A 72,089-nucleotide genomic window follows, 5' to 3' on the forward strand; every position below is an offset into this window, starting at 1 on the left:
AAGTAAAATTGTCACTGTTTGCAGATGGCATGATATTATACATAGAGAAGCCTAAATATGGCACCAGAAAGCTACTGGAGCTAATCAATGAATTTGGTAAATTTTCACATTAAAAAATTAATACACAGAACTCTCTTGCATTCCTATATACTAACAACAAAAAATCAGAAAGAGAAATTAAGGAAACACTCCCATTTTCCATTGCAACAAAAAGAATAAAATACCTAGAAATAAATTTACCTAAGGAGGCAAAAGATCTGTATCCAGAAAACTATAAGACACTAATGAAAGAAATCAAAGATGTTACAAACAGATGGAGAGATATACCTTGTTCTTGGATTGGAAGAATCAATATTGTGAAAATGCCTATACTACCCAAAGCCAGCAACAGATTCATTGCAATCCATATCAAATTACCAATGGCATTTTTCACAGAATTAGAACAAGAAATTTTACAATTTGTTTGGAAACACAAAAGCCCCTAAATAGAAAAACCATCTTGAGAAAGAAAAACAGCTGGAGGAATCAGGCGCCCTGACATCAGACTATACTACAAAGCTACATTAATCAAGGCATTGTTGTCCTGGCACAAAAACAGATATATGGATCAATGTAACAGGATAGAAAGCCCAGAGATAAACCTACGCACATACGGTAATCTTATCTTTGACAGAGGAGGCAAAAATATACCATGGAGAAAAGACAGCTTCTTCAATAAGTGGTGCTGGGAAAACTGGACAACTACATGTAACAGAATGAAATTAGAACACTTCCTAACACCATACACAAAAATAAACTCAAAATGGATCAAAGACCTAAATGTAAGGCCAGACACTATAAAAAACCGTAGAGGAAAACATAGGCAGAACACTCTATGACCTAAATCACAGCAAGATCCTTTTTGACCCATCTCCTAGAGAAATGGAAATAACAAAAATAAACAAATGTGCCCTAATGAAACTTAAAAGCTTTTGCACAGCAAAGGAAACCTTAAACAAGACAAAAAGACAACCCACAGAATGGGAGAAAATATTTTCAAACAAAGCAACTGACAAAGGACTAATCTCCAAAATATACAAGTAGCTCATGCAGCTCAATATCAGAACAACAAACAATACAATCCAAAACTGGGAAGAGGACCTAAATAGATATTTCTCCAAAGAAGACATAGAGATGGCCAACAAACATATGAAAATACTCTCAGCATCACTAATCATTAGAGAAATGCAAATCAAAACTAAAATGTAGTATCATCTCACACCAGTCAGAATGGCCATCATCAGAAAATCTACAAGCAATAAATGCCGGAGAGGTTTGCAGAAAAGAGAACCCTCCTGCACTGTTGGGAATGTAAATTGATACAGCCACTGTGAAGAACAGTAGGGAGGTTCTTAAAAAACTAAAAATAAAACTACCATATGACCCAGCAATGCCACTACTTGGCATATATCCTGAGAAAGCCATAATTCAAAAAGAAACATGCACCACAATGTTCACTGCAGCACTATTTATAATAGCCAGCACATGGAAGCCACCTAAATGTCCATTGACAGATGAATGGATAAAGAAGAGTTGGCACATATATAAAATGGAATATTACTCAGCCATAAAAAGGAACAAAATTGAGTTTTTTGTAGAGATGTGGATGGACCCAGAGTCTCTCATATGGAATGAAGTAAGTTACAAAGAGAAAAGCAAGTACCATATGCCAATGCATATATACAGAATGTAAAATAAATGGTATTGATGAACCTAGTTGTGGGGCAGGAATAAAGACGCAGATGTAGAGAATGGACTTAAGGACATGCAGGGGGGTGGGAAGCTGGGATAAAGTGAGAGAGTAACACTGACATATATACACTACCACTTGTAAAATGGATGGCTAGTGGGGAGCTGCTGCATATCACAGGGAGATCAGTTCAGTGCTTTGTGATGACCTAGAGGGGTGGGATAGGGATGATGGGAGGGAGGCTTAAGAGGGAGGGGATATGGGGATATATGTATACATATAGCTGATTCACTTTTCTGTACAGCAGAAACAAACACAACATTGTAAAGCAATTATTCTCCAATAAAGATGTAAAAAAAATACATAAATATAAAGTTTAATAATGCACAAAAACAGCTATTATTTTACTTTCTAGATATTTCATATCCAAAAACTTTGTGTGTCTGTATATCTTAAGTTATCCCAAATATTCATTTTTCTCTCATTATCAATACAAATTAAAAGTTATTTTTTTCTGGAATCTGTACATTGAAGTCAACTTTTTTTTTATTGTTTTCTTGATCTTTTGGTATTTCAAAGATAGTTCATGTTTTACATGTTCTTTTTATATTCTATATTTTTACATGTTCTTTCTGTATTCTATGCAGTAGTTTTGCAACTGTTTTATTTGTTGTCTCTAAACGTTCTCAATATGAAATGAAACATTTAATACTACTGCATATAGCCAATTGAACAACTCTTAACATTCTATGATGTGGATTGGAGATAGGAATATCACTTGTGTTGGTAAAAATACCATGAATACACTAGCATTAAGGGTCTCAAATTTTAAGAATAACTTTGTTTTTAAACTTTATCCCAAATATCTTAGGTTGCATGTAAAATGTTAGCTATTACATAATCCTACCAGAGCTATGAAAAAATATTAACCTGAATCAGTGGCCAAATAGTAAATTTATTTTGCATTTAAAATATATAAGAATATATTTATGTATAAAAATAATAAAATTATGTTATATTGCCCCTCCTTTAAGTTTGTGACATGAACCATGATTCATTGAGTCTTTACCTCTCAAACATACCTTAATGATAATATTCTGTTGGCCATCAAATTCTACTCCTCCTGTGTAAGGGAACATTTTATGAATTATGAATAGGCATCTGAAAAATTACAGTCTTCTTTAACAGTCTGATTCTAAATGCAGCCTTGTTTTGAAGAAAGAATGAAAGGCATTTTTTTCCCTTAAATCCTCAGCTAGCTTTTCTTCTTTTTGGAGACTCTCACCAGAAACTGATTAATGCTGGAGACGAGTGTGTCACCAGACGTGCAAGTTAAAGGGACTAGTAAGTTTCTCCTGATAGATATACTTTGGTTTCCTTATCTGGTGCCAGAATCTTACTGAATATCTATTTCCTTCACCAGTAAAATAAGCAAATCTTCATAGTGTTTTTGTGTATATTATGTAAAACAATGTGCTTACATTCCCTAGTATAACATAGTATCAATAAAGATTAATTTTCCTCCTACTTGGACAAATTGAAGGCAAATAAATATTTAAATAGATTTTCAATTATTTTTTGAAAATGTTAAGAAATGGTTTGATGATCTGAGCTTTAGTATATATTATCTACTTCTTTATTAAAACCCTGAAAAGGAAATTCATCTTCTTAGAGCCTTGTTACTCAAAATGTACTCCTGTGGTTTTGCCTTGGGAAACTGTTGGATATTCAGACTCTCAATTACTGCTTGACTTATAATGAATCTGAATGTGCACTTTACCAAGTTTTCCAGGAAAGTTGACATTCACATTAAAGTTCAAGACACACTATCCCAAAGGGTTTTATTGTTGTCCCCCTGTTTACCTTACTAGAGACAGCTCTAAAGCAGAAATAAGGTATGTACCCATTCAAAACTAGAAATGTTGAGGTCAGAGCTCTGTGGAACTCATTTGCTAATGCTTCTTCATGATGCCTGCCAAGAATGATTGCTCTCCTGGGTCCTTTATTTTCTGACCCAGTTCGTCTTTCCTCTGTGTGACTTTCAGGTTCTATATTGGTGCTAAGATTACTCCTCTTACCTCCTTTGGAAGCTTTGCTGCTCTGCCAGCACTTCTGCATTGGATGTTCTGTAGACTTCTATCTCTGGCCAACCTTCATATCGGATGTCCTCTCTGATTCATTCTAACCCTCCTCCTCCATACAATTCTGGGGCCTCTTTATTTTTAAAAATATTCCAGAAGATTTTTTTAAGTGTGTGTGTGGGGAGAGTGAATGAAATAGATAAAAGAAAAGGAAGAGCCAAAAAATGATGTGAAAAAAAAAGTGTGAAAGAAGATCAAAACAGGATTTTGAAAAAATGAATTCATGGTATACTCTAAGACATGAGACCCAGTGAAAGAAAATGATAAAAATTGTATGATGAATGTTTTCTTATGTCAATATTCTCAGTGTATATCTATAACTATATGTATAACTACATAGAAGTTTTACATGTAGAGGAGAACTTGAGGACTTTTGTGAATGTCATCCAAATTACCCCCTTATTAGTCTTTGTCATGGATTATGAAATTATCTTATTTTTCAGGAAATAAAACCAATTCCTCTGTGTATTATTCTATAGTAAAATATGTATGTACACATAAATACATGCACACTGTTATAAATGAAATAAATTTATCCTTACAATTACTCCCCATCCTTTTTGCAGTTACTTTTATTTCCAGATGGAATTCTACCTCATGATTGTTTAAAGAGCAGTCACCTGCAGTGTATTCCCCTTAGGGATGAATTCTAATGTCCTGAAGTGTTCTGAAAGGTACAGATTGATTATAACCTCTATTTACCTCTTAGATCAGTAAGTGATAAATTGCTCTCCTTTGGCCTCTACAATGCTGCAATGTGGGCTGCTTCATGTTCACCATGGAGAGCACTGCTGAGCCTAAAATTATTTACAATTGTTGGAAAGTTAGGCACTTAGTTTCAAGGAAGAAAAATAAACTTCATAATACATATACATCATGTTTGCATCAGTAATTTTTTCTGTTGCCTTCACACTCTTTCTGAAAAGTCTGTCCTGGGAAGCTGAGAGCTAAAGTGTATATTTCAAAGTACAACTCCCCTGCTTTAGAAACTTTGAATTACAACCCATTACCTGCTACTGAAGTTTGCCTGTCAGTTACCTGCTCCATTCACTTAGCTGTCATACTTTTTTTGTAAGCTATGTCTGACCATGTCACCTCTATGCTCCACCTCAATGCTTAAAATTGTCCATAAAAAAATGAGTGAATGGGGCTTCCCTGGTGGCGCAGTGGTTGGGAGTCCGCCTGCCGATGCAGGGGACGCGGGTTTGTGCCCCGGTCCGGGAGGATCCCACATGCCGCGGAGCGGCTGGGCCCGTGAGCCATGGCCGCTGAGCCTGCGCGTCCGGGGCCTGTGCTCCGCAGCGGGAGAGACCACAACAGTGAGAGGCCCGCGTACCGCAAAAAAAAAAAAAAAAAAAAAAAAAAAAAAGAGTGAATGAATGATATAAAGTAAGAAACTAATGCTCTGACTTGGAAATTACATAAAGTACACTGCCATACACTGGCTTAAATTCAATTGACATTCACTCTCCTGTGAGTTTTGGATGCATAGATGGCAAAATTTGTTGGAAATGGGAAATAATGGAAACTCAGTGATTTTAGAATATATTATTAATAAAGTTCATCTTAACAGACATTCAAAACACACCTGGTTTGCTTATTTTTTTATTTTGAATTTACACTATTACTCATGTCAAAGTTTCCAAAAATGATAAACAAGCACATTGTGGTGATCCCACGTGCTTGATGTAGAATTAATTCAATAAAGGAAGCCAAGAATTTCACGGTGTCACATCTGGTTCACCAGGCATCTGTGGTGCACTTCACTAAATGTCAGAGCAGGACAAGTAGCTAGAGACACTATAGGCCAACCAGCAGCTGTATGTTTTTTTCTGGTCCAAGTCCATATTTACATAAAGTTTTCATAGGAACTGATAATAACTGTTTCTCATATTCACTAATTCTTTTATTTATTTATTTATTTATTTTCATTTGTTCATTATCTTTAAAAACTTACTCTTTGAAAGGCTTTAAGTATTGGGTACTCTGACATAATAAAAGGTGGAACAAAGATGTGTCTTGATCTCAGATTACTTGTAGTGTTGTAGAGAAATGTTACATACTCAAAATACTATAAGTAAAGGTATAGAGTAATAAGGAGCATAACTCTACCATGAGTGTCCTGATGAGAAAATAGATGCTACCTGGGTTCCTATTCTACCTCCACTGAATTGTGAAAGTTTGTCAAAGTCTTTGTACCTCAGTTGCTTTCTTTATAAAATAATGATAGTAAGAGTACTTCCATCTTGTTATATTGAAGATTGGGTGAGACAAAATATGCAAAGTCCTTAAAAGAATGTGTTATGAGGACTCAAAATATATTAAGTACCCAAAGAGATTGGTTTCCATTTAGGACCAAAGGAGCTCAAATTGTGCTTACGCATGATAATAAATTTTACTAACTGGAAACATTTTTCCTCTAGTTAAAATATAGACATTCAAACTTTCCATCACACATACCATGGGACTAGAATGACTGTCTTGACTCAAACCCAGATTCAATTAGTAGTCAGTTATTATAAGTTGTTCCATGAATTTTAACCTTTCTTAATGCTTGATTTTCAGCTCTTAATAGAATAATAGATACTGTATAGTGATAAATCAGTTCATGATATTAAACATTTGGTAAATTTAACTTCTGTCTAGTAATGCAGTCACTTTGATACTGAGTATGGCTGTGAGAGATGACTGGAATGCTATGATCCAGTGCAATGGTCTTCTTGACACCTGGCAGGTTAATTTGAGCTTCCCAGTATTTTCAGGACTGATTCTAAAGTGGCACAGAGGTAGGAAGTTGCTGAAACCTAGTGTGGAACAGATTTTTACTGTTGATAGGACATCTGTCCATATAAACAAGGTAAGCTGTGATTTCTAGAAATTGGGTAAGTTTCTTTAATACAAAAATATTTCTTTCCCATATGCTCATTATTGCTTGATACTTGTTAACTTATAAAACCCTTCATTCCATATTGTGAGATGATGCTAAAAATATCACTTTTTCTGGAAGAGTGAACAGACTTTGACTTGCAACCCTTATCAGTTATAAATGACCCATATTAAGATCTTTTTTCTGAAAGCAGATCTCAAAAGGGTGAGGAGGAAAGGGCCATAAGGGATGTGTTGCCTGACTGCAGAGAGATGGAGAACACTGATAGTAACAAAAACTGCTATAGTGACTCAACCAAGTGCAAAGAGCTAGAGCTGAATGGAATCCAGAGTATGGGTCAGGGAACCAGTAGATGATATGAATGAATGCCAGATAAGAGAGTCAGTTGAAGACAGAGCTAGAGAGCTGAAAAAGGATGGTAGTGAGATATATTAGCTGTCATTAGCTAGAGTCTGGCTAAATGAATGGTTGTACTCAATCAGACTCTTTAAACATGAACAAACACATTTGACTAAATCAGGTAGCTTGTATTCCAGCACTAATAATTAAATCTAGACAGTTACCTACCTTTTGCAAATCAGAGTTCTTATGGAGCAGATTTGTCAAGGTCACCTGGTTCAGGAAAGGCAGCTTAGAACTTGATTAAAAGCAATGGTTCCCAAATTTTATATGTGTGAGAACCACCTGGTGAGCTGTTTCAAAAAGTGGCTCTTAACCTTAGTTGCACATTATTATCATCTGTGGAGTGTTTAAAACATTCAAGCTCAGGTCACTTTCCAGCCTAATTAAATCAGACTCTCTTAGGTGGGACCCAGCCATCCCTATTTTTAAATCTCTATAGACTAATGTACAGACTAAGATAATATCCAGTGTTTTAAAAGAGAACCCCTGAAAAAAAAAAAAGAGAACCCCTGGAGATTCTGATTCAGAAAAACTCTAGGAAGGCCAAGGACCTTGCCTTTTAACAAGTATAAAAGGTATTTTTCATACAGATGGGTACAGGTATCCACTTTTAAAACTCTGGTTTAAAAAAACATGATATGATTTCAGGGAAGATTCTTAGAAATAAATAATTCTACACAAAACCGTTTGAACCTATAAATCCCAACAGTCCTGCTGCAAGTTATTAACAGTTAAAGCATCCCATTCAAGAAAGAAGGGATCATCAGGAACAAGTTTAGAAAGCAGCTTCTCAAAGAGCAGTGACATCTGCCAAATATGATTGCTTCCACACCTACCTGGTGAGCTCATGTTTCTCTAGTGTGGTTCACATATACCCAATATCCAGTTGCCTCCTTTTTTAGAAACATCTGGCATTAGTACGGTACATTTCTTAAAGTTGTTGTCATAATTAACCCATATCAACACTTTTATTAACTAAAGTGATAATATTCAGATTTCATTGGTTTTTACCTACTGTCCTTTTGTTTTGTCCCAGGATACCACATCACATTTAGTTGTAATGTCTGCTTAGGCTCATTTTGGCTAAGACAATTTCTCAAATTTTCCTTGTTTTTGATGAGTTTTTAAGGTGTGCTGGTCAGGTATTTTGTAGGATGCCCCTCTGTTGGAATTTGTCTGATGTTTTTTCTCACAATTGGACCAGAGACATGGGTTTTAGGGGAGACCACACAGGTGAAGGGTCATTTTTATCACATCATATCATATGTACTATCAATGTGATAAATCTTAATCTTGATCACCTGGTTGAGGTAGTGTTGTCAGGTTTCCCCACTGTAAAATTGCTCTTTTCCCCTCCCTTTCTGTAATGTACTTCCATACTGTATTCCTTGGAAGGAAGTCACTATGCATCACCTGTACTAAGGAGTGGGGAATTATGTTCCCCTTCTTTAAGAGTGGTATCTTTATGTGTATTATTTGGAAGTTTTTACAGATTTGTCTCTTCTTTCTCATTTGTCATAAGTATTTGATCATTTATTTATGTTAATATGGGTACTTATTTATATCAGTATGGATATTTATATAGTATTAGCTATTTTGAGGTATAATCCAATATTATGTCATTTTTTTTGTTGCTCAAATGTTTCTAGCTTTGGGAGCATTTTCAGTTGGTTTTTGTGTCCCTGTGACACATCCCTATCAATATGCAGTTTATTTTTCTGCTTTTGAGTACTTCCTTACTATCTGGCACTACAAAATATTTCAGATCCATCTTGTATAAGTCCTACCTCAACCCTAGAATCAGCCATTTTCCCAATTTTCATCAGAGGATGGTATGAGAAACCAATATCTGGGTGCTAGGTGTGCTCATTACTACTGAAGTATTATTCTTTATAGACACTGTCAGCTGGCATTTAAAGGAATGATGAGTATGATGTGTGTATGCTAATCCATGTATATGTAAATATCCACAAAAAGTTCTATATGTAACCATCTATGTCTTTATTAAGCTAAACATGAGTTCATGTCTCCAAATCTCATCCATCACCACGTGAAACATTCTAGCCTCCTCCCCATCTAAACTCTCCCTCCAACGATGAGAAACCTCCTCCTACCATCTGCCCTCCATTTACTTAATTGTACAATTCCACTATGCATGCATAATGGTTCCATAATTATTAGTTCATACCCCCATGGAAAATAATTGTATCAACTAGGGTACATTGCTTATGTACAGATCCATCCACTTTTCATCTTTGACTCCATTCATTACCAAAGTTACTTAGGCCAATACCTTATTCCTATCATGCTTCAGTGATGTTTCGCACAGTTGTAACATATTTAGATTCATCAGTCATATTCTGCATTACATTGTGGGATCCTCTGACTTCTTAAATAATCTTTAAAAAATTTTGAGTATATTAAGGTTTAATCTTTGTGCAGTATAGATCTATAGATTTTGGCAAATGCTTAATGTCTTATATTCAACATTATTGTATTATATAGTAAAATTTCATCACTATACAAAGTTTTCTGTGTTTCACCATTTATCCTTCAACACCCACCTCTGCTGAGCCTCTGACAACCACCGATCTGTTTATCCCTTATATAGTTTTACCTTTGCCAGAATATCATATAATTGAAATCATAGAGTATGTAGCCTTTTAAGACTGGCTTGTTTTACTTATCAATATGCATTTGAGTCATTCTTTTTTTTTTTTTTTCTTTGCTTCCTAGCTTATTTCTTTTAATTGTAGAATAATAGTCCATTGAATGGGTATACCACACTTTGTTCATCCATTCACCTATTGAAGTACACCTTGGTTACATCTAGTACTTGGAACTTATAAATAAAGCTGCTTTAAATATTCACATGCATTTTTTGTGGGCATGAGTTTTTATGTCAGTTGGATAAAATACCTAGTAGTGTGATTGCTAGATCATGTGGTAAGACAGCCTTGATTTTTATAAAGAACATAACAAACAGTCACCTGCAACGGATGTATCATTTAGTAATTGTGCCAACAAAGAAATGAGATTTCAATGAGATACCACATTCTTGCCAGCAGTTGGTGTTGTCAGTTTTAGGATTTGAACACTGTAATGAATGGGTAGTGGTACATTACTGTTCTTTTAATTGGCACTTCTCTAATGACAGATGATATTCATCTGACGTTACCTGACTTTTCATAATAAGCATCTTTTCATAATAAGCTTATTTGTCATCTGTATATCTTCTTTGAAGAAGTGTCTATTCAGAATTTTACCCATTCTTTTAATTTGATTATTTGTTTTGTTATTGTTGAGGTTTAAGCATTCTTTGTATATTTTTCAGATATATGTTTTGTCAATATTTTATCCCAGACCATGGCTTGTATTTTCATTCTCTTAACAATATCTTTTGCAGAAAGGAAAATTCTAATAAAGTTTAACATTTTTTAAATTTTCATGACATTGAATTTTAAAACTTATCTCCAAACTTAAGGTGACACAGATTTTCTCTTTTATTTTTTTCTAGAGGATCTATAGTTTTATATTTTATATTATATTTAGGCCTATGTTACATTTTGGGCTAAGTTTTTGGAAAGGTGCTCTCTATTCTGTTCCACTGATCTCTATATCTATCTTTTCACTAATTCCATTCTGCCTTGATTTCTAGAGCATTAGAGTAAGTCTTGAAGTCAGGTAATGTCAGTCCTGAAATGATATTTTTCTTCTTTGGTATTGTGTTATTTTGGGTCTTTTGCCTTTCCATATAAACTAGAGAGTCAATTTACCAATAGTTACAAAATAACTCATTAGGATTTTTATTGTGGTTGCGTTGAATCTATAGATCAAATTGGAAAAAATGAGGTCTCAATTTTGAGTCTGTGAATCCATGGATGTGGAAAAATTTTCCATTTATCTAGATCATCTTTGATATATTTCCTCATAATTTTTCAGTTTTCTACATTACATCCTGTACATTCTTTGTTAGAATTATACCTAAATATTTCTTTGTAGGGTTTTTTGGTGTTACATAAATAGTATTAAATTTAAAAAATTCAAATTACAATTGTTTATTGTGCATATATAGGAAAACAATTATTATCTGTATAGTAACCTTGTATCCTGAAACTTTGCTATAATCACTTATAAGTTCCAGGAGTTTATTTTTTTTTTCCCCCTTTGTGATTATTTTACATAGAAAATCATGTCTTCTGCAAAGACAGTCCTATTTATTCCTTCCAAATCTATATAGCTTTTATCTCATTTTCTTGCTTTACTGCACTAGCTAGAAGTTCCTATCAGATGTTGAATATGAGTGGTGAGAGGGGATATCCTTTCTGTGAGACTGGACAACTGTCCAATCTCAGGGGAAAGATTTTATTTCTTCACCATTAAGTATAGTGTTAAATGTAGGTATTTTAGATGTTCTTTATCAACTTGAGGAAGTTCCCTCTATCCCTAGTTTGCAGAGATATTTTATAAAATGTGTTTTTCAAATGCTTTATCTGTATCAAATGGTATAATCATGGGATTTTTCTTATTTAGCTTGTTATTGTGGTAAATTACATTAATTGGTTTTCAAAATTTGGAAGATTTATATAAATAAAAAAATCCATTTTGTTGTGGAATATATTTCTTATTAAACATTTTTAGATTGATTTGTTAATATTGTTTTGGAAATATTTACATTGGTGCTCATGAGAGATAGTGGTTTTAGTTTTCCTTTCATACAATGTCTTCATCTGGTTTTAGTATTAAAATACAGCTGGACTCAGAGAAGAAATTAGGAAGTATTCCATCTGCTTCTATTTCCTTGAAGTTTTTGAACAAAATTGATAGTATGCATCTAATATATGCATTTCATGCTATTCATTTTCCTCTAAACACTGAATTACTTGCAGTCCACAAATTTTGATTGGTTGTATTTTCATATTCATTTAAACTGTATTTTAAATTTCAGTTGAGACTTCTTTGGTCCATTTGTTTTTCAGAAGTATAATGTTTAATCTCCAAAAATTTTGAATTTTTTCATAATATCTTCTTACTATCATATCTAGTTTAATTTCATTGTGGTATGGGACAGATTTTATATATTTTTTATTATTTTAAATTGATTAAAGTATGCTTTATGCCCTAGAATGTGACTGCTTTTGGTGAGCACTCCATGTAAGCTTGAAGATATGTAATATGATGTTGTTGGATGGAGTATTCTATAACTACCAAATAGATCAAGCTGATTAATACTGCTGTTCAAATATACTCTCGGTAATACATTGCCTTCTTGAACTATAAGTTATTGAAAGAAGGATATTGAAGTTTCTAACTATAATAACAGATTTGTATATTTCTTCCTGCAGTTCTGTCAGTTTTTGTGTCATATATTTTGAAACTTTATTTTCAGTTGCAAGCATGTTAAGGATTGCCGTGTTTTCTAGAATAATTTACCCTTTATCATTGTATTTTGTCCCTATTATCCTTGGTTCTTTAACTTATTCTGAAGTCTCTTTTGTTTTTAATATAACCACTCCAGTTGTTATTTATTTATTTATTTTCTTAGTGTTAATATGTTATATCTTTCACCATCTCTTTACTTTAACCTGAGTATTTATAAATTTATAGGTGTTTTTTAGTCAATAAAATATAGTCGGGTATTTTTATTTGAATTCCCTCTGATAATCTCTGTCTTTTAATTGGTGCATTTAGACAATTCACATTAAAAGTGATTATTTGTATACTTGGATTGTACCTACCATGTTTGCAACTGTTTTCTGTTCACTGAACTTGTTCTTTTTTCTTCTTTTTTTTTTTTTTCTGCTGTTCTCTGGGGATGTGAAATGCATTCCCAAATGCCTGCCACACCTGTCTTGACCTTCTTCTTTCTCTGAGGTTTTAACGCCCAAAATTCTCACTACCTATGTATCTCTTTATTCCTTCAAACAATTAAGACAACTAAACAATCAAAAAAATTGTTTTTAGTAGACAGGTGACCTCTAACAATCTAATCCACCCTTAGACAACATCAGTTATTTTTAAATGATGTGATGGCAGATTTTTTAATTTTGTTTTTTATAATACATATATTTACCAATTTTCATAATGGTGATACATTTATTTTATGGAATTTATTAAAATGAAAAATTTTATCTATAAAAATAATATTTAGGGAACATTTGGTTTCAGCTTTGCCATGAAAAGAACTGAGAAGTCATCACTCCTGTCCTTACAACAAGAAAAATACAGAACAAACTAAAAATCAATGAATTTTCTTGGATCCGTCAGAGACTGAAGTTTCAGGGTGAACCAATACCTTCAAACCTGGAGAGACAGGCAAATACAGATAGTCACAACTGAGATAATCTTACCTGGATTAAAACTGGTAGGAACATATAAATAATAATTTTTGCAAAGTCCTGGAGGCTGAGTGTGGATTACTATGGTAGTAAGAAACCGCTGCTCACAGAAGTTTAGAACATTCTGCACAATTTTATGGGTCTTATCTCCATAAATCTCACAAGGCTCCCACAGTAAATAACAAGGAAAAAATTGCCTCAGTTCTCTTAACAATGTATAGGTGAAATAAATGGTAGAAATGTTTTAAGTGATGACTGAGAAAAAAATAAGAAACTCTCCTATATGATACAATATTTACATTAACACTGACATATAATAGTTTTATTTGGTTGGAGAGTTAGGCCAGCTGTAAATATATGTTGCAAAATCCAGGGCAATCACTAAAAAAACAATATTTAAAGACAGGAAATTGATACACTGATAAGTGAGAGAAAATGGAATCGAATACAGTTCTCAACTAAAACCAGAGAACAGCAGGAATAAAAAAAAGGAAAAGAAGAAAAAGGAAGCAAAGAACAAGTTCAGTGAACAGAAAACAGTTACAAACATGCTAGATACAATCCAAGTACATGAATAATCAATTTTAATGAGAATTGTCTAAATGCACCAATCAAAAGACAGAGGTTGTTAGAATGAATTCAAATAAAAATACCAAACTATATCTTGTTGACTAAAAAATGCCTATAAATTTATAAATAGGTTAAAGTAAAGAGATGGTGAAAGATATAATGTATTAACACTAATAAAATAAATAAATAACAACTGGAGTGGTTATATTAAAAACAAAACAGACTTCAGAATAAGTTAAAGAACCAAGGATAATAGGGACAAAATACAATGTAAAAGGGTAAATTATTCTAGAAGACACGGCAATCCTTAACATGTTTGCACCTGAAAACAAAGTGTCAAAATATATGACACAAAAACTGACAGAACTGCAAGAAGAAATATACAAATCTGTCATTATAGTTAGAAATTTCACAGGGAATTGTCAATTACAAAATTGGTAGTTAGAGGATGAGAAGCTAAATATCAGTAGATATATCTGGGATGGTGAATGATAGAGGCTTCCTGAGTGGGAGATATCCCATTAAATGCCTTAGACTGTCAAATAAAATGTCACAGGGATATAAAAATATGGTAAGGATAAAAATAAAATAAACCAAAACTCAGAAATACTAATGAATGAATGGTCTCAACCCTTTATATTGGACTGAATGATTTTCTCCTAGTCTAGCTGTCTGTCAGAAGCCAAACCACCACTCCAAATTTTAATACATGTCTAGAATTCTATTGAAATTAATCAGGAATAAAGAAAGAAAAACCTGGGAAAACAAAAAACATAGATACAGACACAAAAGAATTCCAAATAATAGAGGCATCAGATATATACCAGAATGATTTCGATTACTTTTTTAAGAAATTAAATGTCAAGAGGAAGAATTTCAGTAAATAATTGAAAAATATATTGATAAGGAATATTTGTAATTGAAGCAATACAATGCTAATATTAAAAACACAACATATAACAACATTGCAAATTAGACACAGTAGAAGAAAGAATTATGAATCTAGAAGACCAGACAGTAGCAAATATACAGATTAAAGTATAAACAGAAAAAAAGAAAGAGCACTGAAATGATATGTACATATGCAATAGTCTAATATAAATGTAGTTTGAGTTTTAGTAGGAGAAGAAAGAGATACAATTTTTGAAGATACAGTTAGCCTTTCATATCCACAGATGTGAACCCACAGATTGGAGGGCCAGGTGTACTATGCTGTTTTATAACAGGGACTTGAGCGTCTGCACTCTCTAGTATCCATGGGGCATCCTGGAACCAATTCCTCACCAATACTGAGGGATGACTATATAATGGTGAAGGATTTTTCAATGACATCAAAGGACATCAAAACATCAGGAAGCAATACTGACAAATACCTGGATAAATACATCCCTAATTATAACAGAGTAAAGATTACGAGATTAGATTTAAAGCCTAATATTGAGTAATTCTCTTATGGACTAAATATATTATGAAAAAGACAACACAGATTGAGCAATTGCATTAAAAAAAAACAATTATATATTGCTTACAAGAAATGTACTTTAAAATAAGGAACTGGGAGTGTTAAGAGTAAAAAAAAATATAAAGTGATACATCATGAAAGCACTGTCTAAAAATTAAATCTGGTGGAACTTTACTAATATCAGGTAAAGCAGATTTTAAAATCAAGATCACCACTAAAGACAAAGGACAATCCATGTGTGTGTGTGTGTGTGTGTGTGTGTGTGTGTGTATAACTTTCTGTATTTATTCATTAGTCTGTGTACACTTAGGCTGTTTCCATGTCTTGGCTATTGTAACTAATGCTGCCATGAACATGGAAGTATATATATCTTTTCAAATAAGTATTACCTTTTCCTTTGGATACATACCCAGAAATGGAATTGCAGGTTCATATGGTAGTTCTATTTTCAATTTTTTGAGGAACTTCTATAATGTTTTCTATAGTGGCTGCACTAAGTTACATTTTAGCCAACAGTGCACAAGTGTTACCATTTCTCCATATCCTTGGGAACACTTCTTATTTCTTGTCTTTTTTATAATAGCCATTCAAATAGGTGTGAGGTGCTATCTCACTGCATTGTTTTCTTCCAGTTTTATTGCAATATACTTGACATACAGCACTGTATAATTTTGCTTTATAACATAATGATTTGACTTACATACATCATGAAATGATTATCACAATAAGTTTAGTGAGTATCTATCATGGGATATAGATACAAAATTTGTTTTTAAACTTTTATTCTAGTGTTGTACGTAAATCCACCACAATTACAATATTAGAGAATCTGACATTGGCTATATATTTATCATTACCAATGAGTTTTTCACATTTCTATAGTTTGTGATGTTAATTAATATTTTATTTCCATTTGAAGAATGTCTTTTAGTATTTCTTGTAAGGCAGTTTTTGTTGTGGCATAGTTCCTCAATTTTTGTTTTTTGGGGGGAAAGTATCTTCCTTTATTTGGGAAGGAGAGTTTTGTCAGTTATAGTATTCTTGGTTGAAAGTTTTTGGTTTTTTTCAGTATTTTGAATATGGCATCCTGCTTTCTCCCACAGAGCAAAGTTTCTGTTGAGAAATCAGTTCTCTTTGTTGTACACCTGAAAGTAACAGAACATTGTTAATCAACTATACTCCAATACAAAATAAAAAGTAAAAAACTGTATTCTATACTTTAAAAAAAAAAAAAGAAATCCACTGATAGTCTTCTTGTGGGAGTTTCTTTGTATGTGATTGAGCTGTTTTTATCTAGCTGCTTTCAAAATTCTTTCTTTGTTTTTTTTTTTTTTTTTTTTTTTTTTTTTTTTGGTACGTGGACCTCTCACTGCCGTGGCCTCTCCCATTGCAGAGCACAGGCTCCAGATGCACAGGCTCAGTGGCCATGGCTCATGGGCCCAGCTGCTCCACAGCATGTGAGATCTTCCTGGACCAGGGCACGAACCCATGTCCCCTGCATCGGCAGGCGGACTCTCAACCCCTGTGCCACCAGGGAAGCTCTCTGTCTTTGTTTTTGACATTTGACAACTTAGTTATCATTTGTCTCAGTGTAGCCTTTTGGGGTTCAACCTACTTGATATTCTATGGGGCTGATGAATTGTCATAGCCATCTAACTCACCATATTGGGGAAATTTTAGCCATTATGTCTTTAAAGAGACTCTAGCCATTTCTCTTTCTCTTCTCTTTCTGGGATTCCTATAATGCAAGTTGTTTTTTTCTTAAATATGTCTCACTAGCCCATTAGAGTTGGCTTTCCTCTCTCTTTGCATTTTTTTTTTTTTTTTTTTTTTTTTTTTGCTGCTCTGACTTGATATTTACATGTTAACTATCTTTTAATTTAATGATTTGTTCTTCTACTTGGTCCAGCCTGCTCTTAAATCTCTCTGTTGAATTCTTTAGTTTAGTTGTTGTATTCTTCAGCTCTATGATTTCTGTTTTCTTTTTCTTTCACACTGGTTTTCTAGTGTTGTTTAGTTGTCCGTGTACTCTTGTTCACTCAACTTGTTTAAAATGATTATTATGAGTTATTATTTGTCACACAGTTCATAGGTCTTCATTTATTTTGAGTAACTTATTTTAACTTGATTAGTTTTTTTTGGTGGCATCTGATTCTTTGTGATCCTTATATCCTTGCATTGATGTCTGCACATTTGAGTAATTGGTCACCGTTTGCAGGATTTAAAGATTCTCTTTGACAGGGACAGTCTTTTACCAGTCAGCTCAGTTTGGGATTCTGGACAGTTTAGCTGGTAGCATTGTTAGGCAGTCAGGGATTTCTGGAGTTGTTTCTATTTGGGTGAAACCAATCCCTATACTGTGAGGTTGGAGGTGCCACTAGCTGGGCCCCATGGTTTGCTGGACATGCTGGATGGGATCCCCATTCATGTGGGGCTGCTGACTGTGCTCTGAGGTCATGTGGGACCACTAACTGGGCTCTGAAATCACCTCTATTTGGGTGAAGTTGTTGACTCTGTTACTTGACATGGCAGTACCACTGATTGGACTCTTCAGTTGGGCAGGGCTAAAGGCTTTGCTCCACAATCACTTATGGCTGTGTGGAATTTCACACTGTGATCCTCGACCAGAGAGTACACCTAGCTGCAATCTGTGTTCAGGGGGGGTTGCAGGTAAGGCTTCTTGGTCAGACAGATACTGAGGCTGTTCTATATAATAAGGCGGGGACACAGACAGTGTCCCAGATTTGGGTGGGTATGCAAGCTGGTCTTCACTATCAGGTAGCTCCTAGTTCAGCTGTTGGGCAAGATCAAGATCGCTGGCTGTGTTCTTTCATTGGGAGGGCCTCCTAGCTGTATCCCACAGTTGAGTGGGGCTATAGAATGTACACTTTGGTTGAGCAGAGTTACTGTCTGAGCTGCCTCATTGGTTGGGGCTATAGGCTCTGTTCTATGACTGGACTGGGTCTCTGACTGGAAGAGGCCTCAGGCTACATTTAGCCATCAGGCAAGGCCACAGACTGAGTTCTACTGTGGGGCAGGCCTGCAGACTGGGCTGCGTGTACTGCTAGTTAGGTTCTAAAGCTGCCCAGGGTCACTGTTAAGGTTTCTATGTTATGTGGGGCCAGAGGCTACACTTCACAGTTAGGCAGAACTGCTGGTTTGGATCCATGTCCAGGCATGGCCGTAGAATGAGTTCCACAGCTGTCTTGATTCTCTGGTCAGCCTTTCTGAATGGGTGGGTCTGGAAGCTATAATCAGCAGTTATGTGAGGCTTCACAATTTCTCCCCTGCCTAAGCAGGACTGTAGAACATGTTGATGGCCAGTATGGCTCACTGGCTGATTACCCAAGTCAGGCAGAACTACCCACTGAGCTCCCTGGACAGACAAGGCTACCAGCTCAGCTCTGCAGATGGTCAGAGCTGCTGGCTGGGTTCTCTCCTTGGGTGACACTGCAAGCATGGCTGAAAGAGAGCTATGTAGCTACTTGGGTTCCCTGGTTAGGCTTCCTGGTCGGGCAGGAATGGACTGGGAGCTATATTCAGCAGTTAGTGGGGCTTCAAATTTAGTTTCCTGCCTGGAGAGAGCCATAAAATGAGCCCCATGGCTTGCACAGCTGCAGGTTGGTAACATAAACCAGGCAAAACTTCCCACAGAGCACCCTGGCCATCAGGGCCACAAACACAGCTCAGCAGATGGGCAGGGACACTGGCTGGGATTTCCACTAGGGCACAGCTGTGATGTAGAATGCAGTTTGCCAAGATCTGAGACATAATTGCTGTAAGCCCCACCCACTTCTCTGCCTCCAGTCTCTATCTGATCCTCAGGTGTTAAGCTCTGCAGATTTCCCCAGTGATCCCTGTGAGGCGAGACCCAAGTGGGCCTTCTGGGAAGCACCCTGTAATAATAGGGGAGCTGGATGTCCATTTTGGGCTCATTCTTTCCAACTGGAAAAACTGTAGGGCCAAGGGGGCCCTCTCAGTGTGGCACTCTACTGGCCTGGGGAACGGAGATGCAGTCAGAGTGTAGCCACTCCTCTTTCTCTCCTAGTGAGGTCCTTCTTGGTCTCTATGGTCTAAGATTTGCTTCAGCCTCACCCCTGGTTTCTGGGATTTTCACAATGGTGTTTTGTCTGTGAATAGTTGCTAGCTGTTCTTGTGAAGGGGACTGAGAGAGATTGAAGTGGGAACAACCAATGTTGTCATACTGATGATGTCTCAACTGCTTTGTTATATTACCCTTACACTTTGTGATACCTAATATTGGCCCCCAGCTGTCTGGTGTTGCCTTCCAGGACAGTATCAACACTCTTCACTTTGCTTTTATACTTTTTGCTTCCTGTGCTCCATACCCAGATAGCCAAGAAAGGTCAACCCACTAGTATTCACATGTTTTCTCAGATTAACTAATCAGGCAGTAAATAGGACCCTGAGTGAAGGGAACATCAGATTGGTCAGGTTTGAGTAAAATAAACAACACACAAGCAAATGTAAAAGCAAAATACACCAGGTGGGAAATGAGACTCCATCCAGGAAATGGATATCTGTATCAGGGATATAACTGACTAACTCTAAGCAACCAGGGAACTGTGTAACTTGAAATTGTAGAAAATGGTAATAGACACTAAAATTGAGTAGGAAGTAACTGTGCCCCTTAAAAAACTGTACGAAGAGCAATCTTTGCACAACTATAAAACAGTTATAGCATGGAGAAATTTGTGAATAAATTTTTGGTCTAGACACAAATCTCCTAAGGGCTCATACACTTTTAAGTTGTATAGTGCTTTATATTTTACCAAGAATATTTAATTCTCAGAAAACCTTGTTTAATAAGATAGGTTACATTTTATTGTCACTATAATGGATAGAGAAAACAAAACTCCGTGAAATAATTTTGGTGTTTAAGCCACAGAATAGGTGAATAGTTGATCTGGGAACTGGACTTAGATCTTTAATTTCAGGGATCTTTTCAGAATTTTCTGAGTCTTGGAAGACATGGAGAGTAGGGTCTAAGGAGAAGCAGCCAGAAAGGCCTTGAAGTACAGAATTCTTAATCACAAACCTCCATGTTAGCTATTATAATTAATAAAATAAATTTGCAGGATTCAGAAACATTGAAGACAATATTTTTGCTTATAAAATACTTAAACTGGAAAAGCAAAAACATCTATTGGTGGTAAACACAGCTGCCTTTGTTTTTAACAGAAAAGCAAGTAGATGCTGATAGAGGTAAAACAAATTTCTCAAGATCTTTAGTGAGTAAGAACCAGAATTTGAGTCAGTCTAATTTTAGGTATTGAACTTTTGCAAACTATGGGATACCTTTACTATCATCCAATTTTTCTTGTGATTCTTTTCTCAGTCTGTAAAATAAGAGGGTAATATGGGTGAAGGTTTTTGTTTGACATGTGACCAGAGGATGCCACTGACATTTACATCCCAGAGGTCAGGGAAATTCTGGCCCAGTTGATTTCAAAGGTCCCTTCTTGGATCTAGCTATCTATGACTGAATTGGTTTTTAATATAATATTTGAAAACAATAGATATCCAAAAATCATCTGCAAAATAGAAAATGGGAAGTTCAGTGAAATATCTTGTTTTGTTAAGCAAATGAATTTGCAGTCATATTTGAGAAAATTTCTTAGGTTTCAATTTCTAAGGGATAGCTAGTACATTTTTGATTAATTTTTACTTAAGTTCTCTGCTATGGACATCTTAGAACTGCTTCTTACCCCAACAAGCTTCATTATACTACCTTTTAAAAAACTGGTTGTTTTATTTTTGTTTCTCTTTTTGTTTTTCTTTTTAATCAGCAGGTCATGTGAATGAGGTGCTTGTAAGTTCAGAGGTTACAAGTGTCCTCAGACCTTCTAGAAGTTGACATGAGGTTTACAAATGATCTTTAACTTTTTTCAACCAGGCCAGACAGGGAATATGGAAGCTAATGTCTCCCGCTCTGTGATCAGCTCCCTGTAGCAATTTGCATCCCTGTTAACATCGAATGGAATAATTGGCATCTCCTATTTAAAAAGGTCAACAAAATCTGAGAAATACTGAACACAGGGAACTACCAATAGGCAGGGCTTTTCTCCTTAACTTCTTCAAGTCACTGGTATAAACCATCATATGTGTTTTCCCAAATGACATTGAAGTGATTCCCTGGGAGTTTTCTCCTCTTTTACAGGTAACCAGATGATGTATTATATATCTAGTAAACCCATTTCCTCACTACATTAGGAATGTATCAAAGCAAACCAAATATCTTCTCAAACAAAATGAAGGAATCTAGAAGAGATCTCATGGCTGTTCCTTGCTTTCTGTCTCACATAATGATTTATAGTAATGTGTTGGTATTTCCTTGAGCTCTTATTAAATTTATGTTATATAGTTTTTGCTTATTTTCTACCCTAGAAAACAACAAAATACTTTCATCTTTGCAAAGCGATAACTACTGCCTCACTGGATATAGCAATGAATCAAATTATATCACTGCATTTTGGGGGGTTTTCACTTTGGGAACCTTACTCCAGAGAAAAAGATTGAAAATGCTAAAGTGCCACACATTTAAATGCAATATTATTTGGAATAGTGTGTTTTCTGCTGAAGAAATCTTATCTACATTTCAGAGAAAAATTAAAAGAATTTCAGATATTGATCAAATCTATTGCAAAGTTTGTAATTTACTGATGTCAATGTACATATAAATGGCACCAACTTAACTTGACTGATTTGTTTAAAGGTAGAGGGTAAGGGAAGAAGAAATCTATGGAGCCAAGTGAGTTGGCTGCTTTCTTGTATGACAGGAGCGTCTATGTGATCTCTGTTCCTTTCCCTTCTGGAAAATTAATTTTCTTTGATCGATTCTGGGCCAACTGACAGTTGATAGCTTCAGCAGATGCTAATACAGAAAGGTTACTGTGGAAGATATTTACCACAAGTGGGGTCACTGTAAGCAGAGGAAACATGAAGCTCCTTTTGCTTCTACTTCTAGAGCACAGCCACTTCCTCTTTCTTTTCTCCCTGCCTCACTCCTGATGGTGTTTTTTTGTCTTCAGACTTTCATCTAGGAGAAAACTTAGGTAATTATACATGTACAATTACTATTTTGATGAAAGCATTGGGACTCTATGGCAGTAGTAGGCAAAAAACAGCTCAGGGGTCAAATATAGCCCACTGCCTCTTTTTGTATGGCTCAGAAGCTAAGAATTGATTTTACAAATGAACATCTGTAGTCAATTTGTTAATAGGGAACACTAATTTGTAAGCTCATTTGAGTGAAATGTTATCCTCCCAAAATAACTCCATTCTACTCATTTGCAGTCATATATTAGCAAAAAAGTATTATATTTTTAATTCATTAGTAACAATTTGGTGCTTTAACTGTTGTTATAAACACCTACATAATATCCTCAATTTCTTTATCTCTTGGCCTCCAAAGCCTAAAATATTTACTATTTGGCCTTTTACATAAAAAATCAGTTGATCCCTGCTCTAGAGGTCAAAGTCTCTGTTTACCTTGCAAAGGCACTGTGAGAGCCACTTACTCCTCAATATTTTGCATGGTTTATCTTGGGCATGTTGCAGAATTTCTCTAGTTGTTTAGATAATTTAAAAGTGCTTCTAACCCAAGAATTGCCTTATTCAGAATTTAAAATATTTCTTTCCATAGAATGATCAGAAACCCAGAACTTCATTTAAAATTTCCCTGACTTCTCCCTCAGCTTGGGTCTGTATCAGGATGTTTGGGGGTGGCTTATAATTGTGTCTTTCCCTATTTCTCTGTCTATGAAGTCCCTCTTCCATCCTCTCCCATTCACTAAGTGGTCAGGCTTCTGCAGGTTTAAGAGGGCAACAACTGAGAGATAAGGCAGACAGTGCCTTGTGTGAGACTGGCATTCTTTGAACTAGCTTTGTGCCCTCGTCTTTGGCCACTGCTTAAAGCTGACTGTCTCAGAATGCTTCTCTGGATCTCTTGGCGATCTGCTCTTGACCACCACCTACTGCAGTAGCCTAGAATTGCCAAGTTCTATTCTTTTGGTTGGCCACATGTTACCTCCCCTCAGTCTCTAACTAACTGGTCTCGGTCCTTGTAGTAAGCACTCTTGGGCTGCCTCTGGCTGACATTCCTACCCTATCTGGTCCCCTAGAAACAAAACTATGACCTGTTTTCAGTGACAACGCTGTTATTTTCCTCAATCTTACAACCTGCTTCCACAAGCCACATCAGGCAGACTTGTAATCATAGATCATTTTTCCTTTTCTTTTTTTTTTAATTTTTTTTATTTTTTAATTTTTTTTTCCTTTTCTTTTTAACATTTTTAATACTCAAATCAGATAGCAGTCTACTTCAGGAAAGCATATTGTGCTCCCTAAGAAATGTCCATGAAGCTCTTTTCACTAAGGTTGATATGAAGGAAAGTAAATCCTCACCTTTTCTGTGGGAGGAGGAGTCTCCCTGAACACTAAGGACTCTCTCCCTCAATAAAACCCTCCTTTTCCAGCTACCTTAACCCTAATAATTTTATGCTCTTGAGCTGGGAATTATGCTAATTGTTACTAAAGGGATTTTAGGTTAACTACTTTCCAAGGCAACTATTACCTTAGAACTATATAAGTATCCACTCTTATTTGGCATTTGTGGAATTCAGTTGAAACTCACACAAAAGAGAATTCCATTTTTAACATCCAGTTGAATCAGGAACTCAATGAATACTACACACTGGCAGTTAATATTAAAAAAAAAATCCAGTAAAAGGCAACAAAGAAATATACTATTAATACCAGATTTTGAAGCTTCTAAGAATGATATAAGTTGAGTTCATGGAACATGACATTTCTTATGTTCCTCACTGTCCCCATCTTTACCAAGTATATTAAAAAATCAATTGCTTTGTTTCTTACTGATGAAGCTGGTCCTATTTGTGGATAAACAGACCTTTAAGGCAAAGAAAAACCTGATGACAAGGATCTAAATGCAAACATATAGTTTAAGATAATTTGTATGTAGTGTTTCTAGATAAAATATAGGACAGCTAGTTCATCTTTAATTTCAGATAAACAAAATCTAATTTTTGCTATAACTATGTCCCATGCAATTTGGAGGACATATACTAAAAATGTTGTTTATATGAAATTCAAGTTTAACTTGGCATTCTGTATTTTTATTTCCTGACAATCCTACTTAGATGCTTATATACTAAGTATTCACCTCTCCATTTCGGGATTCAGGAATGTTAAAAAATGGCAGGTCTACTGTCCTGTTTAGCTAAATCTGGTCAGAATCCTTATGTCATAGTTCATTAGCAGCACATTTCCATTCTTTAAATCAGCATAACCAATTAAGGCAGCTCTTACCACGATCTTATACAACTACTTGAGGGATTTGGGAGCTGAGAGGAGATATGTTAGCATCTGTATTTTCAAAGTGAAATGACCTAGAAAACAAGAATGAGTTACAGGAGTGAAGAAATTAAATGTGTGGCTGCATATTAACTAGATAGACCCATTACTGAGCAGTCTCAGCTAAGTGTGATCTGACCCTGGAATAGTTTTATTATTATTTTCATAATCAATACCTTTGATGATCCTCTGTGGTAGGGCTCTCATAGCACAGGGGAGAAGACAGGTTACAGTTGACCCTAAAATCTGGAATAATTTTCATCAAGTTGTGGGCCCAAGCACAAATTGTAGGTGACCAATCCACTCAACATATGGCTACACAGTAACTTATAATCTTTGTTTTGTTTTCCTCCACACTCCCTATATATTTCTTCATTTTCCCACATTGATGTCAGATCTGTGCTCAACTCTGTCAAGGAAGAGCTAAAAGCACAAATAACAGGCTACTATCCAAACTTTCATTTCAAAAGCCTTTAGCAACAAAAAGAATGTGACAGAAGACAGAAATATGATAACTTAAGAAAAAGAAAATTAAGAGAGCAGGCTTATCTCAGGATTGCAAAAAACTGTTCCAGACTGAGGCCACAGTCCACCTAGCCCAGAGCCTTGAGGTGCTGACAGATCTTCTCTCTACATGGCTGTTTTTCCCACGCTTTCTCTGGGGTCTCCTCTCCCTGCTGTAACAGGTCCCACGGTAGGACAGCAGCTCTGGCCCCAGGGGAACATACTGTGCCATGGGAAATTTAAAATCTGTCCTCTTACCTCCAGACTTGCTAGATGACCACTCTTATGAGCACCCATGACCCACATCCCTACTCCCAACCACCCTCTGAATTTCATGTTGATTTTCCTGGTAGACTTTCCAGTTGGAATGACAATGGATTGACTAGACAACAGAAGATCTCTGGTGTTTCCAGGAATGTTACTTAACACTCATTACCTGTGAGTGAAAGGATAGTATCTTGTTTCTGGACCTGTAAAGGTGAGAAGAAGCTCCTGATAGTTCACCTGGGATGAATTTGCACATGCAACCCAGCTTACTTTAGTTTGAGTGCCATGCCTTTTAACCAGGGACTTCATATATTCCCTTAGAGAATGCAATTACCAGGGAAGAACATTTAACTGATTTTTTAAAAGCATCATATCTTGAGCTTTAACCACTGCACCAGACTCTTACTCTATATAACCTCAATATGGTAATGAAAGGAGGAAATGCTCTGATAATTTGATTAATAGAGGGACAAGGAAGCTGCAATTTGTCCATGGTATCCTCTGATCTTATAGGCATCCACCCTTTCCCCTCATCCAATCTCTGAGGGGGTTTCAGTGCCTTGTCTAAAAGGCCTTCCTGAAAATGTGTAGTTCTGCTTATTTTTAAAATTTTTAAGCAAATTCTCATAGTACACTTTTTCAAAGTGGATTGTACATCTGATGCTGGGTAATTAACTGTTCATTTATTCTGATGGCTCTTTCAGCCTGTTGTTAATCATATAATTTCCTAACCATCTCTTTTCCTTTATCAACATAAACCTGGATGGGTTGTCGGTGAATAATTCCAGAGCTGGTAGAAGTGTACAAAAATTGATATTATAAACAACTAAAGGCAAATTTTCTGCTCAAAGCTTTTCAGTGATGGAGATTCTATACAATCTTTGCACTTTCCTTCTCTCTCTTCTTCCTTCTTTTATTTCCTTATGGAAGAAATTTTAAAGTCTATATTCTCTATTTTCCAGTTAAAGATGTTTTCCAAGTTTATACTTGGAAAGTTCATTGTCAAGGCACATATTTAAAAACATAACCGCATAGTCACCACCTTTTTTAAGTATTTAGTTCATGCAGTATTTCTTATGTTCCGGCTCAAATTCTGTGTGTGTATTGGGATAAAGAGAGGGGATCCAGAATTGGGATATGATACAAGTGCTTTCTCAGTGTGCTCATGTCACTTTTAAATTAATGTCATTTCTTTACTTTGGTTAAGCCTGTATTTTTTCACTTTGCTCTGTCTCATCTCAGTATCCAGCATCCAGTACGTTTTTAATATTTGAGATTTAGCTGTTCATCCTAACAGAAGTAGTTCTGATAAGTTACTCCTGAATTAAAATTAGTTTAATTTTTATCTTTAGAAGTATTACTGTTTTAGAAGATCACAGAGATAAATTCTAAAGGAAAAAATACCAGAAGTAGGAATTTCAGCTGCTGGTCTTCAATAGCTGTAAACAGGGGAAGAGGTTTTGAGACACATGAGCTGACTGACATTCCAAGTAAAGAAGTTCTTAAATATGAAGAAAAAAAAAATTACATCCAGTCATACTGTTCAAAGATGGAATTCTTCATTGTTTGAAATACTTTCTCCTAGTTATAATTTTTTTAATATATTCTGTACAAATAATTGCTTATGCTACCAAAAATATTGCTGTACACTGTTTATAATTTTCTTACTTTAATTTATAGTGGTAAAAACCTATATAAGCATCCCTAAAATATAGCTTTGCTTTGCATATTTCTAAAATTTATGCAATTAGATTTATTTTATGTATTATGTTTCTTTTTTAAATAACACATGTAAAAAACTAACAAAGTTCATATATTTGGGGAAAGTGTTCAATGACTGTTGGATATTATTATCATTGTACCTATTTCTACAAGTTTTTAATAAATACAAGTAAATATGAAACACACACACAACTATATTTATTATTTTAACAAAACTATCATTTTATTATATATATATATTTAACATCTTTATTGGAGTATAATTGCTTTACGATGGTGTGTTAGTTTCTGCTTTATAGCAAAGTGAATCAGATCTACATATACATACGTTCCCATACCTCTTCCCTCTTGTGTCTCCCTCCCTCTCACACTCCCTATCCCACCCCTCTACGTGATCACAAAGCAATGAACTGATCTCCCTGTTCTATGTGGCTGCTTCCCACTAGCTATCTATTTTATGTTTGGTAGTGTATATATCTCCATGCCACTCTCTCACTTTGTCACAGCTTACCATTCCCCCTCCCCATATCCTCAAGTCCATTCTCTAGTAGGTCTGCATCTTTATTCCTGTCTTGCCCCTAAGTTCTTCATGACCTTTTTTTTCTTTTCTTAGATTCCATATATATGCGTTAGCATACGGTATGTGTTTTTCTCTTTCTGACTTCACTCTGTATGACAAACTCTAGGTCCATCAACCTCACTACAAATAACTGAATTTTGTTTGTTTTTATGGCTGAATAATACTCCATTATATATATGAGCCACATCTTCTTTATCCATTCATCTGTTGATGGACACTTAGGTTGTTTCCCTGACCTGGCTATTATAAACAGAGTTAGAAATGAACATTTTGGTACATGACTTTTTTTGAATTATGGTTTTCTCAGGGTATATGCCCAGTAGTGGGATTGTTAGGTCATATGGTAGTTCCATTTTTAGTTCTTAAAGGAACTTCAATACTGTCCTCCATAGCGACTGTATCAATTTACATTCCCACCAACAGTGCAAGAGTGTTCCCTTTTCTCCACACCCTATCCAGCATTTATTGTTTGCAGATTTTTTGATGATGGCCATTCTGACTGGTGTGAGATGATATCTCATTGTAGTTTTGCTTTGCATCTCTCTAATGATTAATGATGTTGAGAATTCTTTCATGTGTCTGTTGGCAATCTGTATATCTTCTTTAGAGAAATGTCTATTTAGGTCTTCTGCCCATTTTTGGATTAGGTTATTTCGGGGTTCTTTTGATACTGAGGTGCATGAGCTGCTGGTAAATTTTGAAGATTAATCCTTCATCAGTTGCTTCATTTGCAAATAATTTGTCCCATTCTGAGGGCTGTCTTTTCATCTTGTTTATGGTTTCCTTTGCTGTGCCAAAGGTCTTAAGTTTCATTAGGTCCCATTTGTTTATTTTCCTTTTTATTTCCATTACTCTAGGAGGTGGGTCAAAATGGATCTTGCTGTGATTTATGCCATAGAGTGGTCTGCTTATGTTTTCTTCTAAGAGTTTCATAGTGTCTGGCCTTACATTTAAATCTTTAATCCATTTTGAGTTTATCTGTGTGTATGGTGTTAGGGAGGGTTCTAATTTCATTCTTTTACAAGTACCTGTCCAGTTTTCCCAGCACCACTTATTGAAGAGGCTGTCTTTTCTCCACTGTATATTCTCTCCTCCTTTATCAAAGATAAGATGACCGTATGTGCATGGGTTTATCTCTGGGCTTTCTATCCTGTTCCATTGATCTATCTTTCTGTTTTTGTGCCAGTACCATACTGTCTTGATTACTGTAGATTTGAAGTATAGTCTGAAGTCAGGGAGTCTGATTCCTCCAGCTCCGTTTTTCGTTCTCAAGATTGTCTTGGCTATTCGCAGTCTTTTGTGTTTCCATACAAATTGTGAAATTTTTTGTTCTAGTTCTGTGAAAAATGCCAGTGGTAGTTTGATAGGGATAGCATTGAATCTGTACATTGATTTGGGTAGTAGAGTCATTTTCACAAAATTGACTCTTCCAATCCAAAAACATGGTATATCTCTCCATCTATTTGTATCATCTTTAATTTCTTTCATTAGTGTCTTATAATATTCTGCATACAGGTTTTTTGTCTCCTTAGGTAGGTTTATTCCCACATATTTTATTCTTTATGTTGCAGTAGTAAATGGGAGTGTTTTCTTAATTTAACTTTTGGATTTTTCATCATTACTGTATAGGAATGAGAGAGATTTCTGTGCATTAATTTTGTATCCTGCTACTTTACCAAATTCATTGATTAGCTCTAGTAGTTTTCTGGTAGCATCTGTAGGATTCTTTATGTATAGTATGGCATCTGCAAACAGTAACAGCTTTACTTCTTTTTTTCCGATTTGGACTCCTTTTATATCTTTTTCTTCTCAGATTTCTGTGGCTAAAATTCCCAAAACTATGTTGAATAATAGTGGTGAGGGTGGGTAACCTTGCCTTACTCCTGATCTTAGTGGAAATGGTTTCAGTTTTTCACCATTGAGGACGATGTTGGCTATGGGTTTGTCACATATGGCCTTTATTATGTTGAGAAAACTTCCCTGTATGCCTACTTTCTGCAGGGTTTTTATTATAAATGGGTGTTGAATTTTGTCAAAAGCTTTCTCTGCATCGATTGAGATGATCATATGGTTTTTCTCCTTCAGTTTGTTAATATGGTGTATCACCTTGATTGATTTGTGTATATTGAAGAATCCTTGCATTCCTGGGATAAACCCTACTTGATCATGCTGTATGATCCTTTTAATGTGCTGTTGGATTCTGTTTGATAGTATTTTGTTGAGTATTTTTGCATCTATGTTCATCAGTGATATTGGCCTGTGGTTTTCTTTCTTTGTGACATCTTTTCCTGGTTTTGGTATCAGAGTGATTGTGGCCTCGTAGAATGAGTTTGGGAGTGTTCCTCCCTCTGTTATATTTTGGAAGAGTTTGAGAAGGATAGGTGTTAGCTCTTCTCTAAATGTTTGGTAGAATTTGCCTGTGAAGCCATCCGGTCCTGGACTTCTGTTCGTTGGAAGATTTTTAATCACAGATCCAATTTCAGTGCTCGTGATTGGTCTCTTTATATTTTCGATTTCTTCCTGGTTCAGTCTCAGAAGCTTTTGCATTTCTAAGAACTTGTCCATTTCTTCCAGGTTGTCCATTTTATTGGCATAGAGTTGCTTGTAACAATCTCTCACGATTCTTTGTATTTCTGCAGTGTCAGTTGTTACTTCTCCTTTTTCATTTATAATTCTATTGATTTGAGTCTTCTCCCTTTTTTCTTGATAAGTCTGGCTAATGGTTTAACAATTTTCTTTAACTTCTCAAAAAACTATCTTTTAGTTTTATTGATGTTTGCTATCATTTAATTCATTTCTTTTCCATTTCTTTCTGATCTGATCTTTATGATTTCTTTTCTTCTGCTAACTTTGGGGTTTTTTGTTCTTCTTTCTCTAATTGCTATAGGTGTAAAGTTAGGCTGTTTATTTGAGATGTTGCTTGTTTCATAAGGTAGGATTGTATTGCTATAAACTTCACTCTTAGAACTGCTTTTGCTGCATCCCATAGGTTTTGGGTCATCATGTTTTAATTGTCATTTGTTTCTAGGTATTTTTTGGTTTCCTCTTTGATTTCTTCAGTAATCTCTTGGTTATTAAGTAGTGTATTGTTTAGTCTCTGTGTGTTGGTATGTTTTACAGATGTTTTACCATTATTGATATCTAGTCTCTATAACTTTGTGGTTGAAAAAGATACTTGATACAATTTCAATTTTCTTAAATTTACCAAGGCTTGATTTGTGACCCAAGATATGGTCTATCCTGGAGAATGTTCCATAAGCACTTGAGAAGAATGTGCATTCTGTTGATTTTGGATGGAGTGTCCTGTAAATATCCATTAAGTCCATCTTGTTTAATGTATCATTTAAAGCTCGTGTTAACTTATTTATTTTCATTTGGGATTATCTGTCCATTGGTGAAAGTGGAGTGTTAAAGTCCCCTACTATGTTTGTGTTACTGTTGATTTCCCCTTTTATGGCTGTTAGTACTTGCCTTATGTATTGAGGTACTCCTATGTTGGGTGCATAAATATTTACAATTGTTATATCTTCTTCTTGGATTGATCCTTTGATCATTATGTATTGTCCTTCATTGTCTCTTATAATAGTCTTTATTTTAAAGTGTATTTTGTCTGATATGACAATTGTTACTCCAGCTTTCTTTTGTTTTCCATTCATATGGAATATCTTTTTCTATACCTTCACTTTCAGTCTGTATGTGTCCCTAGGTCTGAAGTGAGTCTGTTGTAGACAGCATATATATGGGTCTTGTTTTTGTAACCATTCAGGCAGTCTATGTCTTTTGGTTGGAGCATTTAATCCACTTACATTAAAGTAATTATCAATATGTATGTTCTTATTACGATTTTCTTAATATTGGGTGTGCTATTGAAGGTCTTTTCCTTGTCTTTTGTTTCCTACCTAGAGAAGTTCCTTCAGCATTTGTTATAAAGCTGGTTTGGTGGTGCTGAATTCTCTTAGCTTTTGCTTGTCTGTAAAGGTTTTAATTTCTCCATCAAACCTGAATGAGATCCTTACAGGGTAGAGTAATCTTGGTTGTAGGTTCTTCTTCTTCATCACTTTAAATATGTCCTGTTACTCCCTTCTGGCTTACAGAGTTTCTGCTGAAAGATCAGCTGTTAACCTTATGGGGATTCCCTTGTGTGTTGTTGTTTTTCCCTTGCTGCTTTTTATATTTTCTCTTTGTATTTAATTTCTGATAGTTTGATTAATATGTCAGTCAGTGTATTTCTCCTTGGATTTATCCTGTATGGGACTCTCTGTGCTTCCTGGACTTAATTAACTATTTCCTTTCCCATAGTAGGGAAGTTTTCAACTATAATCTCTTCAAATATTTTCTCAGTCCCTTTCTTTTTCTCTTCTTCTTCTGGGACCCCTATAATTCGAATATTGGTGTGTTTAATATTGTTCCAGAAGTCTCTGAGACTGTTCTCATTTCTTTTCATTCTTTTCTCTTTATTCTGCTCTGCAGTCGTTATTTCCACTATTTTATCTTCCAGGTCACTTATCTGTTCTTCTGCCTCAGTTATTCTGCTATTGATCCCTTCTAGCGAATTTTGAATTTTGTTTATTGTGTTGTTTATCATTTTTTATTTGCTCTTTCATTCTTCTAGGTAACTTGTTAAATGTCTCTTGTATTTCCAATTTTGGATTATCTTTACTATCATTATTCTGAATTCTTTTTCAGGTAGACTGCCTATTTCCTCTTCATGTGTTAGGTTTAGTTTAGTAGACCTAACAAACATAATTTGTTTCCTTGCTCCTTCATCTGCTGTGTGTTTTCCTGTCTTCTCATTTTACTTAACTTACTATGTTTAGGGTCTCCTTTCCCAGGCTGAAAGTTCATAATTCCCATTGTTTTTGTTGTCTGTCCCCAGTGGCTAAGGTTGGTTCAGTGGGTTGTGTAGGCTTCCTGGTGGAGGGGACTGGTGCCTGTGTTCTGGTGGATGAGGCTGGATCTTGTCTTTCTGGTGGGCAGGTCCACGTCTGGTGGTGGTTTTGGGGTGTCTGTGGCCTTATTATGATTTTAGGCAGCCTCTCTGCTAATGAATGGGGTTGTATTCCTGTCTTGCTAGTTGTTTGGTGTAGGGTGTACAGCACTGTAGCTTGCTGGTCATTGAGTGATTCTGGGTGTTGGCATTGAGATGGAGATCTCTGGGAGATTTTCACCATTTGATATTATGTGGAGCTGGGAGGTCTCTTGTTGACCAGTGTCCTGAAGTTGGCTCTCCCACCTCAGAGGCACAGCAGTGATGCCTTGCTGGAGCACCAGGAGCCTTTCATCCACATGGCTCAGAATAAAAAAGAGAAAAAATAGAAAGAAAGAAAGAAAGAAAGAAAGAAAGAAAGAAAGAAAGAAAGAAAGAAAGAAAGAAGGAAGGAAGGAAGGAAGGAAAGAAAGAAAGAAAGAAAGAGAGAAAGAAAGAAAGAAAGAGAGAAAGAAAGGAAGGAAAGGAGGAAGGAAGGAAGAAAGAAAGAAATAAGATAAATAAAATAAAATAAAATAAAATAAAGTTATTTAAATAAAAAATAATTATTCCGAAAAAAAATTTAAAAAGTAAAACAGAAACGGACAGAGAAAACCCTAGGACAAATGGTAAAAGCAAAGCTATCCAGACAAAATCACACACAGAAGCATACACATACACACTCACAAAAATTGAAAAAGGGAAAATAATATATATACCTTTGCTCCCAAAGTTCACCTCCCCAATTTGGGATGATTCGTTGTCTATTCAGGTATTCCACAGACGCAGGGTACATCAAGTTGATTGTGCAGATTTAATTTGCTGCTCCTGAGGCTGCTGGGATAATTTTCCCTTTCTCTTCTTTGTTTGCACAGCTCCTGGGGTTCAGCTTTTGATGTGGCCCCACCTCTGTGTGTAGGTCGTCTGAGGGCATCTGTTCTTCACTCAGACAGGTCAGGGTTAAAGGAGCAGCGGATTTGGGGGCTCTGGCTCACTCAGGCCGGGAGGAGGGAGGGGTACGGGTGTGGGGCGATCCTGCAGTGGCAGAGGCTGGCATGATGTTGCATCAGCCTGAGGCATGCTGTGTGTTCTCCTGGGGAAGTTGTCCCAGGATCACGGGACCCTGGCAGTGGCGGGCTGCACAGGTTCCCGGGAGGGGAGGTGTTGATAGTGACCTGTGCTTGCACACAGGCTTCTTGGTGGCTGCAGCAGGAGCCTTAGCATCCCATGACCATCTCTGGGGTCCGCACTGATAGCCGCGGCTCGTGCCTGTGTCTGGAACTCCTTTAAGTGGCGCTCTTAATCCCATCTCCTCGTGCACCAGGAAACAAAGAGACAAGAAAAAGTCTCTTGCCTCTTTGGCAGCTCCAGACTTTTTCCTGGACTTCCTCCTGGCTAGCTGTAGTGCACTAATCCCCTTCAGGCTGTGTTCACGCCACCAACCCCAGTCCTCTCCCTGGGATCCAACCTCCGAAGTCCAAGCCTCAGCTCCCAGCCCCCGCCTGCCCCGGCGGGTGAGCAGACAAGACTCTGGGGATGGTGAGTGCTGGTCGGCACCGATCCTCTGTGCAGGAATCTCTCCGCTTTGCTCTCTGCACCCCTGTTACTGTGCTCTTCTCCATGGCTCCGAAGTTTCCCTCTCCAGCCACCCACAGTCTCCACCCACGAAGGGGCTTCTAGTGTGTGGAACCTTTCACCCTTCACAGCTCCCTCCCAGAAGTGCAGGTCCCATTACTATCCTTTTGTCTCTGTTTTTTCTTTCTTCTTTTGCCCTATCCAGGTACATGTGGAGTTTCTTGCCTTTTGGGAGGTCTGAGGTCTTCTGCCAGTGTTCAGTGGGTGTTCTATAGAAGTGGTTCCACGTTGTTAGATGCATTTCTGATGTATTTGTGGAGAGGAAGGTGATCTCCATATCTTACTCTTCTGCCATCTGGAAGCTCCTCACACAACTATATTTATATAGAAAGAGATATATATTCTTCACTTCCCATTTTTGTTCTTTACCCAAATGATAGTAAACTATACACTGATCTGTGCTTTTCTGTTATCACTTAAGATATATCTTAGCTATCTCTCCATATTATTTTATTTTTATTCAATTCATTTAAATTAAAAAACCAAAAATAATTCACCCATTTCTCTCACCCCCCCCCCCACCACAAGCCTACTTCTGGTAACCAACAATCTATTATCTGAATCTATGAACTTTTTTCTTTTTTTTCTTTATTATTTTTTAAAAAGATTACACATGTAAGAGAGATCATACAGTATATGTCTTTCTATTTCTGACTTATTTCACTTAGCATAAAGTCCTCAAGTTCCATCCATGTTGCAAATGACAAGATTTCATTTATTTAATATCTGGAAAATATTCCATTATATATATGAGGATATAGATATTCATTCATCCATCGATGTACACTTGGAATGTTTACATATCTTGGTTATAAATAATGCTGCAGTGAACATTGGAGTGTATTTACCTTTTTGAGTGAGTGTTTTGTTTTCTTCAGATAAATATCTAGAAGTGGAATTGCTGGATCATATGATGTGTATCTTCAGTGAGGATCCTCTATACTACTTTCCACAGCTGCTGAACCAATGTATATTCCCACCAACAGCGCACAAACGTTCCCTTTTCTCTACATCCCCATGAACACTTGCTATTTCTTGTATTTTAGATAATAGCCATTCTAACAGGTGTGAAATGATATCTCATTGTGGTTTTGGTTTACATTTCCTTTATGATTAATAATTTAGAGCATCTTTCATTTACCTGTTAGCCATCTGTTTGTCTTCTTTGGAAAAATATCTATTCAAGTCCTCTGCCCATTTTCTAATCAGGTTGCTTGTTTTCTTGCTATTGAGTTGTATGAATTCTTTATGTATTTCAAATATGATCCCCTTATCAGATATACAATTTTCAAATATTTTATCCCATTCAGCAGGTTGCCTCTTTATTCTGTTGATGGTTTCCTTTGCCATGCAGAAGTTTTTAGTTTGATGTAGCCCCACTTGTTTACTTTTGCTCTAGATGCTTTTGCTTTTGGTGTAGATTTACAAAAAAACATTGCTGAGACCTATGCCAATGAGTTTACTTTGGGTTTCTTCTAAGAGTTTTATACTTTCAGGTCTTATGTTAAAGCTTTTAATCCATTTCAACTTAATTTTTGTGTATGGTGGTCCAATTTCATTCTATTGTATTTTCCAATACAATTTATTGAAGAGACTGTCCTTTCCACATTGTGTACTCTTGGCTCCTTTGTCATAAATTAATTCTTTTTGTTTATTTCTGGGCTCTATTATGTTCTATTGATTTATGGGTCTGTTTTTATGCCAATACCTTACTATTTTAGCTACTATATCTCTGTAATATAGTTTGAACTCAGAGAGTGTACTGCCTCCAGCATTGGTTTATTTCTTCAAGATTGCTCTGGCTATTTAGGATCTTTTATGGGTCCATACAAATTTTAGGATTGTTTTATCTATCTCTATGAAAAATGCCATTAGAATTTTGACAGGATTGCCTTGAATCTGTACATTGCTTTGGGTAGTATGTACAATTTAACAATATTAATTCCTTCAACTTATGAGCATGGAATATCTTTTCATTTATTTGTGTCTTCTTCAATTTCTTTCTTTAATGTCTTGTAGTTTTCAAAGTACAAGTCTTTCACCTCCTTGAATAAATATATTTCTAGACATTTCATTCTTCTGGGTGCAATTTAAATGTGTTTTATTTTCACTTTTTCTGATAGTTCAATATCAATGTATAGAAATATAACAGATTTTTGCGTATTTATTTTGTATTCTGCAACTGTACTGAATTTGTTTATTTGTTCTAACAGGTTTTATTTATGGAGCTTTTACGGTTTTCTGTATATAATATCATGCCATTTGCAAATAGTGACAGCTTCCTCCTTCCTTTCCAATTTGTATGCCTTTTATTTCTTTTTCTTACCTAATTGCTCTGGCTAGAACTTCCAACACAATGTTGATTAAAGTGGCAGGATTGGACATCCTTTTCTTGCTCCTGATCTTAGAGGAAAAGCTTTCAGCTTTCTGTTGTTAAGTATGATGTTAGCCATGGGCCGTCATATATATTCTTCATTATGTTGAAGAATATTCCCTCTATATCCACTTTGTTGAGAGTTCTTATCACAAATGGATGCTTAATTTTGTAAAATGCTTTTTTTCTGCATCTGTTGAGAGGAGCATGTGATTTTTATTCTTCATTTTTTTAAAATGTTGTGTATCACATTGATTTGTGATTGGTAAACATCCTTGCTTCCATGGAATAAATACGACTTAATCATGATATATGATTCTTTCAGTGTATTGTTGAATTTGGTTTTCTAATACTTTGTTAAGGATTTTTGCATCTAAGTTCATCAGGAAATTCGTCTGTAATATTTTTTTCTTGTGGCATACTTGTCTGGTTTTTGTACTAAGGTAATGTTGGCCTGGTAAAAATAATTTGGAAGAGTTCACTCCTCTTCTAGTTTTTGAAGAATTTGAAAAGGATTGGTATTAATTCTTTAAATGTTTGGTAGAGCTCACCGATGAAGCTATCTTGTCCTGGACTTTTCTTTTTTGGAAGGTTTTTGGATTACTGATCAAATCTTACTAATAATTAGTCTGTTCAGATTTTGTATTTCATCATAAGTCAGTGTTGGTAGGTTGTATGTTTCTAGGAATTTGTTCACTTCTTCTAGGTTGTCCAATTTGTTCACAGCAGTCTCATCATCATTTATATTTCTATGGTATCAGTTGAAATGTTTCCTCTTTCCTTTTTGATTTTATTTACCAGAGTCCTCTCTCTCTTTTTTCTTTGTCTAGCTAAGGATTTGTTAATTTTGCTTATCTTTTCAAAGAATGATCTCTTAGTTTTGTTGGTCTTTTCTATGGACTTTTCAATCTGTATTTAATTTATTTCTGCTCTAACGTTTGTTATTGTCTTTCTTTTTACTAATTTTGGTCTTCATTTGTTATTCTTTTTCTAGCTCCTTGAGATGTAAAGTTAGGTTGTTTACTTGAGACTTGTCTTGTTTCTTAAGGTAGGCATTTATCTTTGTGAACTTCCCTCTTGGAACTGTTTTTGTTACATTTCATAAATTTTGCCATGTTACATTTCCATTTTCCATTGTCTCAAGATATTTTTCAGTTTATCTTTTGATTTATTTTTCAACCTGTTATCTTTTGACTTCTTAAGAAACAGTAACATGTTGTTAAATCTCCACACATTTGTAATTTTTTCAGTTTTCTTCATGTATGTAATTTATAGTTTCATACCATGTGGTTGGAAAAGATGCTTGATATTTCAAATCCTCATATCTTTTAAAACTTGTTATGTAGCCTAACATATGATATATCTTGGAAATGTTCTATATACACTTGAGAAAAATGTGCATTATTTCTCTTGGTTGGGATGTTCTGTACATATCTGTTAGGTACATATGATTTAATATGTTTAAGGCTGCTATTTCATGTTTGTGTGTGTGTATGTGTGTGTGTGTTTATTTTTTTCCTTTAAATTATAGTTGCTATATCAGCAACTCTAAAAATACAACTAGGTTTTGCATGTTTTTGAACTTTATATAAATAGATTCACATTATATATATATATATATATATATATATATATTTGTTTATATCTCTTTGTTTTTTACTTAACATTGTAAGATTATCCACATTTTTGTAGCTGCTGTTCATTTGCTTCATGGCAGAAGAATTCCGTTGAATTCATATGCCACAATTTTACTGTTTATGGATATGAGTTCCTTCTACTTTCCAGCTATTTATACAATACTGCTATGCCATTCATATACACACAAATGCACACATGCATAGACACTATTTTTTTGACATATACTTAGAGAAATGTCTAGCATATTAGTTTTCTTTTTCTGTGTAATAAATTATCACAAGCTTGACAGCTTATGTCAATACAAATTTATTATTCCACAATTCCATTGGTTATAAATCTGGGTACTTAGGGCTTCATCAGCAATAATCAAGGTGTTCCCTAGGCTGTCTTATCTGGAGGCTCTAAGGAAGAATCCACTTCCATTTTTTCTCAGGTTTTTGATCAAATTTTATTGCTGGAAGTTGTAGGACTGAGGTCTCTTAAGTTCCTTGCTGGCTGTCAGCTAGGAGCCTCTCTCAGGTCCTGAAGGCTACTCACACTTCCTTCCCACAGGCTGTCTACATTTCAGCAACAAATCCATGTCATGCTCTTAATCTCTCTGACTTTCTATTCTGCCACCAGCTGAAGAAAATTTTCTGCTTTAAAAAGGGTCATGTGACATATATACACTAATATGTATAAAATAGATAACTAATGAGAACCTTCTGTATAGCACAGGAAACTCCACTTTGCTGTACAGTGGAAACTAAGACAACATTGTAAAACAACTATACCCCATTTAAAAAAAAAAAAAGGATCATGTGATTGCATACATTTCACCTAATCTCTCTATTTTAAAAACAACTAATAAGTGAGCTTAAATACATCTGTAAAATCTTTCTGCCATATAATTTAACATAAGGAGCAACATCAGGGAGAAAAACTCATGAGGACCATGTAGAATTTTTACTACTACAGCTGAATAATACAGTTTGCATATTTTCAAATTTACTATATAATTTCAATTTGTTTTCTAATATGATTTAAACAATATATACATCCACCAGCAGTATATGAGACTTTCTAGTGCTGTCATCAATACTTGGTATGATTATACTTTTTAATTATTGCCAGTCTGGCAAGTATATTTGATTAATTCTTTTTGGAATTTTCTCAGTATCTCAGTATTTCTTTTTATTTTCTTATATTTTCAAAATCCCAGAAAATTTGGAAAACTAGCACAAACACTTTCTTTCTTTCTTTTACCATGAAATATTGGAGAGTATGTTGTTGACGTGATGTCTTATCATTCCCAAGTACTTTAATTTTTCCTATAATCAAGAACATTCTCTTACAAAACCATAATAACATCATATAAAAGAAGAAACTAACACTGATATATTACTGGTATGTAATCCACAGACTGTAAACAAGTTTTATCAGTTGACCCAGTAAGGGTCTTCAGAACAAAAAGACCCAATCCAGGATCAAAAGTTACATTTCATGGTGGTGTTTATTTAGTCTCCCTCAATTTGGAATCGTTTATCAACCTTTATTTGACTTTTTTGGATGTTTTTGAAGATGACAGGCAAGTTATTTTAGACTGTCCCTCAGTTTAGGTTTGTTTTATGTTTGAACATGATTAGATTCAAATAATCCATTTTTTGAAAGAACATCTCAGAGTGTTGTTATTCTCTCCTCATTTCATTCTAGAGTGGGGTACACGGTTTTGATTTGTCTGTTACCCGGAGATGTTAACATCAGTGACTTGATTAAGGAAATATTTGCCAGGATTTTTAATTATAAAATTACTCTTTATTTCCTTTTATAATTAAAGTGTATTTTGTTAGGAAGTGCTTTGAGACTATGCAAATCCCTGTTTTTCATAAACCTTTCACCCACTAATTTTTACACCATTGATAGTTCTTTGTTGAATTATTTTTTAACTATGATAATCAATAGTCAATTTCTAATTCTATCATTTCTTCTTGATTTATTATTTAACATTTTACTAAAAGAAAAATCTTTGGCATTTATCTATCCATCCATCCATCCATCCATCTATCATCTGTTTATCTATCATCTACCTATCTATTGGAATGAATTGATGGTTTTAATTTTATTCAAAGCATCATAATCCATTAATATCATTGTTTGTTTTGTGATCAAATTCCTCCAGGTTTTTCCAATGAGAGCCACTTTAAGGTGGCTCTTGTGTCTGTTTGTCTTGTCCCCATCATTCTTTGGGCACTTCTTTATTTTCTGGTATAAACAATATTCCAGGCTTATATTGTACTTCTACTTGGCCAGTTCTGAAATCAGCCATTTCTTCAAGGAGGCCTAGTTTAACTTAATGTAGAATATTTTTTAGAAACCAAGATCTTCAAGCTAGTCATGCACATCACTACTTAAGTATTGATGTTCCTAATCATCTTAGTAGAAAGAGTTAGGGAGTGAATACAAATACACACATGCACACACACAGAGTTACATTTATATTTATTTATAATGTACACATATTGAAAATTAGGACTCACCTCCAATAATTACAATTTCAATTCCACACCACAGAGTTTGTTCTAGTTTTCTCTTTGTTTTATATGTGTAACTACTTTCTCCAACAGTGATCCACTTGGTTTCCATTATCCTCAATATATTTACCTGTTGACTACCCCTTCATATAAGTAACCAGTCACCCATCATCATTATGCCACCATCCCTGCTTACCCTCCTGTATGAATGATCTCTTCTTGTTCAGGCTCTGATACTGAACACTGGACTGCCAGTTTTAACCCATACATTTATCCTTTTCTCCTTTCTTGGGCAAAGACAACCTTTGCTAGGCTGTTGTTGCTGCTGTCACCCCAACATGGATGTTCTCCTACCCCACATCAAGTATTGTACTCCAAGCTGCCTCCTCCAACTTTCTGTACCTACACTGTCTTCATCCAACTCAAGTCTTGACACTTTGGGACAGGCCACCTCCTATCCCCACTCTTAAACCTTGCACACATGGGTGTCTACCTTTCTTGGGCTTCCTTAATGACTAGGTTAAATCATTCAGGAAGGTCAGGCAGATAGGAAAAAATGGAGAGTGGGTATAGTTTGGAGGGAACTGAGTGATTTAATTAACATTTCTTCAGTTAATAATGAGCTTAAAGCATTTTTGTGTATACTAGCCATTTGAATTTTGTCTTTTGAGTAGTCTATGTTGTCCTGTCTTATCTATTGGTGTGTATTAGGTTCACATTTATGCCAGTGTATAGGAGTACTTTATATAGTTTTGATACTAATACACTGTCAGTTATAATTTACACTTATTTGTGCCTTTCCTAACTCTATTTTTTTAAACAATGCATATGGTCACTCAGTTTTCTCAAAACCATTTAATATATGATCTAGCCTCTCACCAGAAGTCTGTAGTGCACAATGTCACTTATATCAAATGTATGTAAAAGTGTGAGTTTTTTTGGGGGGGTCTCCATTTTGTTATATTGGTTTATTTATTTATCAATGTACCAATACTATATTCAGTATTATTAACCAGTGAGGCAATAAGTCCCACCTTTTTTTAAGAGTGGTTTGGTTATTTAAGGATCGCTGCATATTCATATATAGACATATAGATATAATACACAAACACAAATGAAGCTAGAATGTTTAAGTGGAATTTCTTTGGAGACTATTATTAAGATGTTGTTAAATCTGCATATCAATTTGGAGAAAACTGACATCTTTAAAAATTCATTGAATCTAAAATATTGAACATATTTCTTATGTGGGTCTTCTTTGATGGTTTTCAATACTGATTTTCTTTATTCATAATGGTCACACACCTATCCTGTTTTATGGATTCTTGTCAATACCTTTTGAAACTATTGTATTTAGTATCTTTAGCTTAATTTCTATTTGCCTATTACTAGAGTTTTAATATATACTTAAATTTTACATATTGACTTTGTGTTTAATAAAATAAATTGAATAATCATTTTATTTATTATTTTTAAACAACAATATTTTTATTGGTGTATTTATTTATAATTTATTTATTTTTGCCTTATCACATGGGTTATAACCATTATGAAAATTATATAGAATTATATATAATTGGATGAATGCAGTCAAAATGTAAAAACTTCCAGTTATAACATAAGTAAGTACTAGGGATATAATGTAAACATTTTTTTTTCTTGCGGTACACAGGCCTCTCACTGTTGTGTCCTCTCCCGTTGTGGAGCACAGGCTCCAGACGTGCAGGCTCAGTGGCCATGGCTCACAGGCCTAGCTGCTCCATGGCATGTGAGATCTTCCCAGACCAGGGCACGAACCCGTGTCCCCTGCAACGGCAGGTGGACTCTCAACCACTGCGCCACCAGGGAAACCCTGTAAACATTTTTTAACAGCAGTTTTAGGCTCACAGAAAACTGAGGGGAATGTACAGAGAATTTCCATATACCACCAGCCCACACACATGCATAGCCTTCCCGATTATCAACATCCACCACCAGAGTGGTGTTTACAAGTGATGCAACTACAGTGACACATCATAATCACCAAAGTCCATATTTACATTATAATTCACTCTTCATGCTGTACCTTGTGTGGGTTTGTGAAAATTTATAATGACATGTATTCATCATTATATTATCATACAGGCTATTTTCACTGCCCTACAAATCCTCTGTTTTCTATGTATTCATTCTTCCTTATCCCCCACCTTTAGCAAGTACTGATATTTTTACTGTTACCATAGTTTTTCCTTTTCCAGAATGTCATATAGTTGGAATCACACAGTATACAGCATTTTCAAATTGGCTTCTGTCACTTAGTAATATGCATTTAAGCTTTATCACATGCTATATGTATCCTTTCATTTTTACATATAATGGATTACATTGACTGATTTTCTAATAATGAATCAAACTATAGTATAGTAAACCTGTATGTACAGAGTAGTAATATATATATATAATATTATATATATATATGTATATGTATATATATATATATATATATATACATAAATTGATTTAGAGTTAGTAATTTGCTTACGAATTTTGCAAGTATATTTATGGATAAGATTAGGTTATTTTTTTTCTCCTGACTTTTTTGTCAATAGTTTCTAGGATACACTGCTATGTAAACAGTTCTGAAGTGTATACTCCTGTGTAATAACTGGAGAGATTATGGCAAATATTGAATTCATCTTTATATGAATGTTAAATACAATACGGTAATGGTGCCATCTAAACAGGTTTTCAAAAATTTTAAGGCAATTTTTGAAAAGTCTTATTTTCTAGAAATTTTTTTTTCATATTTAAAATGTCAATATTAACATGAAGTCATTCAAAATAACTATTTTTATATCTTTATGATATGCATGACATATTTTATTCCTGATTTTGAACAACTGTACATTTTTTTCCCTTGATCAATCAAAAATAGACATCTGTTAATCATTTTTTCAAAGAATCAAATTCTGTCTTTGTTGTTTCTTTCCAGTGTATTAGATATATATATATATATATATATATATATATATATATATATATATATATATAGTATATATATATATAAATTTTCCTCTTTTATGTATAATTGTATTCCTTCTACTTGTACTTGTTTTATTTTTTAAGTTTGTAACTTATTGTGATAGATGCTTAAATCATTGATTTTTAAACTTTTCTTCTGTGTTACAATTCATGAAAACACAGTAATTGTACTTTTACTGTGTCAGAAACAGTACTTCCAGATGTTTCATTCTTAATATTTTTTCTGTTCAACTAAGACCACTGATTGACACCCACTATACTTCCCTCATATACTCTTTTATGGAGTCATACTCATTTATTAAGGTATAATTTACATGTAGTAAAATTCTTACTTAAAATATTTAGTCCTATGAGTTTTTATAAAGTCGTATAGTCATCCATAATCAACATATAGAACCATTCTATCAAGCCCCAAGTTTTCCCCATTCACTTTTGTATTCCTCTTAACCCCTCAAAAGCACTAACCCATTCTGTTCCTAGAATTTTGTTTTTCCGTAATTTCATGTAAATGTGTCTTTTGAGTCTGTTTTCGTTCATTTAGCTTAATAAATTTGAGATTCATCTATGTTGTTTTAAGAATCAGTAATTTGTTCCTTTTTATTGCTTAGTAGTATCCCTTTTATGGATTCACCTCAGGTTTGTTTTTTCTCTTTTTAATACACTCTTCAAATGTTAAAGAACATTTGAGTTTCAATTTTTAGGGTTTACGAATAATGCCCCTACACAAATTGATGTTAGAAGTTTTTTTGTTTTGTTTTTTAAACATAAGTTAAATTTCACTTTGGTAAAGACCTGGGATTGGAATTTCAGTGTTGTATGTAAAATGTATACTTAATATTTTTAAAAATGTCAAGATTTTTTCTAAAGAGGCTGTACCATTTTACAACCTACCAACAAAGTTCCTGTTGCTCAGCCTCACTTGGTATTGTCTATTTTTCCTTTAATTTTGGCTACAACAATATCTGTTCTGGTAGGTGTATAGTGGTGTCTCCTCTATCCTCTAGAGTAATCCATATTCAATATTGTTTATATGTAACAAGTTCAGAATATGTTTTTTCCATGAATCTTCACAAGAGCAGTTTAGTTAGATTGATGATGTTCTAAAGGTCTACAAAGTAAGATAATTTTACAAAACCTATATAACTTACTAGTTTGATGATTTAAAAATTATTTTTAGGTCTTCCCTGGTGGTCCAGTGGTTAAGAACCCATGCTTCCACTGCAGAGGACATGGGTTCAATCCCTTTCAATCTCTGGTCAGGGAATTAAGATCCCACATGCCGCATGGTGCAGCCAAAACAAACAAACAAACAAACAAACAAAACAACAACAATATTCTTTTTGGAATCTAGCTCTGCAAACACACATTGGTTTTGGTTTATTGTTACTTCATAAATCAAATTAGGCTATTAGCCAGGGTCTTCCAGTAACGATGTATGCATGTAAATCAAAATTTCAGCTGTTTATTTTAACTCTCCTTCTACCTTATCTTATCTGTACACATAAAAAACCATCCAGTGCATTCACTGTATATTATAAAACAGTCATTAGCCATATTTATTCCTTATTATTCTTAAAATTATCTTGCATATTATTATTAAGAATTACTATTACAACTAGTATTTAATTTTGATTCATTGTGCCTACTCAGGGTTAGACACAGCTAAATTTGAGAGAACATTTTATATAATTGTTTAAATAAGACTTATGTTTATATTTTTCTCATGCAGCCCCAAAGTAACATGGTAACTTGATGATCATCATGAATTCGGGCTCCTTGTAGCTTAGTAGTGCCTTCCATAATCTAAATTGCTTCCTGATTGATTAATCATTTCTATCAGAGCTCTAAATGTGATAAAAAGTGAAAACACTTTTAAGGAAATTTGCTAGAATAATTCTGTGTACATCTCATTGCCTAGCTATTCACATGGCCACTCATAACTTTATGGGAGGCTAACAAGTGCATTATTATTATGTTGGCTGGAGAATATTTAACATAATAATAAATGAGTTGTATTACAAAGGGAAAAGGGTGAGTAGATAGCCAGTCAGTGTCTAGCAGTTTTTGAACCATTCTAATTTGATCTTAATTTTTCAAGGTGAATTTGGAAAACTTGTAGTGAACAGAATGACGAGGAAGTGAAGAGAGGTAGTTGCAATGTTTTCTATAAGAGATGATCAGTGAGTGGATTATTTCATTGGGATTGAGAATGAAGAATTTTTCTTTTAGTTCAACAGTTATTTTGAGTATCCACTGTTGCCATTTACAGTACTAAACACAGAGAGGATATTTGTAGCCTAAAGAAGCTCACAGTGTCCTTGAGGATATAAACAAAATAATAATTTCAATAGCAGAAAAGTCAAGATATTTTGAATGGACCTAGAGAATGAGAAGAATCTGTCATAGCTCTGATGATTTTCATTTTTGTTAAGATATTACTTGCTAGTCAATATTAAGTAAAAGAGGAAATTGACAAAATAAAATGACCTTGGCAAGTGAAGCTTGAAGGTAATGAGTTTGAAAGTGACTGGATATTTCAGCACTCCCCAATGTATCTGGTATATACAGGCACCCAAGAAATGTTTGGTGTGTAAATGAGAATGAATGGAGATGATTATTATATACCCTACTTTGATTTTCAGTAGGCATATTAAAACCTGACTCAAAATATTAGGTGTCTGTAAGGTACAGATAAAGTGTAGATAGGGAACCCTTAGCATCTGCAGTCTATTAGTATGTCTTTAACTTAGCTAGCTGTCACCAGGTCTGGAGGGAGACCTGGAAAATATTGGAATATTTGAACTGATTAAAAAGATAGAGAAGTGAATAGGCCAAAAATGAGTGTTGGTTAATGGCAAGTCAATATAAGACTAATAAATCACATTATTAACTTATTAATATAACAATAATTGTTAGGCTGTTATTATGTTATTATATACAATAGGGATAAAAAGTTATTTTAATTGTAGCATGGTAGCTTTGCTAAATTTGACATTTGAGTGTTTCAGAATTCATTTGTAGTAGTTGTATAAATATAACCAGTCCAGAAATATTGTGTTGGGTGGCTTTTTGAGTAATAACTTAAGACTGATCATCAGTAATATATAATTCTTCACAGATTTCCCAGTTAGGGAATAAATACAGGAACAGAAGCATGGGGAATCTGAAAAAGCATGAGGTTTGGATTCAGATAGACTAAGTGTGGTTTACCTATATAACCATTATATTACTTAATGTCTTTGAGTGCAAATTTTATAATATGTAGAAACAGATGGTAATATCTAATATATAGCAGTTTTGTGAGACTGTTAAAACAGTCAGATGCATTATAGGATCTCAGTGTCTCTTTGCTTATGTTTTCTTTGATTCTGGTTATCCTCTGGACAGCATTAGTGGCACTTCTATTCTCAAGTGTTTCAAAATTGGAAAGGAATGCTTCTAAAACCATGATCTACTCATCTTAGAATGAGCTAAGAGCACTCTTTTAATTTTGTTGAGTTAATTGAGAAAAATAGAATCAGTTCTCAAGGAGTATTTTTTGCTCTTCATCATGTCTTTTTAATTGGGCAGGACCAGGAGAAAAGAAGAATTAACATTAGAGTCTGAAGTTTAAGACAGCATGAGGTTACAATGACAAGTATTTTTTGGTAACTGAGCTGGAAGTTTCAATCCTCAACAGCAAAGTACGACTGTCTATGGAATGCATTAGGGAAGGGCATGCACTTTCTGTATGATTATTGAGAAGTCCAAAGCAGCAGGATATGAGCAGGTGGTGAGAGATCAAGAATGAAGTGCTAATAAATAAAGTGCTGCAATCAAGGAGTAGAGGAGCTGATGCACTGTTGGTCTTATGAACACAATATTTGATCTGGCAAAAAAGAGTACTAATTAGAGTAAACACAGTCTTCATTAGGAATTCATCACTTTCATATACTGGATTTCAAGAATCAATAGGGATGTGATGCTACTGGCAAAACTCTGATAAAAGGTTGAACGCACGCATTTAGGTCAGTGCTGTTGGAAATGGATAGTTACAGAAATGGTAGTTACAGAAAGTGACTGTGAGAGATGCAATAAATAGTTGAAGAGGTAAAGGAAAGCAAAGATGCATAGCAGTATTTAGCTCATAGGGAGATGGGTTATGAAACATGATTCGATCAGCAGGCATGCCTGTGAAGTGCAAAATATTGTCAGAAAATCAGAGATTAGTAAGTATCTTAGATCATAGAGTACCAAAAAATAAAAATGAAAGGAGAGTAAAATAAGCAAGTATGAAGAGAATTACCATAAAGAGGAGATTTATAGGAGGCCTGGGAAAGAGAAGTTAAAAATCTAGAGTATTTCAACCCTGACTGAACTCACATTCTATATGATCATTATTGATCTTATAGTTGCAAAAATCAGCATGAATGGTGGATTTTTATATTTGGGACTATATTATAGAATTTAAAAGTTCTATACATGTTTTATGGGATTGTTTATTTTATACCTCAATATGTTTTATTGAAGCGAAAGGCCAGTATTGATTCACCCAATTTAGGAGACAGGCACTCAGACATTTGTGAGGCCTATTTGGGGTGAAAACACAGATTATCTTGGCATCCTAACTTCATTGTTTGAAGGTTATAGCAGTCTTCAATCAACATATGTGATACTAAAAACTAAGGTCCTAGATAAGGTAATGAAGAATCCCTAAAGGTGAGCATATCATCTAGGGAGCTAGTAATATTGGATATAATGACAGGAAGGTAGTGCATGCTGCAGTTCTAAAGTTGGGTAACATGACACCAGCCATTGACACTGTGCCCAAAGAGAGGATGAGGCACTAAGCAGTTTAGGAGAAAATGTTTCAGAGTCCAGGGAATAACCAGAAATCCAAGTCTTGAAATTAGAATCCGAAATTCTGGCATAAGTAACCTCATATCAATAAAAAGAAATCAACAAGCTTAAGGAAATCTCTGGTTTCAGGATTAGGATAACTAATGTGGGCACATTTAATGTTAAGCCCCATTATATTTGAACTGAATGGACTAAAAAGGACTAAAATACTTTAAAGTTTTCTGTCATATTCAGAAATTATGTGGTAAGCATATGGATAATGAGAAACATCAGTGGATCCAGTTGACAGTGGTAGGAGAAATGTGAAGATGGCATACTGTAAAAAATAATTATAAAAGTCCAGTAAATATATACAACTTGTTTTTCTTGCCAATTCTGATCACTATCTATAAATACAGTCTGGCATTACAGTCTAAATATTACACTCCTCCTTTAAGAAAGTAAGTAAACTGCTTGACATTAGTATTTTCATTTCTTAGCAGAATATGTTCTTCTTTCCCAAATTTCAACCTTTTTCTCCAAGTGACTTTTCTATACTGTTTGGCATGTCAATTGTCTCTGCTATGACAACTGATCCCAGGATTTTCTTCTTTTACTCTCTTCCATACTATGGATCTTGTCTCATAGTTATAAAATCCTCAGAAGAACTCCTCCTGGAACTCCAACTATGACAAGATTAAACCATTGACATCTCTTCCAAATCGGGTTCTCTTCCAGACTCTTCCATATAGAGTTTACCCTAATTATCCATGAATTCAAATTTTGTGATTTCACCTACTCACTACAATTTATTTGTAATCCCCAAATTAATACCACGGCACTTTTGTGATCTTCCGTAGACATGCGTAGAACAGGAAAAAATGTAGGTCACTCAGTACACATGTTGCCAGCTGAGGTTCAAAGCAGCCATGCTCTGCCATCTTGCTTTGCCTCTTCTAATGTAAACAAGTGTTCTTTTTATTGTCTGTTTAGTGTCACATGTTTTGCATTTTTGTGCTGTTTGTTGGTGAGTTTTCTTTTTAAAATGACCCCCATGCGTAGTGCTGAAGTGCTGTCTAGTGTTCCCAAACACAAGAATACTGTGATGTGCCTTGCAGAGAAAATATATCTTAGATAAGCTTTGTTTAGGTGTGAGTTACAGTGTGTTGGCTTTGAGTTCAATGTAGATGGATTACAAATGTTGATATATATTGAAAAAGATGTCTTTAAACAGAAATGCACACAAGACAGGTTATATACTGATTGGTCAATGAAAATGTTGTGACCAGAAGCTCAAGCAAACTTAACCCTGTATTTCCCCCTAGGAGTAATGCTTCAGTATTCAATAATTCTGGCTCATGATGACTTTATGGAATAAAACTAATGCAAAATATGAGAATAAACTATATATTAGCAACTGCGTTATTCTTAACATCATTTATAATTTAGTATCTTAGGTTTTGGTCCTCTTTTTCATCATCCCCTGGGAGAATGGACAGGGCAGAGGTGAATTCTGGTTTGTGCTAGGAAAAAATTCTGGCAAGGAATGTGTGAGAACCAAGAGCAAAAAGTCATTGTCATGTAATGGCTCTGCTCTTTAAGAAAACAAGGCAAATGTAGATTAAGAATCATACAGGAAGGATGCAGAAAGTAAAAGTCATATGTAAACATTTCTCTCAATAGATTTAGGGCCTTCAGTACTGAGTTATGGTTGGGCAGGGGTGGTTCTGTTAACAGTCACCATGTGTGCCCTGCATGTGACACACCATCCTGCCTTTTTGGCAGTGAGTGACCCTACATCACTCCTGATGTTCTTAGGCTTGTATCTATTCAGAATTCTGGCATTTGTTTGTGTGTCAGTAGGTATGTATTCTGTTGTTTTAAGCTTTCCTTCCCACCAACTTTTGTCTCCTCTAATGTTTTTCTATTAAAAATGTTCACCTTGGGACTTCCCTGGTAGTCCAGTGGTTAAGAATCCGCCTTGCAATGCCGGGGATGTTGGTTCAATCCCTGGTCTGGAAACTAAGATCCCATGTGCCGCAGAGCAACTAAGCCCTAGCACCACAACTAAAGAGAAGCCCCTGTGCCACAAGGAAGAACCCATGTGCCACAGCTAAGACCCGATGCAGCCAAATAAGTAAATAAATAAATATTTAAAAAATATATTCTAGGCAATTTATTCTAAAAGAAAATAATGTTTACCTTAACACATGTAACAAAAGCTTTACACTGTCAGCCTTGAGATCTCCCTGGAAGAGGTGACCATGGTGAGAAACTGGGGCCATTATTTCCTCTGTCCACAAGTAGAGGTAATATTAATACCACCTGCTCACATTTAACACAAGATGGCTGTGTGGAAATTGAGCATATATGAAAAATATTTCTATTGATTTGTGGTTTCTCAGAGCCTTTCACTCCTCCTAACCCTTTGGAACTTCTCAATTTCCTGTTAACATCATTTTCCAGAGAATGGCTGGAAGTCAAGCTAATTATTGATTATCTTCAACCAAAGGTGTCTCTCTGTGACCTCAATCCCTGTGGGCTGAATTTGGTTTTCTGTTCAAAGAAAATAGCTGGAGAAAGTCTGGATTTCTCTGTGATATTTAAAATATTCAGTAAAGCCAAAACCATGTGAATCTAATGCTGCTATGTAGCAAAAGCTTAAGGATCAGTGTTTTAAAGATCTTTTAAATTGTGTATTCCAGTTCTAAGCTATTTTTCCCACCTACCAAGAATGTGACAAATACAATTAACCCTAGACCTGGAAGGAGATTTGAGGTTCCGTTTCAGTTGGTATGCATTACAACAAGTGCACACGAAATTTTTCAGTGTTAAATTGTAATAATCTGCAAATACCATAGAACTTCAGCATCAGAAGGCTCATACATTTGGGTAATAGGAGGTGGTTTTATGGAATTTGTGGACTGCAGCTCCAGCCTGAATGAGTAGATATTAGCTGTATGAATGAGAGGGAAAAGGTAATACGAGGTTTGCAATCAGCATGGACACAGGCGGAGTGGGGAGTAAAAAGATTGTTTGAATGGTGCAATACTATAGCTTCCTGGTGGAAAATGGGATTTAAGCATGGGGCCAGATACACAGGGTAACTTCATTAATTTTTACTTGATTTAAGAGCAATCACTCTACTTTCTTGAGCCAAAAAAAAAAAAAAAAATGTGTTTAGCAAAAACAGCAAGATGGATTAGGAGGGTAAGGAGGAAAAACTAAAAACAAAGAATCAAGCTAAAAAGCATCTCAGATGCCTAGCCTGGAGGCAATGGCAACCTGGCCCAATAATCTCATGGACTGGAGCTTAATGTGTCTTCTGGGACCTTTACTGAAAGAACGTAGGATGTGTGCAGCAGATATGTGGTTTTTCCCATGTTTCATGATCAATAATATCACCTTAAAAGTTTTCCTTTCATGACTTCTAGCTCTTCTGCTACTAAAGTAACCTCCTTAATGCCAATAGTTTTCTCACTCTAACCTGTTCATCAAAATTATCATCGAGAAAATCAAATCAGATCGTGTTACTTCCCAAATTATTATTATTATTATTATATTTTTTTCTATGTGTTTCAATTTGGATAATTTCTATTGATTTGCCTTGAGGATCACTGATTCTTTTGTTTTTTAATTTTTATTTTATATTGGTGTATAGTTGATTAGCAATGTTGTGTTAATTTTGGGTGTACAGCAAAGTGATTCAGTAATACATATATATGTATCTATTCTTTTTCAAATTCTTTTCCCATTTAGGTTATTACAGAATATTGAGCAGAATTCCCTGTGCTATATGGTAGTTTCTCTTTGGTTATCTATTTTAAATATAGTAGATGTACATGTCAATCACAAACTCCCAATATTATTTTTATTATTTATTTATTTTTTTAATTGCAGGTTCATGGCCTCTTGAATAAAGTTTATAGCCCTCAGCATGGCCATTGAAATTCTTTACTACCTTTCTTTTGAATTTATCTCCAATCTCTTCCTGTTAAGAATTCTACATTAAACATGCTAAAATAGTGTCTTACCAGATTAGCTTTTGTTTTACACACATTTGTGCCTTTCTCCTTTCATATCTTTGGTCTGTAATGCCCTCCCTTATTCCTCAGCCATCTATAAAGTTTAGATCTAATATTACTTTCTTTGTAAAATCTTTATTCTCTTAAACTGAACCAATTTATACTCAGGGAAAGCAGACACGGTTAAGGAAATTTCAGATTTGGACAGAACTGCAATTAAATATATTTCTTTTACCAACTCTGAGATCTGACTGTATTGATTCTTTGTTCTATGCATTACAAGCATCTCCTTCTCTGTAAAGCACATACAATCATACGTCATGCATTTTTTTTTTTTTTTTTTTTTTTTGCGGTACGTGGGCCTCTCACTGTTGTGGCCTCTCCCGTTGCGGAGCACAGGCTCCGGACGCGCAGGCTAAGCGGCTATGGCTCACGGGCTCAGTTGCTCCGTGGCACGTGGGATCTTCCCAGACTGGGGCACGAACCCGTGTCCCCTGCATTGGCAGGTGGACTCTCAACCACTGCGCCACCAGGGAAGCTCCATCATGTATTTTTTGATGAGAATTAAATGAGCTCAAGCATGAAATTCAGGACAACAGGACCGCCTCACTAAATGAAAGTTATTACTAATAACAACAAAGCAATCATCTCACTTTATTGTAATCAGTCCTTAATAGCTTTCCTCCCCTCCTGTATGGTAAAATTCTAGGGAAGAGAGAGTATCATATTCATTTCTCTTTAATTCCTAATTTCTATTACAGTGCCTGCTACATAATAGGCATTCAACAATTATTTTTTTTTACATCTGTGTAAAATTCATAGAGGTACACTGAAGATAATGTGAATAGTCTTCTTCATAAAGTTAAGAAGAGGTAAATTTAAAACTGGAGGAAAAAAAACCCCAAAAAACTATGAAAGCCCAGTTTTCTATTATGTCTTCTTTAGCAGAATTTTCCAATGTTTAGTTTAGATCATCTGAGTCTTATGACTAAGAAAAAGAGATCTGATCAAATATCATGTTAGATACAGCACAGTACGTCCTTGTAAAATGATGTACAGTTTTACATTAAAGCTTCAGGAGTTCCTTTAGTAATTGTTTAACACAGAATTCCCTAATATTCATGGTTCTGCTTATTCTGTTTGGGTGCATGGATAATGTCTACTTCCATCCATAGAAATATGGCATGTTCATAGGGAATTCTTCACAGTAAGATTGATTCTTTATAGTTAAATCAGATTTTTTTACATCTAATCTGAGTAAATTTTTCTTCAATGGAAAAAGCTCTTGCGACACCTTTATGTGTTCCTAGTCTATGTCAAAGGGACAACATGAGTACTTGTCTCAACTATCATTTGAATATGTGTACTTTACAATTACTTTTAAAATTATTATTATTATTTAACATCTTTATTGGGGTATAATTGCTTTAAAATGGTGTGTTAGTTTCTGCTTTATAAAAAAAGTTAGTTTCTACTTTATAAAAAAGTGAATCAGTTATACATATACATATGTTCCCATAACTCTTCCCACTTGCATCTCCCTCCCTCTCACCCTCCCTATCCCACCCCTCTATTTCAATTTGGATAATTTCTATTGATTTGCCTTGAAGATCACTGATTCTTTTGTTTTTCAATTTTTATTTTATATTGGAGCAATCACTCTACTTTCTACAGTCACAAAGCACCAAGCCGATATCCCTGTGCCATGCGGCTGCTTCCCACTAGCTATCTACCTTACGTTTGGTAGTGTATATATGTCCATGCCTCTCTCTCGCTTTGTCACAGCTGACCCTTCCCCCACCCCATATCCTCAAGTCCGTTCTCCAGTAGATCTGTGTCTTTATTCCTGTCTTACCCCTAGGTTCTTCATGATATTTTTTTTTTTCTTAAATTCCATATATATGTGTTAGTATACAGTATTTGTCTTTCTCTTTCTGACTTACTTCACTCTGTATGGCAGACTTTAGGTCTATCCACCTCATTACAAATAGCTCAATTTCGTTTCTTTTATAGCTGAGTAATATTCCATTGTACATATGTGCCACATCTTCTTATCCATTCATCCGATGATGGGCACTTAGGTTGTTTCTATCTCTGGGCTGTTGTAAATAGAGCTGCAATGAACATTTTGGTTCATGACTCTTTTAGAATTATGGTTTTCTCAGGGTATATGCCCAGTAGTGGGATTGCTGGGTCATATGGTAGTTCTATTTGTAGTATTTTAAGGAATTTCCATACTGTTCTCCATAGTGGCTGTACCAATTCACATTCCAGCAGTGCAGGAGTGTTCCCTTTTCTCCACACCCTCTACAGCATTTATTGTTTCTAGATTTTTTGATGATGGCCATTCTGACCGGTGTGAGACGATATCTCATTGTAGCTTTGATTTGCATTTCTCTAATGATTAATGAGGTTGAGCATTCTTTCATGTGTTTGTTGTCAGTCTGTATATCTTCTTTAGAGAAATGTCTATTTAGGTCTTCTGCTCACTTTTGGATTGGGTTGTTTCTTTTTTTGTTATTGAGCTGCATGAACTGCTTGTACATTTTGGAAATTAATTCTTTGTCAGTTGCTTCATTTACAAATATTTTCTCCCATTCTGAGGGTTGTCTTTTGGTCTTGTTTATGGTTTCCTTTGCTGTGCAAAAGCTTTGAAGTTTCATTAGGTCCCATTTGTTTATTTATGTTTTTATTTCCATTTCTCTAGGAGGTGGGTCAAAAAGGATCTTGCTGTGATTTATGTCATAGAGTGTCCTGTCTATGTTTTCCTCTAAGAGTTTGATAGTTTCTGGCCTTACATTTAGGTCTTTAATCCATTTTGAGCTTATTTTTGTGTATGGTGTTAGGGAGTGATCTATTCTCATACTTTTACATGTACCTGTCCAGTTTTCCCAGCACCACTTACTGAAGAGGCTGTCCTTTCTCCACTGTACATTCCTGCCTCCTTTATCAAAGACAAGGTGACCATATGTGCATAGGTTTATCTCTGGGCTTTCTATACTGTTCCATTGATCTATCTTTCTGTTTTTGTGCCAGTACCATTACTGTCTTGATTACTGTAGCTTTGTAGTATAGTCTGAAGTCAGGGCACCGGATTCCTCCAGCTCCGTTGTTCGTTCTCAAGATTGCTTTGGCTATTCAGGGTCTTTTGTGTTTCCATACAAATTGGGAAATTGTTTGTTCAAGTTCTGTGAAAAATGCCAGTGGTAGTTTGATAGAGATTGCATTGAATCTGTAGATTGCTTTAGGTAGTAGAGTCATTTTCACAATGTTGATTCTTCCAATCCAAGAACACGGTATATCTCTCCATCTATTTGTATCATCTTTAATTTCGTTCATCAGGTTCTTATAGTTTTCTGCATACAGGTTTTTTGTCTCCTTTGGTAAGTTTATTCCTAGATATTTTATTATTTTTGTTGCAATGGTAAATGGAAGTGTTTTCTTGATTTCACTTTCAGATCTTTCATCACTAGTGTATAAGAATGACAGAGATTTCTGTGCATTAATTTTGTATCCTGAAACTTTACTAAATTCATTGATTAGCTCTAGTAGTTTTCTGGTAGCATCTTTAGGATTCTCTATGTATAGTATCATGTCATCTGCAAACAGTGACAGCTTTACTTCTTCTTTTCCTTTTTGGATTCCTTTTATTTCCTTTTCTTCTCTGATTGCTATGGCTAAAACTTCCAAAACTATGTTGCATAAGAGTGGTGAGAGTGGACAACCTTGTCTTGTTCCTGATCTTAGTGGAAATGGTTTCAGTTTTTCACCATTGAGGATGATGTTGGCTGTGGGCTTGTCTTATATAGCCTTTATTATGTTGAGGAAAGTTCCCTCTATGCCTACTTTCTGCAGGGTTTTTATGATAACTGGGTGTTGAATTTTGTCAAAAGCTTTTTCTGCATCTATTGAGATGATCATATGGTTTCTCTTCTTCAATTTGTTAATATGGTTTATCACATTGATTGATTTGCGTATATTGAGGAATCCTTGCATTCCTGGATAAACCCCACTTGATCATGGTGCATGATCCTTTTAATGTCCTGTTGGATTCTGTTTGTTAGTATTTTGTTGAGGATTTTTGCATCTATGTTCATCAGTGATATTGGCCTGTAGTTTTCTTTCTTTGTGACATCCTTGTCGGGTTTTGGTATCAAGACGATGGTGGCCTCGTAGAATGAATTTGGGAGTGTTCCTCCCTCTGCTATATTTTGGAAGAGTTTGAGAAGGATAGGTGTTAGTTCTTCTCTAAATGTTTGATAGAGTTCTCCTGTGAAGCCATCTGGTCCTGGGCTTTTGTTTGTTGGAAGATTTTTAATCAGTTTCAATTTCAGTGCTTGTGATTGGTCTGTTCATATTTTCTATTTCTTCCTGATTCAGTCTTGGCAGGTTGTGCATTTCTAAGACTTTGTCCATTTTTTCTACATTGTCCATTTTATTGGCATAGAGTTGCTTGTAGTAATCTCTCATGATCATTTGTATTTCTGCAGTGTCAGTTGTTACGTCTCCTTTTTCATTTCTAATTCTATTGATTTGAGTCTTCTCCCTTTTTTTCTTGATGAGTCTGGCTAATGGTTGATCTATTTTGTTTATCTTCTCAAAGAACCAGCTTCTAGTTTTATTGATCTTTGCTATTGTTTCCTTAATTTCTTTTTCATTTATTTCTGATCTGGTTTTTATGATCTCTTTCCTTCTATTAACTTGGGTCTTTTTTTGTTCTTCGTTCTCTAATGCTTTAGGTGCAAGGTTAGGTTGCTAATTGGAGATGTTTCCTGTTTCTTAAGGTGGGCTTGTATTGCTATAAACTTCCCTCTTAGAACTGCTTTTGCTTCATCCTATAGGTTTTGGGTCATCATGTCTCCATTGTCATTTGTTTCTAGTTATTTTTTTAATTTCCTCTTTGTTTTCTTCAGTGATCACTTCATTAGTAAGTAGTGTATTTTTAGCCTTCACGTGTTTGTATTTTTTACAGATCTTTTCCTGTAATTGATATATAGTCTCATGGTGTTGTGGTCAGAAAAGATACTTGATACAATTTCCACTTTCTTAAATTTACCAGAGCTTGATTTGTGACCCAAGATATGATCTGTCCTGGAGAATGTTCCTTGAGCACTTGAGAAAAATGTGTATTCTGTTGTTTTTGGATGGAGTGTCCTATAAATATCAATTAAGTCCATCTTGTTTAATGTATCATTTAAAGCTTGTGTTTCCTTATTTATTTTAATTTTGGATGATCTGTCCATTGGTGAAAGTGGGGTGTTAAAGTCCCCTATTATGAATGTATTACTGTCAATTTCCCCTTTTATGGCTGTTAGTATTTGCCTTATGTATTGAGGTGCTCCTATGTTGAGTGCATAAATATTTACAATTGTTATATCTTCTTCTTGGATTGATCCCTTGATTATTATGTAGTGTCCTTCTTTGTCTCTTCTAACAGTCTTTGTTTTAAAGTCTCTTTTGTCTGATATGAGAATTGCTACTCCAGCTTTATTTGGTTTCCATTTGCATGGAATATCTTTTTCCATCCCCTTACTTTCAGTCTGTATGTGTCTCTAGGTCTGAAGTGGGTCTCTCGTAGACAGCATATATATGGGTCTTGTTTTTGTATCCATTCAGCCAATCTGTGTCTTTTGGTGGGAGCATTTAGTCCATTTACATTTAAGGTGATTATCGATATGTATGTTCCTATTCCCATTTTCTAAATTGTTTTGGGTTCGTTATTTTAGGTCTTCTCCTTCTCTTGTGTGTCTTGCCTAGAGAAGTTCCTTTAGCACTTGTTGTAGAGCTGGTTTAGTGGTGCTGAACTCTCTCAGCTTTTGCTTGTCTTTAAAGGTTTTAATTTCTCCATCGAATCTGAATGAGATTCTTGCTGGGTAGAGTAATCTTGGTTGCAGTTTTTTCTGCTTCATCACTTTCAATATGTCCTGCCACTCTCTTTTGGCTTGCAGAGTTTCTGCTGAGAGATCAGCTGTTAACCTTATGGGGATTCCCTTGTGTGTTATTTGTTGTGTTTCCCTTGCTGCTTTTAATATATTTTCTTTGTATTTAATTTTTGACAATTTGATTAATATGTGTCATGGCATATTTCTCCTTGGATTTATCCTGTATGGGACTCTCTGTGCTTCCTGGACTTGATTAACTATTTCCTTTCCCATATTAGGGAAGTTTTCAACTATAATCTCTTCAAATATTTTCTCAGTCCCTTTCTTTTTCTCTTCTTCTTCTGGAACCCCTATAATTTGAATGTTAGTGTGTTTAATGTTGTCCCCGAGGTCTCTGAGACTGTCCTCAGTTCTTTTCATTCTTTTTTCTTTATTCTGCTCTGCAGTAGTTATTTCCACTATTTTATCTTCCAGGTCACTTATCCATTCTTCTGCCTCAGTTATTCTGCTATTGATCCCATCTAGGGTATTTTTATTTTCATTTATTGTGTTGTTCATCATTGTTTGTTTCATCTTTAGTTCTTCTAGGTCCTTGTTAAATGTTTCTTGCATTTTGCCTATTCTATTTCCAAGATTTTGGATCATCTTTACTATCATTATTCTGAATTCTTTTTCAGGTAGACTGCCTATTTCCTTTTCATTTGTTAGGTCTGGTGGGTTTTTATCTTGCTCCTTAATCTGTGGTGTGTTTTTCTGTCTTCTCATTTTGCTTATCTTACTGTGTTTGGGGTCTCCTTTTCACAGGCTGCTGGTTCATAGTTCCCATTCTTTTTGATGTCTGTCCCCAGTGGCTAAGTTTGTTTCAGTGGGTTGTGTAGGCTTCCTGGTGGAGGGGACTAGTTCCCGTGTTCTGGTGGATGAGGCTGGATCTTGTCTCTCTGGTGGGCAGGCCCATGTATGGTGGTGTGTTTTGGGGTGTCTGTGGACTTATTATGATTTTCGGCAGCCTCTCTGCTAATGGGTGGGGTTGTGTTCCTGTTTTGCTAGTTGTTTGGCATAGGCTGTCCCGCACTGTATCTTGCTGGTCATTGAGTGAAGCTGGGTGCTGGTGTTGAGATGGAGATCTCTGGGAAATTTTCGCCATTTGATATTATGTGGAGCTGGGAGGTCTCTTGTTGACCAGTGTCCTGAAGTTGGCTCTCCCACCTCAGAGGCACAGCACTGACTCCTGGGCTGGAGCACCAAGAGCCTTTCATCCACACAGCTCAGAATAAAAGGGAGAAAAAGTAGAGAGAAAGAATTAGTAGAAGTAGGAAGAAAGAAAGAAAGAAAGAAAGAAAGGACGGAAGCAAGGAAGCAAGGAAGAAAGAAAGAAGAAAAGAAGGAAAGAAGGAAAGAAAGAAAGGAGGGAGGGAGGGAGGGACTGTGGGAGGAAGGAAGGAAGGTAGGAAGGAGGGACGGAAGGAAAAAAGAAAGAAAGAAAGAAGATAAAGTAAAATAAAATAAAGTAAAATATAATAAAGTTATTAAATTAAAAAATAATTATTAAGGAAAAAAAAGCAGATGGATAGAACCTTAGGACAAATGGTGGAAGCAGAGCTACACAGACAAAATCTCATATAGAAGCATATACATACACACTCACAAAAAGAGGAAAAGGGGAAAAAGTCATAAATCTTGCTCTCAAAGTCAACCTCCTCAATTTGGGATGATTTGTTGTCTAAAGGAGGGAAGGAAGGAAAGAAAGAAAGAAAGAAAGAAAGAAAGAAAGAAAGAAAGAAAGAAAGAAAGAAAGAAAGAAAGAAAGAAAGAAGAAAAAGTAAAATAAAATAAAGTTATTAAAATTAATGATTAAGAAAAACAATTAAACAAACAAAAAACGGACAGTTAGTACCCTAGGACAAATGGTGGAAGCAAAGCTATACAGACGAAATCTCACACAGAAGCATACACATACACACTCACAAAAAGAGGAATAGGGGAAAAAATCATAAATCTTGCTCTCAGAGTCCACCTCCTCAATTTGAGATGATTCGTTGTCGTTTCATGTATTCCACAGATGCAGGGAACATCAAGTTGATTGTGGAGCTTTAATCCACTGCTTCTGAGGCTGCTGGGAGAGATTTCCCTTTCTCTTCTTTGTTCTCACAGCTCACAGGAGCTCAGCTTTGGATTTGGCCCAGCCTCTGTGTGTAGGTCGCTGGAGGGTGTCTGTTTTTCGCTCAGACAGGACGGGGTTAAAGGAGCCGCTGATTCGGGGGCTCTAGCTCACTCAGGCCGGGGGGAGGGAGGGGCACGGATTGCGGGTCGAGCCTGCGGCATCAGAGGCCGGCATGACGTTGCACCAGCCTGAGGCCAGCCAAGCGTTCTCCCGGGGAATTTGTCCCTGAATCCCGGGAACCTGGCAGTGGCGGGCCGCACAGGCTCCCCGGAAGAGGGGTGTGGATAGTGACCTGTGCTCACACACAGGCCCCTTGGTGGTGGCAGCAGCAGCCTTAGCGTCTCCCACCCGTTTTTGGGGTCCGCGCTTTTAGCTGCGGCTCACACCCGTCTCTGGAGTTCCTTTCAGCAGCTCTCTCAATCCCCTCTCCTCGTGCACCAGTAAACAAAGAGGGAAGAAAAAGTCTCTTGCCTCTTTGACAGCTCCAGACCTTTTCCCGGACTCCCTCCCGGCTAGCCGTGGTGCACTAACCCCTTCAGGCTGTGTCCAAGCCGCCAACCCCAGTCCTCTCCCTGCACTCCGACCAAAGCCCAAGCCTCAGCTCGCAGCCCCATTCTCCCCGGCGGGTGAGCAGACAAGCCTCTCCAGCTGGTGAGTGCTGGTCGGCACCGATCCTCTGTGCGGGAATCTCTCCGCTTTGCCCTCCGCACCCCTGTTGCTGTGCTCTCCTCCACGGCTCTAAAGCTCACCCGCTCTTCCACCCACAGTCTCCGCCTGCGAAGGAGCTTCCTAGTGTGTGGAAACCTTTCCTCCTTCACAGCTCCCTCCCACTGGTGCAGGTCCCGTCCCTATTCTTTTGTCTCTGTTTTTTTTTCTTTTACCCCACCCAGGTACGTGGGGAGTTTCTTGCCTTTTGGGAGGTCTGAGGTCTTCTGCCAGCATTCAGTAGGTGTTCTGTAGGAGTTGTTCCACGTGTAGATGTATTTCTGGTGTATCTGTGGGGAGGAAGGTGATCTCCGCGTCTTACTTTTCCACCATCTTCCCCTCATCCTCTACAATTACTTTTTAAATTATTAATTCCAAGAAAATCCAGTGAAGAACAATGGTTTAAAATAAATTAGCAGTTAAATAAATAAATAGATTATTGGAAAATATCTAACAAGGGTTTATGGATCTCGGTCATTAAAACTTTAGACTAAGTGAAATAATGACTGGTATTATTCTCAAGAATCTCTACAGAAATTATTTTTTCACCCTTAAAAAAATAAAAGAACAAAATTAAAAGCAAAACAAACTTTTTCCTTACCTTTAATTTGTGATTCTTGGACATTGCTTTACAGGAGAGTTATGCATCAGAGAAAGCAATAGAGCAAAAATGACAATGACCTTGGAAGAAACATTTTATATTCTCAAGATGTTCCTTTCCCCTTTGATTTTTTTTTTTTTTTTTTTTTTTGCGGTACACGGGCTTCTCACTGTTGTGGCCTCTCCCATTGCGGAGAACAGGCTCCAGACGTGCAGCCTTAGCGGGCATGGCTCACGGGCCCAGCCGCTCCACGGCATGTGGGATCCTCCCAGACCAGGGCACGAACCTGCGTCCACTGCATCGGCAGGCAGACTCTCAACCACTGTGCCATCAGGGAAGCCCCCCCTTTGATATATTTTTAAGATGACATAGAAACAAGAATCTCCTTATCCTATTTACCCATAGGAACACAGTGGAAACTTGTTTGAAACTCAAGTTCTTCATAATATTGTAAAGGAGGGACTTTGCAAAAGAAGTATACCTGGAACCAACACAGACAACACATGAAGAAGTTGCTCGCTGTTCTAAGGTACATTCATAAATTGTCCTTCCTGATGCCAGATGATAAAGAGCTAACTGCAACTTTTCTAGTGTGTGCTATGAGTGACAGGATCTGTCACTTCTGTGACATTTTGTATTTAAGATGAATTAAGAGATGACTTTGGTAATTATGAGAATGATTTCCATTTGTGAAGGTCTGAGATCATTTGAAGTTTAATGATCTGAACTCCAACAATGATGCAGGTCTGGGGCTACAGCTAAAGGGGTCCAAACTGCCCAACATTCATGATCCACATGATTGTTTTAGAAATGTATTCTCTGGGATTGCAAACTAGAATTTAGTTGTGTTGTTACAAACATGATACTACCAAAAAAAAAGTTAATCGTGGCTGTGTTCATTTACTGTTTACCAAGCAGTAGTTTTCACATTTGATCACCTGCAGCATTATGCTGATGATCAGCAAATGCTCACTAAAATATTAGACAATAAAATATGCTACGTGAATATTTCTCACTTGAATTGTTCCACATGTCGCCAAAATGGGACTGCTATTATGCTAACTATCAACAATAAAACTTCAAAAGCATAGACTCAGACCACATGGGTGATCTTCTTTTACCAGTGATTAACTGTGTGTATTCAAGTGAATCGTTTTGGGTTACTGAGGACTAGTTTTCTCATGTGTAAAAAATAAGTTGGACTGCAGTTTTTATGGTAATCAATTCAAGCAAATTCAATAAAATAGGTTGAGAATGGTGCTTTTAAAACACTGAAAGAGAGCTAAAAATTGTAAAAGACAAATTCTTACAGACTGCATAATCATGCAATTATACAAAATATGTACAATTCCCTATCATGAGCCTAGCACTCCTAATTCACCTTTATTTCTTCACAGTAATGCCATATATATTTTTCCTTCAAAACCCATAATTAATTTCATGAATGTCATTACAGCAAATGATATAATTACTCATTAGAGTTGTGGGCAATCATTTAAAAAGCCATTACGAATTAGTCATTGTATTTTCTTTGATTTGTTAACTAGAAACCTTATTAGTCCCCTACTTCCAGAGGCATGATTAAAGGGAAAAAGTATGTGTTGTAGTATCTATTTTCAGCTTGTGAATAAAAATTATTTTTAATGCTATGTCTTTAAAACAGAGAGATTTCCCATCCTATTTTTTTAAACCTGAAATGATTTAGCACTAACAATTCTCAAAAGACTCTGACACAGCACCAGCCCATGAATAACCCCGTTAGAATTTCCATAGAACTTAATCACAGCTTTATACAATGAAGAGGAAACAAAATATTTTATAGATTATATATTTTATCTCCCTTGTTACACGTGTGAGGAAACTGAGGGCCAGTGAATTAAACATCTTGGAGAATGATTTATTTACCACAATGGTCCCCAGATTCTTCTCAATTCTGGAAGCAACTCCCTTTCTCCTTTTCTTCTGTTTGTATACTCCCTACAGTTCTTATAAATAAACCAGTGGATCTTTATCTCTTCTTTCACACTGATATTCAGGTACTTCACATTGTATAACAATATTCACACATCTCCCACTTTATACTCCTAACCTCTGCATAACCATCCTTTCAGGTTCAGCACATGTCCTAAATTATCCATAAAGTCATCTTTAATCACTCCAGCCAATAGCAATCTCACCTTTCTTTAAACATTTGTAATCTTGTATCTTTTCATTATAGGTAATATTTATTGAGTGCTTATTCTGTCTTCACAAACCTATTTATTGCATACTTGGCTACCTATTGTTTCTGAGTATCATCTCTGGTATAGATATTTCAAACTGTTATTTAGTCTTTTTGTTTTATGACACTAGAAAGGACTATGCCATCTATAAATATACAGTGTAAGCTCTTTGATGGAAAAGGTCAGGGTCCATTAATAAAATACTTTCATGCTATAGCATACTATTATATGCATAGTAAGTATTTAGTACAAAACTGTTAACTGGCAGACTGTCAATTTTATATCCCTCTATTTGCTTGAGGGATATATATCCCTCTCTCTCTCTCTCTCATATATATATATATATATATATATATATATATATATATATTTACCTCTTTCTTCTTTTTACCAAATGTCTGTTCATGTTTATGTTCATTTTCTATTTTGCGAATGGAATGGAAACTCTTCTTAATATCTTGATAAAATTGTCAGAGGTGAAACTGCATTGACTATGGGATTCACTGGGTCCTTCCTCTTGCTTAGCTTGCTATGGAAACTGTTTTTGTGGTTTTTTTTTTTTTTTTCCATTCTCATCTTTTTATGTTTCACAGGATATGTTTTAGCATTATTTAAGACAAAAACAAAACAAAACAAAACTGTTTATCTCTCAGTGATGTTATGCATCTTTGTAGAATGCTTCTTTTTTCTTTATTATTATATACAATCTTACACTCTTTAAATTAGATATGTTCTTATACTTTTTAAGTTTAAAGAAAAACCTAAATAATGTTATTTTCTTACAATAAATCTAAAAGTAAATAATATTTAGTACTTGCTCACTCAGGAAGAGTTTTACAAATTACATATTACACAGTGGAAATAATTAGCAGGTTCTGCTTTACCATATAAGGAAATGGAGAAACACACAAAATAGGCTTTAAAAAAAACCATAGAAGTAAATGTTTATACTTTCATATCAGGTGAACCACTAATCAGCTGTGCATCATAAAATGATTTTTCCCTTACAATGTTCTGATGATTTATACTGATGTGTAAATAATATTCATTTGTAATGGACATATTATTTTCAGTCAAATGAGCAGACTGAAACTTTGACACTAAAGGGTCCTACCAGGCAAAGGAGGGATAGGTGTGGGATGAAAGAGACAGAACCAGCTGTATGTGATGGAAAGACAGCCAAGTTATGTCATTAGAACACAGATTTCAAACTACATGGTGGCCTGAATAAGGGAGACATAAGTGGCAGTTTGGGGATGCACATCCAGCTACAGTAACAGGTCTTGCAGCTGACTCAGAAGATTTGGTGTCAAGTATACGGTGAAATAGAAGTTGGGATTATAAAGTAATCATTCCAAATCAGGAGAAAGGGAAAAGCAAGTGGCCACCTGATTACATTAAAATGTAAAAGAAAAAAACAAACAATCTGGTAACTAGAACTGGTACACATGGTCAAAGGAAGCCAAGCAATCATCAAATTTAATTTTTAGTGAGATATTTTTAGGAGGAAGAATGATATCAGCAAAGCAAATAGATCATATTTTGGATTTTTGCTATGTCCTCTTGAAAGAGAAAATCATAGGGTATTAAAAACCTGGAATGTTCTTTCTTCTATGGCGATTTTTCATATATTTTGTAATCCAGCAAAACACAGCCCTATTCCTTTGTATGGCTTTCTTTACTATTTTTGTTTGTTTGTTTTTCTAAAGGATGTTTGAAAGGCTTCTTCCTATTTGTGATGCAGCAGCCGCACTTGGACAGGTTCCCGTTTCCTACTTTCCTCATCTCTGCTGGGCATGCGCGCAGTCTAGGGTTCAAGGTCGCCTGTCTTTCTGGCTTGTGCTTACGCAGGCTGGCCCACGAGCTGCCTAGAGCCAGGGCTGCCTGGGAAGCGGTGCAGGCCAGGCGGCACAGGGCGCCCGGAGCTTAGGGGGAGACAGAGCATGGTGACCCCTTCTCCCGGCACTGAGATGTGGATCCAGGTTTGCACCATCCATGGCTCCCAGGTACACACCATTGAAGCCATGTGTTGCAAAGCCACAATTGAGGAGCTGCGTGAGCACGTGTGGGCACTGTTCCACGGGTGGTCCGAGTGCCAGTGCCTCTTCTACCCTGGCAAGCAGCTGGAAAATGGATAAACTTTGAGTATGATGTTGGACTGAATGATATAATTCAGGTACTAGTTTGCCCAGACCCTGACATTCCCAGCATATCTGAAGAGACTGATGTACTGTCCAAACCCTGTTCTAATAGTCCATGTAAAGGAAACACCAACGGGAAGACCTTCCAATCAGCTGGCTACATCAACTCATGATTTTCTTATTCATCCTGGCATTGGACTAAATAAGGTTGTTTTGGGCATGTGTGTGTGTTTAATCAAATACTTGGACACCAAAGACTCTTCCTTAAATGTGGCTACAGGCATTTCTCAGAGATACTGTGGATTTGGTTCCAGACTACCGCGAGGAAGCATGTATCGCAATAAAGCAAGTCACATAATTTTTTGGTTTTCCAGTGCATTTAAAAATTATGCTTACACTCTAGTCTCTTAGATGTGCAATAGCATATTGTCTAAAAAAACGATGTATGTACCTTGATTTAAGATTGTTTTGTTGCTAGGGACTGCTGGCCATCATCTGAGCCTTCAAAAGTTCATGATCTTTTTGCTGGTGGAGGGTCTTGCTTGCATGTTGATGGCTGATGGCTGATCAGGGTGGTGGTGGTTGTGGCAATTTCTTAAAATAAGACAACAGTGAAGTTTGCCACATCGATTGACTCTTCCTTTCACAAACAGATTCTCTGTAGCATACAAAGCTGTTTGATAGTATTTAACCCACAGTAGAATTTTTTCTGAATTGAAGTTACTCCTCTGAAACCCCACACCTGCTTTATCAACTTAGTTTATATACCATTCTAAATCCTTTGTTGTCATTTCAACAATCTTCACAGCATCTTCACCAGAAGTAGATTCCATCTCAAGAAGCCACTTTCTTTGCTCATCCATGAGAAGCAACTCCTTATCCAATCAAGTTTTACCATGAGATTGCAGCAATTCAGCTACATCTTCAGGCTTCACTTCTAATTCTAGTTTTCTTTACATTTCCATCACATCTGCAGTTATTTCCTCCACTGAAGTCGTGAACCCCTCAGAGTCATCAATGAGGGTAAACTTTACATAACCTATATCAGTGAGGAAAAAAGGTGATTTGTAGTGTTTATCAATTTTTTGATGTAAAAACTCCCACCCAGGCTGATTTCACACCACCAGTATGATATTACTAAATGCAGAGCTGTGTATAGATGTACACAGTTGGCAACAGCACATCACTCACTTGCACATTTTTATTGCTATTATAAGTATCAGGATGCTTATTGCGGTGGAATATAAATATCTATGGGTATAATTGATAATTTACTTAAGGTATATTCTTAAAACTGGGGTTACTATGTTAACATTTTTAAAGCTCTTGATCACTACTTCCAGAAATGCAGAATACACTTTCTTTTCTTTTTTTTTTTGTTTGCTTTTAACGTCTTTATTGAAGTATAATTGCTTTACATTGATGTGTTAGTTTCTCCTCTATAACAAAGTAAATCCGCTATACATATACATATATCCACATATCTCCTCCCTCTTGCATCTCTCTCCCACACTCCCTATCCCACCCCTCTAGGTGGACACAAAGCACCGGGCTGATCTCCCTGTGCTATGCTGCTGCTTCCCACTAGCTATCTGTTTTACATTTGGTACTGTATATATGTCCATGTCACTCTCTCACTTCGTCCCAGCTTACCCTTCCCCCACCCCATGTCCTCAAGTCCATTCTCTACATCTGCATCTTTATTCCTGTCCTGCCTCTAGGTTCTTCAGAACCAATTTATTTTTAGATTCCATATATATGTGTTAGCATATGGCATTTGTTTTTTCTCTTTCTGACTTACTTCACTCTGTATGACAGTCTCTAGGTCCATCCACCTCATTACAAAAAAATCAATTTTGTTTCTTTTTATGGCTGAGTAATATTCCATGGTATATATGTGCCACATCTTCTTTGTTCATTCATCTGTCGATGGACACTTAGGTTGCTTCCATGTCCTGGGTATTGTAAATACTGCTGCAATGAACATTGTGATATATGACTCTTTTTGAATTATGGTTTTCTCAGGGTATATGCCCAGTAGTGGGATTGCTGGGTCGTATGGTAGTTCTATTTTTAGTTTTTTAAGGAACCTCCATACTGTTCTCCACAGTGGCTGTATCAATTTACATTCCCACAAACAGTGCAAGAGGGTTCTCTTTTCTCCACACCCTCTCCAGCATTTATTGTTTGTAGATTTTTTGATGATGACCATTCTGACCAGTGTGAGGTGATAATTCATTATAGTTTTGATTTACATTTCTCTAATGATTAGTGATATTGAACATCCTTTCATGTGTCTGTTGGCAATCTGTATATCTTCTTTGGAGAAATATCTATTTATGTCTTCTGCCGATTTTTAGATTGGGTTGTTTGTTTTTTTGATATTGATATAAAGAAGGCAAGAATACACAATGGAGAAAAGACAGCCTCTTCAATAAGTGGTGCTAGGAAAACTGGACAGCTACATGTGAAAGAATGAAATTAGAACACTCCCTAACACCATACACAAAAATAAACTCAAAATGGATTAAAGACCTAAATGTAAGGCCAGACACTATAAAACTCTTAGAGGAAAACATAGGCAGAACACTCTATGACATAAATCACAGCAAGATCATTTTTGACCCACATCCTAGAGAAATAGAAATAAAAACACAAATAAACAAATGGGACCTAATGAAATTTCAAAGCTTTTGCACAGCAAAGGAATCCATAAACAAGATGAAAAGACAACCCTCAGAATGGGAGAAAATATTTGCAAACAAAGCAACTGACAAAGGATTAATCTTCAAAATACACACTTTCTTTTCAAGTACCCACTGAACATATGCCAAGATAGACTACATTCTGGGCCATAAAATGAAACTTTGACCTGTAGTGGGACCCAAATAGAAATCAATAATAAAAAGGTAACAGGAGAAACAAACACTTGTAAATCAAACAACACACTAACTCATCCATGGGTCAAAGAGGAAGTCACAAGAGAAATATAGAATCTACAATGAACTGAATGAAAATGAAAGTACAACATACCAAAATTTATAGGACACTGCTAAAGCAGTGTTGAGAAGGATGTCTACACCATGAACTGCACATGTTAGTAAAAAGGAAAGATCCCAATAATCAAAGTTCCCACCTAAAGTATCCAGAAAATAAAGAGCCAAATAAATCCAAAGCAAGGAGAATGAAGCAAATAATAAAGATAAGCACAGAAATCAATGAATTGACAATGGAAAAGTGATAGAGAAAATCAAAAAGCTGGTTTTCTGAAAATATTAAGAAAACTGTAGAACTCTAGCAAGACCACCAAAGAGGAGGGAATACACAAATAACCAATATTCAGAATGAAACAGGGGATAGCACTATACACCCCACAGTCATTAAAAGGGCAATAAAGAAATACTATGAGCAACTCAACACTAGAGAAATTTATGACTTAGATGAAATGGATCAAGTCCCTGAAAAGCCACAAACTATCACAGCTCATCTAATAAGAAACTGATACTTTGAATACATGTATAACTATTAATGAAATAGAATTGTTAAATAAAAAAATGTCTCAAAAAGAAATCTTCAGACGCAGATAGTATCACTAAAGAATTCTACAAGCCAATTAAAGAAGAATTACCACCAATTTTATACAGTCTCTGCCAGAAAATAGAAGAGGGATGGCTGCCCAAGGTATCTTATGAAACTAGTATTACACTGATACCAAAAGTAGACAATGACAGTGCAAGAAAGGAAAACTACATATCAATATTTCTCATGAACTTCAATACAGGAACAGCTTGGAGATAGTGTGGGTTCAGTTCCAAATGAACACAATACAACAAATATCACAGTAAAGTGAGTCACATGAATTTTTTGGCCTCCCAGTACATATAAAAGTTCTTTTTTTTTTACACTATACTATAGTACTCTAAGTGTGCAATAGCATTAGGTCTTTAAAAAAAACCCAAAATGTACATAACTTAATTAAAAATACTTTATTGCTAAAAAATGCTAACCATCTTCTGAGCCATCAGTGAGTCATAATCTTTTTTCAATAGTAATAACATCAAAGGTCACTGATCACAGAGCACCATAACAACTATAATAATAATAATGAAAAAGTTAGAAATATTGCAAGAATTACCAAGATGTGACAAAGGGAATGAGCAAATGCTGTTGGAAAATGGAACCAATAGACTTGCTTCACACAGGGTAACCACAAACCTTCAATTTGTAAAAAAAAAATAAAGTGAACACAATAAAACAAGGTATGGCTATACATAAGTCCATAACAAAACATCAGCAAATTGAATTCAGCAGTATATAAAGAAAAATATACAGTATAACCAAGTGAACTATGTCCCAGGGTGCATGGTTAGTACAATATTCATAATATACCAATGTAATCTACCATCTTAACTATCTAAAAAGAAAAATCACATGATCATACTGATTTTTTCAAAAACAGTATTTGATAAAATTCAATATCTACCATGATAAAACTCTCAGAATAATAAGGATAGTAGTGAACTTCCTTAACTTGATAAAGGACATCTATGGAAAACCTATAGCTAACTATATACATAATAGTGAGGGAATAAGTGCTTTCTCCCTAAGACTAGGAACAATGAAATAATGTCCACTCATATCTCTCTTATTCAACATAGTACTAGAAATTCTAGCCAGCGCAATAAAGCCAAGAAAAAGAAACAAAAGTCATTCATATAGTAAGGGAAGAAATGAAACCACCTCCATTTGCAGAGGATACATATATATGTGTGTATATATATGTATATGTAAGTATATATATATATATATATATATATATATATTGGCTTGTATTCTGAAGAAATACAAAACAGTGATTAAATAAATTAAAGAAGATCTAAATAAAAGGACAGGCATACGGTGTTCATAGATTAGAAAACTCAACATAGTAAAGATGACAATTATCCACAAGATAGTATAAGTTTCATGCAGTTCCTGTAAAATCCCAGAAAGATATTTTTGTAGGTATAGACAAGATTATCTTAAAATTATATGGAAAGGCAAAGGAGTTAGAATAACTTAACAAATGTTCAAAAAAAAAAAAAAGATTAGAGTAGGAAGAATCCATCTATTTGATGTCAAGATTTATTAGAGTTACTATAATTAAAACTGTATGGTGTTGGCAATGGATAAACATATAAAGCAATGAGACAGAGTAGAGAAACCAGAAACAGATCCACAGAAATATACCCAAATGATTTTGACAAAGTTGTAAAAGTAATTCAATGGAAGAGATGTAACTTTTTCAATAAATGGTTTTGGGTAATAGGTAATCTATAGACCAAAAGTGAACTTTCATCAAAGTCTCATAGATTATACAAAAATTTACTCAAAATAGATCATGGATATTATG

This window comes from Phocoena phocoena, chromosome 14 (assembly GCF_963924675.1).
Source record: "Phocoena phocoena chromosome 14, mPhoPho1.1, whole genome shotgun sequence".
Classification (NCBI taxonomy): domain Eukaryota; kingdom Metazoa; phylum Chordata; class Mammalia; order Artiodactyla; family Phocoenidae; genus Phocoena; species Phocoena phocoena.